The following is a 60,948-nucleotide window of genomic DNA, read 5'->3' on the forward strand; positions in this document are numbered from 1 at the left end:
AACCAAAACACACGTTTTCCTGTTGTTTGAAAGCTCTGACAATGGAAAGGAATTAATGGGATCAAGTTTGTCATTTTGCTAAGGCAGGACCAGGCTATCTCTTTTAGACCACATCAAGAGTACTGTGCACAATACTAGCCATAAAGATTTACCTCCCTCCCTTAGTTTTTGCTGCCACTCCTTCAACCTAATTGTTTATAGCAAAGAGACTCTGCCATAGATCAATATACAGCAGCAAAAAAAAAAAAAAAATAAATAAATGCCAATATTTCAAAGCATCAGTCCTTCAATCTACTCACACTTTTGAAGGCTATACCTTCATATAGCCTTCTATGTTAAGTCTCAAGGATGTGTAAATCCCTGTATTCCAGCAAATGGGAGATTCTTCTATAAGTAAAACCATCAGTTCCAAATTATATTTCCTCTACTGGGCCTCAGTTCTTTGTTCAGAAAGTAAAGTATCCAGCCACTATCATCCACAAACATGCAAATCTCCCACGTATTTACTTTTGTTCTATGAGATACTTTACTAAACAGGAATCAACATGGTGGGAAAAAAACCCACTGCTGTTCTCAATCCAGAGACACTGAAACATTTTATGCTGCTTATATAGAACAGTGCTTCTGTGCACAATTTACCCCCAGATTATTGCATGGAAAAGGTATCAAGAAATACACAGAGGTACTGATGAAAGATTTGTAAGTACAGCCATAAATCAGTGTGTTCTTTACAACTCTCAAAAATAACAGTTTCATTCTCACCTCTAGAAACCTCTGGTTTCTAAAATCTGAAGGGGAGAAATGCATCACACAAAATCCCCTGCTGCCACCCAGAACGGTTACACTCTTTCAGCCATGACTGATCAATCAAGAAGCTCCGCAGACTTTGCCATGCCAACACTGACAGACAAGAAATAAGCAGCCAGGTTCATTCCTGAGATCAGCAGAGAGATAAGCAGGCTTCACACATCCACGAATCCCTGTCCACAGGCAAGCTGTTGGAGGAGGTACAGCACAAAGCAGCTTGATCTCCTGCACATGCTGGGTCACGTAACTGGTCTGCAACATGCCCATCTCCAGCATATACACACGGAATTGGATGACAGAAAGAACTTGGAAAGGTGTGCTTCTTTTGCTAACATAGAGCCATGCTTTCTCTCCCAGATACACAGAGAAGGGATACTCTACACACCTCCAGCAGAAAGGGTCCTCCCCCTCTTTGTTTTAACCACCCCCTCCTCCTTGTGCTGAAGCAGCTCTGTAGCATTTTAGGAACGTGGGAGAAAGGAGAGCATTTCCCCTAGATCCAGCAGTACTTCAGCAATTAACACCATTTTCTATCTACCAGATGGTTTTTACACACACTCTTGGACAAAACCCTGAAAGTGCACAGTGACCTGCCTCGTATTTACTTTTTACTTTTTTTCCTTCCTGTTTTCAAGCACTTTCTGCAGAGTATCAACCAGAATATGGCTGAGCTAGAACTACAGCAAGCACCTGGTGAAATGCTATATATTGTTTTATAATAACAATATTATTATATTGGAACAATATTATGTTGGATCATCAAATAAATATCACCGCAAACACTATAAGCTTTAATAACAATGAGTCTAAGATTTACCCATATTGGACTCATGTGGCTGGGAATTTTCTAACAAGAGCTTCCAGTGAAACAAGCAGTTTCTGTAAAAATTAATTTTTCATTCAAGAAATTCCCATTTATTTCTTTTGGGATAACCAGAACAAAACTATTCAGTTTCAAAGCAGAAATACTTATTTGAGTTCACCTGACTTATTGCAGTGCCTCAAGACATTTCTGTTTTCAACTACTACACCACTGACAGATCACACATGCAATCATAATATATTAGTCTGGAAAATATATTAATTAGTATACCAATAATAAACACAATACTAAAATAACACTTTCCTTCTACCGGGAATACTTTTGCTCAAAAATATGCTCACAGATCATGTTTAATTGCAACAGCCTTACATAATGTACAGGGGGATAAAGTACACCACAAATGAATAGCGCATTTTAAACTCCAGTAATTCCTCCTGAGAGAACCTCAGTGGGAATTTTTTGCCTAACACCTGTAGACTCCCAGCCTGTGGCAGCAAATTTGCACCAGTCACTAAAATCAGTTGATGAGGAGACACATCCCAAAAACAACACTATGAATCTTCACATTCCAAATCATCACAGATCCAAAAATAATGTTTTTCCCCACTGAGACAAAGAGCTAACAGGTAGAGCTAGTCAAGAGCTCCCTTTTACACAAACCCACCCTCTCAGATGCGTAAGAACGCTTTCCTTACCCAGCTCATACACTGCACTGCAACTGAGACACAATTCTTTCATTAATTGGAAGATGAGCAATGCTAAAGTCCTGATCTCCTCTCCTGACAGAAGCAGAAGTGTGATCCATAGAATTATGCTAGAATTAAACTTGGATATGAAAGGTAACAGGAAGGGATCCTATAGTAACATTGAAAATAAAAGACAGACTAGGGACAATGTGGTCCCTCTATGGAAGCTATCAGGAGAACTGGCTTCCCTGGATTTGGAGAAGGCTGAGGTTCTTAATGACTTCTTTGCATCAGCCTTCACTGGCAAAGGACTGACCTCACCACCCAAGTCTTGGAAGGCAGACACAGGGACTGTGAGAATGAAGACCTTGGGCCCACTGTAGGAGAGGATCTGGTTCGAGACCATCTTAAGAACCTGAACATGTACAAGCCCATAGGACCTGATGAAATCCATCCACAGGTTCTGAAGGAGCTGGCAAATGAAGTTGCAAACCCACCGTCCATCATATTTGAAAAATCATGGCAGTCGGGTGAAGTTCCCGATGACTGGAAAAAGGGAAATATAACCCCCATTTTCAAGAAGGGGAAAATGGATGACCTGGGGAATTACAGACCAGTCAGTCTCACCTCTGTGCCTGGCAAAATCTTGGAGCAGGTTCTCCTGGAAGGCATGCTAAGGCACACGAAAAACAACAAGGTGCTTGGTGACAGCCAGCATGGCTTCACTAAGGGGAAATCCTGCCTGACCAATTTGGTGGCCTTCTATGATGGGGCTACTATTGGACAGGGGTAGAACAGTTGATGTCATCTACCTGACTTGTTCGAAGCGTTCAACACTGTCCCACATGACATCCTTGTCTCTAAATTGGAGACACAATTTGATGGATGGACCACTCAGTGGATAAAGAACTGGCTGGATGGCCGAAAGCAAAGTGTTGTGGTCAATGGCTCAGTGTCCGGCTGGAGACCAGTAATGAGGGATTGGTGTTGGGACCGCTCTTGTTTAACATCTTCGTCGCTAACATGGACAGTGGGATTAAGTGCGCCCTCAGCAAGTTTGCCGATGACACCAAGCTGTGTGGTTCAGTTGATACGCTGGAGGGAAGGAATGCCATCCAGAGGGACATTGACACGCTTGTGAGGTGGGCTGATGTCAACCTCATGGAATTTAACCATGCCAAGTGCAAGGTCCTACACCTGGGTCGGAGCAATCCCAGGCACAGCTACAGGTTGGGCAGAGAAGAGATTCAGAGCAGCCCTGTGGAGAAGGACTTGGGGGTGTTTCGATGAGAAAATGAACATGAGCCGGCAGTGTGCGCTCACAGCCCAGAAAGCCAACCGTATCCTGGGCTGCATCAAAAGCAGCATGACCAGCAGGTCGAAGGAGGTGATCCTGCCCCTCTACTCTGCTCTCGTGAGACCTCACTTGGAGTATTGTGTGCAGTTCTGGTGTCCTCAACATAAAAAGGACATGGAACTGTTGGAACAAGTCCAGAGGAGGCCACGAGGATGATCAGGGGACTGGAGCACCTCCCATATGAAGACAGGCTGAGAAAGTTGGGGCTGTTCAACCTGGAGAAGAGAAGGCTGCGTGGAGACCTCATAGCAGCCTTCCAGTATCTGAAGGGGTCCTATAGGGATGCTGGGGAGGGACTCTTCATTAGGGAATGTAGTGATAGAACAAGGGGTAACGGGTTCAAACTTAAACAGGGGAAGTTTAGATTGGATATAAGGAGGAAATTCTTTCCTGTTAGGGTGGTGAGGCACTGGAATGGGTTGCCCAGGGAGGTTGTGAATGCTCCATCCCTGGCGGTGTTGAAGGTCAGCTTGGACAGAGCCTTGGGTGGCACGGTTTAGTGTGAGGTGTCCCTGCCCATGGCAGTGGGAGCTGGAACTAGACGATCTTAAGGTCTTTTCCAACCCTACCTATTCTATGATTCTATGATTCTGTGCTCACGTAAAAGTGGAGTAAAGGACACTTTGCAAAGTTGTGCTGATGCATTTTCTGCTCTTTCTGTGTGCTATTACATTTTTGGATTTACCATGGCTTCCAAGGCAATAGCTGCAACTCTTTTTTTCTTTATGAACGGACATCTGGATCAGGCACACACCTGGAATTAGTATTCTTGCAGCAGAACTCCAGCTTCTGTTCCATATGCTATTGCATCTTGTATACTGACTGATTTCCAATAACACTGGATTTTGCAGGGTTTTCTACAGTGCTATTAGTGGGCTCATCAGTACATTCCTCCACTTAGCAGAAACCTACTCAGCATTATGAAATAGAATTTTATAGCTTTTTTCTCCCAAGAAGCCTCTTGCTATTACAGTTCTGCGTACTGTCCCTCCTGTTTTCTTTGAATCCCTGTAGTTACACAGAAAGCAGACTTCAGTTCTTTTTCTGCAATGATCTTAAAGAAGTCTTTGCTCCAAAGCTTCTTAATGGAGCCCTAAGATATGGAGGCATTTTACCATCAATATCTTTTACTGCTTAAGGGCATATTTTCTCTGCATAGCATTCTTAAGCGTTCTCTTCTTGATGCCTCTGGATGACCTGGATTAGATGGCCGGTTCTGAGTAGTCTCTGATAAATTATCAGTGTCTAGGGAGAGAATAAAATTCTGGGGAGAGGTTTGTCAACAAAGACTCAAAACACATCAGTTTTATCATTTCCTTCTAACTTTTGTCTCACCTTATAGGAAAGTTTTGCTACATCTCCCAAACTCCAGATTCTTTTCCAAATATGTTTTAATTTGGCAAAAAGACTAGAGTATCGCTTGTTTTTTATCTTCCTCTTTCTCCAGCCTTTTTGGTTTGCAGCATACCTTCTTTCCCGCAAGGAGTTTCAAGGAGAACAATGTTTTATATCAAGACTGCTTTTCAAGATGCAGTAGTTTTACAATGTACAGTGTTCTGCAGGCAGGTAAATATACTTGTGCTCTTCTTCGTATCATCTCCTTCAGATATTCCTTACTGAGTAAAGTTACTGCTTAGGGTTTTTTCTGCCATGTGTGTAAAAGGCTTTTTGGGACTTAAGGATTGCAACTATAAGACTTTATGTTGTTTTCCACACAACATGCATTATTCCACCATATATCTACAGATATTTACATATCTGACACCCACCAGTCTGTTCTACACAGGAGCTGAAACAGTTTTCGCTATGAAGGGTTCGTCAACTAATTTTTTTGTCTTGATCTCACACTCTGTTGCAAAAAATTACAAGTAATTACTCGTGGGCGTACTGAGGAGTTCAAACAGATCACTATTGCACCTACATCTTGTCTCTCCTGCTTGAAGACAAATGTTTCATTTAACCACCTTTTCCTTTCATCTCCCCCCCTCCCACCCAAGAAAGAAAGGCACAATACTAAAGACATTTTGCAAGGTATCTTCCATCTCCACCAGGGATTTTGCTGAGCAGTGAACCATATGCAACATTTACCTTCTCAGCCATCTAGTGCAACCAAAGTGTAGCTTGTCATTTGGTCACCAGTTTCAAACTACTGCCAAAAGATTTCTGAACCAGCCTGTCCACTGCTACACCACTGTCAAGCTGAGCTCCCTCCCGCCCCTCCAAGCGCATAGTGTTGTGACCATACACAAGGAGAATGCTGTACTCCATTTGGTTTTTCAATCAGTTTCTCCTACATGCAACTTTTACGTATTTTTCTTACCAAATTTATTTCTATTTGCCTTCCCCAACTGTTTTATGCCACCTGCCTACTGCATGCTTTATGACCTCCTCCCCTTTTTTCTGCAGACTACTTTGCCCTCTCAACAGACTGCGTGAGTGGAGCTTGTATCAAAACATAACCACTGCTTTTTGCTAGTTTCTCTTGGTAAAAGACAAATGATATACATCCCATACATTGACTCCTTTTACAACAAAACCTCTTAGTAAGATGTGAGAATATCATTAGAATTCCACCTATCCAAATCCACTGTCTGTTGAAAACGTGCATGCATACACACACTCTGTCTTAACATCTGTGGAGACCAATCAAAATTACCAAAGTAGCAATCAACTTCAGATAACTCTAATAAGACTCCCAACAACATGCTGTCCTCCAGGAACCAAAGGAAGTATGCCACCCATCCTCAAGCCTTCATAATTATGTCACCTCCCCAAGTGAAGTACAAGGGTCCTGCCAACAGCAGCTACCTGTTTTTCACTCTTAACATCACCAGGGGAAGCTGAGGGTGTTTGATGTGTCTCACCAAGACCCCACTCAATCACATTTTGTGCTCCATTTTGTGGCTGCGCTTTTTCCACTGCCTTGATCTTTGACTTGCTATTCCATTTCCAGGTTATTATAACTACTACAGGAAGAGTAACCTGGGTCACTGAAACCTAGAGGTCTTTCAGTTGCCCATTTCACTGTCCTCCAACGCACATTCAAAAAGCTAATGTTTACATTTTGCTTGTCAAGGCATGGGATGGTTTTGTGAAGATTTTTAAAATTATTATTGTTGCTTTAACTCTGCATCTGCTGAGGAAAAGAAAGTCCAGCAACGGAAGGTTTTCACCTCAATAGGATGGGTGGAAGGATTATGTAAACAACTTGTCTGTCTGGAAAGAGGGGCCTTGACAGGTCCCATGTTGTCAAAACGACAGTTGTGACTTCTTGCATTTCAAAAGTCACGCTCAGATGGTTTCATCTGAAACCCTCTGGGTAATAGTAGCCTTTTGAGGTTATGATATCTCTGGATGGAATTCAATAAAAGAAATTCGCTTTCAATTGAAGCACTGGAGCACCGCCAGACAGCCCCAACAATGCGATATGTTTGCAAAGAAAATTGGACTTGTCCCCCCCTCCTTCTTTCTCCTCCCCTTTCTATTTCTTTCTCCATCTTTATTTGTGCTTTTAACCTTGTTTGTAGGTTGCTTTTTTGATATATTTCCTCTCCCAATAAGCTTGGGAAACTGAAGCTTAAAAAAAAAAATCCCAAACAAACCAACACACAAACACACACACTGGGACTGAAACAGTAATAGCCACAATAGAGAGACACAGATGCTCACAGTAGCAACAACAAGTCATTCTCAATAGCTGACCTTTGCCATATATGTGAAAGGAAATAGAATAGAACCTCTGCTCTAGGTGAAGGAGGGGTATTATTACAAGCACCAGCTTCCTAGTCCCTGTTAATAAGGCTTGTTGATGTACTTATTTATTTATTTAGTTTAAGGCCAAGAGAAGGGAAAAAAGCTCACAAAACCTGCCTGACTGCCAGAGGCAAAAGTGTTGGATTTTTGCTTGCGTTGTCATTCATTCTGCCTTGGTATTTTTTTCTCACCCCTCTTCCCAACCCTCATTCCCTTTTCCCTGAGTTTGGCAACAGCTGCAATTGTCTTTCATTTCTTGTTTTTGATCCTCTAAGGAGATTAATTCATGTGCATAGTTAGAAGGCATAAAATGGAGAAGATGCACCAGTCTTGTGAAAGAATTAATTTTATCCAGTATTTTCTTATGTCAGTGATCTCCCTCTTATGTTATTGCTATTACAGGTGACTTCCTTTTGATTTCCCATCAGATCAAATGGACAAAGGAACCACACAATATAAAAACACCTTGGAAAGAACTGTAGATCTGTTTGGCAGACTTTGCACTGAAGTTCCTTTGCATTTGCCTCACCTTCAGCTGTAAAGCCTTTGCAGAACTCAGACAAAGAAGGGATTTACTCTTCTTCCATTAGGCTAAGAATTCAAAACCAGTAAAGTAACAGCAATGTTAGAGTTAAAAATAAAAAAATCTGACCTGGTTCCTCTCCTCTCCCCACAGCATTATTTGTCCTTTTATCCCTCCAAAGCTCGCAAGCCACATAGGTTCAGGTTTGGTCAAGTGCCAGCTAAGAAAACAAGCATGGAAGGGTGGGGGGAAAGGGTCATTTGTTCTGTACATGGCGCTCTCTTTTTCTGATCAGCCACATCAAAAGAATGGTAGGGGATGCACAGCCACCATCTCTGACAAGAGATGTCAAACCAAATTCCTCCCGCACAGGGATCCTTGGGATCTACTTGCACTTTCAAGAGAGTTGCCTGATTGCTGGCAACAAAGCCAAATCTAGAACGCAAGCTTCTGACCTACAAGTTTAAATCTCACCATCATTTCAGATTCCTACATTTTTAACTGGTTTCCCTGAACTGTTCTGTACATACTATTAAACAGCTGTGACAGGACTCACTTATTCCATGAGAGCAGTTGCAGGCAGAGTTCCTTGCAAAGACTCTTGTTTACAGAAATGTGGTGTCAGCAATAGCATTAAACATACCTGACCCCAGTTACCCAGAAAAACTTACTCAGGTACTGCAGAAGAAAGCAAATGGCAGCTCTGGATAAATTTGCATGCACAAATGTTAAAGAGGAATTGTGTCTAACACACAAGATTTTCCCCTACAATTTTCAGAAGCATGAGGAAATTTAACAACTGCTCCAAGCTCACCAAACAGCTCTGCATGAGTGAGAAACAGAAAGCAGGTCTTCTCACTTCCCCTCTCACACCCAGTTCTGAAAAACTATCACTTCCATAGAGTGCAGGGCTGGTATAACTGACCTTCCCAGGAGCTAAGGTATTAAATAGGTACTAAAATACTTAGGTGCATTTACTGCACCTCATGATGTTGGATTAAAAAAGAAAATTCCTTCTAGCTAGCAGTCTTTATGCTCCCATTGTCTCAAGTTAATACATAAATAAAATACGTGTATGTGCATCTGAGTGCACTGGAAGTTCATGAAAGTATATTCTGCTACTCGTACATTTGCCCTGACTTAATTCTCCTGTGTGCTAGGCTTGGATATAAAGTCTGCTTGGGCTGGATTGTCTTCTTGTCATTCTATTTTTGAAGACACAGATTCTCTCCTCAAAAGATTTAGAAAAAACTCTCATTTGTTTGTCCTTTGTGGGCAAATTGTCGCTCTCCAGAACATTTTTTCCCCTTTTTCCTCTTTGCAGGGAAGATCATTTGCTCACATATAAAAAATATATTTTAACTACCTGTATAATGCATAGGAGTGTTCAAAGAACAATACTAGAAAATAATAAAAAGGAAGAAAATAGCAAGTTTAAATCACTGCAGAGCTACTTTCCTGGCCTGTTTAATATCTGAAAAATTTCAGCTTTGTTACGGAGTAATAAGTCAAAGCTCTCTAAGCACAGCAGATCATGAATCTCATCAACACTGTCCCTGTTATTCACCCCCCATATTTGAAATGCTTTTAAAGAAAAAAAAAATATTTAAACATATAAGGCAACAGATCTGTGCTGCTGAAGCAATTCAGACATCTGCAGTCTAATAATCTATGTTTTCATGTAGCAATAATAGAAAAACATTCATTGCAGAGTACAACAGAAGGTCTAATCTGCAAAAAAAATTACAGACATTCTTCACTTTATTCTTGAAAAAGAACCTTTGTCTGCAGAAACAACAAGAATTTTCTATTGCTTCCTGCAGTGCCACACACAAGTTCTCATCAAGCTGGTAGATGGCCTTCCTGACTTTAACAGGATTACCTATGTTCACACATGTAGGGGGCATGCTGCAATTGCAGGTGTGGTGATTAGCCACATCTGTGCTAGCACAAACCTGGCCAGGTCAGATACTGCTGAGGGCAAGAACAGCAATATGTTTTTTAAACTATTGAGCAAAACCCAGAATCCAAGCCTGGCTTTCACAGATAACCAGACCAGTTTTATTGCTAGCAAAATCTACTGCTGGTGCATTTATACACACTGGTATTTTTTGGGTGGAGGCACAGGAAAAATACTGACATTTGTCATCGAGCAATAAACTGGTGCAATCCTACTTACCAAGATAAGCATATTCTCTTTTCTTTCCAGCATCACAGTATGCTACTAAGAGCTCTAACATGGATACTGCTATGTGAGGATCAAGGTACTTTCCTCTAGTACAATTTAGTTTTTAATCCAAGCACAGCTTATTCCAGTTGTCAACCCAGAGTGGACTATAAATCAAAATAAACACGCCTTTACATGAAATAGCATCCACAGTGCTAACAATTAAATTCACAACACCCTGTTATAAAGTTATAAACAAAGACCCTGAAGTCCAGACCAAGAATCTCATTCTCACCTTCTTTCCTCCACACTTCAGGCTGTTAACAAACAAGTTATTCTCACAGCTGGGAAGAATACAAAGCTTTGCTTCAAATATATGACCTGTACGTTACTCCCATGGCCAAATTCTTTAGGAAAACAGAGCTATGAGTTCTAAGCTTTCAGAAGCACAGGGGACCACGAGAAAAACATTTTCTTCTAGCAAAGAAAGTCCATACTGACCCAGAATCCTGGATAGCAGTGTAATTTACTTACAGCATACGATACTAGTCCTAAAATCTAAGCATCTGGGAATTCTGCAGTAAACAACTGAATAGGATATTAAGCCGAGAGTTTTAGCTGTGATCATATGTCATACCATGAGAAGAATTCGGAAACATCCCCCAGACTTTGTTATTTTCTTTTAAGCAATTTTGTTCTAATAGACTGGATTATCACTTCGTACTCCACTAGATTTTCTCATTCTTTTAAGATGGTCATGCAGCATAGCACTAAGAAAGTAATTTATTATTTATGCTAGTTCAGAGAGTGCCCCAGGTGACCAGTACTGGCACCAGAATAACAGGTCTGACTCCCATCAGCTTGAGGCGTAGGTGTTCCTGGGACCATTTCCAATCCAGACTTCTTCTCACAGTATGAACGTTAGGGCTGACACTGTTCCAGTGTCTAACCTGAAAAGGAGCTTTTAAAAGCCTGTAATTATCCTTGTTCAGCCTTGCAAAGTCATTGTGAAAATTAACCAGGATCGACAAAAAGTCTGCTCAAACCACATTCATGGTATAGAACACTGATAATAACAGACAAGGAGACCCAAACAAAACCACTGATGTACCAGAAGCATACAAGACTTCTGTGAGAATGTTCATTTTCCCCTCAGATTTTGACAAGAGTATGATACGCCTTTAATTTTCACTTCTTCAGCCATGTTAAAGTCAGCACTTGAAAACACTGCTACCCCAGTGATACTAAACTCAAGGAGTGAAATGCATTTCAGTTGTCACTCCACCACTATAGAGCTTATCATCTACAAGGAACATACCACAAGACAGCAAATCCTCACAAATAAACATCCAAGAAGCAAAACACAGAAGAGTCAATAAATAATATTTTCCAGAATAAGAATACCCAGAAAACAGACAAAACTTTTGTTTTGTTCTAAAAAGGACAATCTGAAAAAAATACTGCAAAACAAGATCTATCCTATGTATTGTGCTGACAGTACTCTGAAGGACTTTCCTTCCTGCACTGGTGGTTTTCCCCACTCCCTTTTAAATGAATTGCTCCTTCCCTCTCATTATATCTCAAGTCTCCAGCATCGTAGGCCAGAAGAGATTGCAACTACACCTGACACCACTGCCTTGCTGTGCTCTTCAGCCATAAACATGTTCCTTACCCAGCTGTGCCAAGGAAGGAGTCTCTGTCTCCAGACACTCATTTTTTCCCCCTGTGCTTCCACTACCATCCCCTGTTCAGTAAACAGAGTGACTAAGCCACTAAACAGCAACCCTCTGAGGGTACATTGTCATGCCTGAGGCTAAAGGAGCCAGCTAACAGCTCACACAAAACTCACAGAGCCTGGTGAAAGCACTCATCTCTTTTACCACCATCTTCTGCTTCTGGAGAAAGATCTCTCCACAGCCTAGAGTCTTCTGGGGCCAGAAGAACCAAACTGCAAGTTAGAAATTCTCATAATAACAAAGAAGTACAGCAACGTTAACTGGAAATCGTGCTCCAAAATCCCTTGGCACTTTCTCATTTCTCTCACATACAGTGATTCATCTTACCACCCATACAAAACTGTCTTCATTTTAAAATTTACTAATCAATCCTCCCACTAAAAGCTAAAATACAGTTTCTCATAAAAGTCATTTTTGGTAATAATATTCTGCACAGAGAAGTTTTCATTGTTGTTGAAAAAGGCAAGCATATGCGTAACAGTAAACAAGCACAATCCACCAGGATGGAATCCCAGTGAACCAGAAAACAAAACCCAACTAGCTAACAGTACCAATGACACCACATTCTACAGCCTACCCACTATTGACCTCTCAGCCCTGATCCTCAGTCTACAAGTGACCTTCAACATATCAGTCCAAAAACTAAAACTTCGCAACACAGTGGTTACTAAAGACGTAGACGTTCTTATGTCTCTAAATTTCTCATTATGCCTCATACAGCCAAACCTACTAGTGACAGTCCTTCCCCTTCCCCAACAAGTCTAATGACCTCAGTCATTTCTGCTTCACATCTGTCAGTACATCAACCATCTTCCTATGGTTCACTAAGTGATTTAAAAAAAAAAAAAAAAGGTAAACAGAAATTCACTCAGAACTGTGTAAGCACTTGCAAGGACTAGTTATTAATCCCATTCTGGGGATGGTCACCTACTCTGCTCCTTAGCAGCTATCCATAAGGTAAAGAGTTCAAAACTAGAGGAGATGAGGGGGTTGTTTCTACTTCCACTAGCAAGCATCTACCTTAAGCAGCAGCTCTTCATACTTTCAGCTCTAGGTGTCTCTGGCTTAAATACTTCTGCTAGAAATAGGTCTGGCAGACCTAAAAACTAAAATAGGTCACCTTGTTAACAGTGCAACTTCCACATTCTCTCTTCCATGCACCAGCTAAGTAAGTCAAGCTGAATTCATTTCTGTCTCCAAAAACACTTGTTATTTCACTATCTACCTTCCGTGCTCTTCCCAGGCTGAAAGTCAAAAACACAGCACTGCAGCAGCTACTAAGAATGAGAAAAATGACTGCTTCTGCTGAACCCAGGACAAGCACTTAGCATGGAGCTCCCAACATAACTTGTACACACACAACAGCCTTCCCTTGCCTTGTTTACTGAGGGAATGTTAGGCAATCATAAAGGAAATAAGCAGAGAAAGCTGCTTTCCAACACTGCTGAGTTTTGTTCTGTTTTCCTTTACTTCCTCCACCTTCCTCCCACCCCAAAAATCTGAACCACAGGTATGTTGCATCTGGAAGAGCAACTGTGGTCTGTAGTTCATACGGATGACTTCAGACCAGGGCTCATGAGGGAGTACGAGGGGGAAGGAGGAAAGTTACAGGAAAAAAAAACCTAAAACTAAAAATCAGAGACTAGAAATGTAAGCTGCAGATGAAAGGTTATCCTTCACTATTTGTTGTCATGTTCCTTCAAGAGACCCTGGCTTTCAGCTTTAGTTTTTGGCCGGAAAACTCCCCAGGCTTAATTTAGTGAACTCATAAAACAGGACCCTAGGGATGATACATACTCTGTGCAACCTCTAAAGAGCATGAATGACTAACACCAAATGACAAATGAAAGGAAATTCCACCTAAACTGTGTACTTGTGACCAAATATTCCAGCTTTGAGGTTAACTAACAGCCCAAGTGGACCTGAGCTCTGGGCAAACGCTGTGACAAAGACATCCTTTTCTTTCTGATTTTACTTCACTTGTTTCTAATCAGATTCCTTTATAACAGAAGTTGGGTCAAGAAAGGGATCTGTATTTAATTTCACTGAGGTAGCTCACTGGTTTCAATTCACAAACAAACCGAAAACTATTCCTCAGATCCAAACTCATTTATTGTTTACTTTGCAATCAGCTCACTCTGAACGAGAGTCCTGAAACTCTCCAAGATACTATTGTAATATCTCTGCTTAAAAAAAAAGTCCCCTAAATAACCTTTAAAGGCATAAGTTTTTTTACAAGCAAACTCAGCCATAAATGTTGTATTTGAACCAAGAACCAAAAGCAGGATCTCTCAAACTTCTGCCATAAATCATTACAGAGCAGAATGCAGGCACAGCACACACAACATCTCTGGGTTATGCTGGGGGAGCTGCGAGAGGAATGAGGTTCAGCAGGTCCAAGAATTAGTGCTCTGATTTTCCAGTTCAAAACACAAGAAGCCAGCAAAAGCTCACCTTCCTATGCTCTCTTCCACACTACATTAAAATAGATTTCACCCATACAAATCACTCCTGCCCACAAACCTGAGATTGTCTGCACCTTGCCTGGTTTCCTGCCCCCAGCTGCAACAGGCCAGTGAAAAAGAGGAAAAATCTTAAGTGGGAGCCAACACAGTTGAGGGTTCATCAAGAGTTATGTAGTGCTGGGGATGGACAACTACAGAAGTTCTCCTAAAATGCTGTGGCAAGGAATGGCAAGGAAGGCTGCAAAGTTTTGGCAACAGCACAAAGCCACACAGGGTTGGCCTGGGCCCATTGCTACAGCAGTACCAACACTGTCCAAGAGATCTGGGCAACCTGGAATGCCTTTACTGTACACACACAAACAGGTCCCTAAAATACAACTTGACCAGTGGGACAGATGCAAGTATTGATCAGCATATATTTACCCACCAACCACTGAGGTGCACATCCCTTACTTTTCCCGTGGACCTGGGACTCAATGACTTTCAGTGTTTTAACAGCCTCAACCATTTAAACTTTGCTCAGCTGATACTATCACCACCAAATCTACAGTTCTTCGGATTTCCTACCCACAAACGGGTCAAAAAGCATAATCCCATTTTAAAATAAGCTTTATTTGGTCTTACTAACATTTCACTGAAAACTTTTCTTTTTGAATGGATGTGTATACACACATTTTTAAGAAGTGTATCTCTTTGTAAATATACATATATAGAGAGCATATAAATATTGAAGTGGAATATAACCAGGCCTATCTATTGCTTTAGAGCAAAGTATGACTCTACTTGGATTCTCAAAGTTAGCTTAACAGTAATCAGGAGAAAAAAAAAAATCTTTCCACCAGACAGGAACTGGCGAGGAAGAAGTTCCACATGCATTCAATGTGCTTCTGATATAAACCAAGAGAAAGACAAAAGTGGCAGATCCTTGTCACAATCATTTTGCAACATTTCAAAATACTTACCATAGTCCAATGACTTGTCTGGCAAGGGTTCTGTTTGCTGAAGAACCTCCAGTACCTAAGCTTGTAAGTGGAAAATTACCTACAAACACATTGTCCACTGAGACAATGAGGAACCTAAAATTGCTATACAAGTTACACCAGCATCACTATAAGCACAATATTACAGTAGGAAATGGAGAAAAGCACTCATGTTGACAAGGAAAAGCATACTTCTAGGAAGCCTCTCTGATACACTGTGTGAAAGGTCGAAGGCAACCATTCAGCCTGAGGTATTGGTGCTCTCCCCATGTCTTCTCATTGTACAGTGCTATTCCAGAAGGGCAGGAAGATCACACTCCTGTCAGTAAATTAATAAGGGTGAAGATTCAAAGGAAAACCACTTCCTCTGAGAGTACAGAATGAGTCTAAATGCACCAACACTCCCCGTGAGAGGGGAACACAGGGCTTCCTTGTGCTCTGGGAAAAGCCAAACAGAAGCAGCAGCTGTGCCCTACATGGATTTGCTAGATCCCCTGGCACATGACAGTCTGTGGAAACGCATGGGTCCTGCTCCCTCACTGCCAGATCCACAAGGAATGTGGGACTCTCCACCTAAGGGCCTGCAGTGCATGCTGCAGTTTCCTGCTTTTCCTGCTGGATTCTTCCAGGATTACAGAGATCCTCTGCTACAGCACCATGCTGTACCTGTGTTAGACATTAGTGCTGTGATTCTGAGGAAGCTGAAGCAGTCAGAATCACTTTACAATTGTTTCAAACCACTGGGAAAAATATTACCATTTTTTGAGCTGCCACCTGTACAGATCAGGTAACTGGCTGCACCTCCCAAAGGAAACTGCACCTTCAACAGGAAAGGAAGCAGAGCAATATTTTCTGGACAATGGCTCCTGTTTCGGTACCTCAGCAAAAGAGCAAAACCTCCACAATCTTCAGCATCCAACTATTCTAGCTGATAATGGCTTTTTGAGCGAAGAAGTCCTTGGCCTTTGCCTGCCTGAAAAATAAGACTGCAAAATGACACACAGGAAACATACAGAGCCAACAATTCCATGGGAACTGCTGGCTATCGAACTCTGATAAAAATCCAGCTGCCTGTATCCTATATGGCACCACCAGGTCCTTTTTCAATCCTGACCTTATTTCGGTAGAGAATGTGAAAGGTCTGAAGGATGCCCTTCCTTCCAGGCCCTTCCCTACATGCTTGGCCAAATCATAAGCAGACTTATTTAAAAGGAGCTAATGGAAGCTATGCATCAACCACAGCTCACACAGGCCAACAGCCAAATGACTCTGTTTACTGTAACCTCTATGCCTAGAGAAGTTTCTTTTGTTCTTAAAATAGCATCAGTCACTGCAGAATGGAGACACAAAGAAATTGAAGACTACATATATATACACATATATATTGTCACAGATCCTGGGTCTTGTACATAATATTCATTTTAATTATAGTTTTAATTTATTTGTATACTACAGTACTGCAGCTTCTGCAGATCAATGAATATATCAATAGTAGGTGTTAAATAAGAATATTAAAAGGCTCCTCTAATCCATAATTTACTTCATAGTAAACAATCTCTTCCTCTTAGATCATTACTATTGCAAATTTGGAACCTTATCTGAAAGGGTTTCCCTAATGCATTTCCTAGAGATTAAATTATTCATACAAATATGATTTACAGTATGATTTTTTTTAATTCAAGTTCAGTAGCACTGTGGGAATATGCTATTTTCTTAACTGAGTGAGAATGAAAACTTGAGGGGAACATAGCAAACTCTGAGTTGGAACGTATTTATTTTGATTTTATTTGTATCCCTCATCGAAGTCCAGCCCAGGTCAAGATCTTATGGCCCAGGAACTCGGCAACACCATTCTAAGGAAAATGTCCCTGGCATAAAATAGCTTGCAAAATAAACACACGATGGAAAAAGGGGAGGCAAGACCCTGAGTATCACTATCCCACCTTCAAAAGCAGGGATGGAGATGCAGACTGCTGGAAGTCATAATGAGTTAAGCCACTGGACTCTATTAAACTCTATCATAAGATGATCATTGCTTACAAAGGGAGTATTTCTGGTACTAAAGGTCTCATTAATCTAGTGGAAAAAGCATGAGAAAATCTAATGGCCACGAGCCAAAGCTAGGCAAATTCAGAGACATGAAGGGTGACAATTTCTAAAAAGGGAAAGTAGGCCATTAGAGTTGCGACATTGGTACGCAGGGACACAGTGCCTTCTCCAGCTCCTGAAGGCACTGAAATAGAGCTGTCTGCCTAAAAAGGCAGAGATGCTGTATCCCAGAAGTCACAGGCCTCATGCAAGAATCACTGCTCATATTGCACAGTCTGTGGTCATACTCAATGTCAAATTCTTCTGGCTTTAAACCGAGTCAAGAGCAAGCTCTCAAATTCCAACCTTTCATCTCAGCTACTTCCTCTCAGAGATCACGTAACCACTGAAAAGACACTACAAACTAGACAAGAGAAAGGTGCCATCAACAGCTGCTGGTGTTAAACCATGCAGAGGAAGAAGCAGCAGGGAGTGGAAAAGAACATAGGGGTCTGTCAAAAATATCATGCCAACAGAACTTGATGTTTCTAACATTGACAGCAGCTGAAAAAAGAAACACATACACCACATTCCCTTCCTATCAGCTGAGGAAGGAAGAATTCCCTACACCATTCCCTGAAATTACACTGTGAAGGAGAGGGTCAACAATACTATAATCTTTGACAACCACCACAGTCTTGGGAACGCACTGCTGAGGTACAAACCAGGAATTAGCAGGTACTATCTATACATGTGGAAAATGATTTACACCTGCCTTTCATAGGGAATGGAAAGAGCTGAGCAGGTGTCCTGACAAAGCTGTCTTGCTCAGGCACTTTAATAAGCAGAACAATCTCTAGGTCTAGAGGAAAAATCCTGGTTTCAAGAAATTCAGTAGGGGAGTTGCCATAGCTGTAGTTTCCCCTCCAAATTTTACTCCCAGCTGAAGCACTAGCCTGCTGTACGACCTTGTATGGCCCTTCACTTCCCCATGACTCTCCCTCAGACTTTGCACGCTTTGGGGAGCATCATGTGACTCTTTCTCTACGTATGTGCAATGCTTAGCATTTCAAGGCCAGAGGTCCTTGGCATTTCCACAGTACGAATGCTATTAGTAACACCATTCACAGACCAATCCTACTCCAGCAATCACCATGTAGCTGGCTCACCTCAGTGGGCTACCCAACCCCTGCTTTTGGGAACAAAAGTCACAGCAGTGCTGTACCAGGAAGGATTGCCCACATGCTGGTGACAGGTGTTGATCTCTTCTTTGTACCAAACATGGAATAACATTACACCCCATACGCTGTTCCATGAAGCCACTGAAATCACAGGCATTGCGTTCACAGAGTTTGGCCTCAAAACTGACTGATTTCCTGTCCCTATATATGGCCCTTTTTTTGAAGTAGATGAACGGACACTAAGAGGAGGAGGGAAAAAATATTACTGTAATAAGCAAGAAAACTATGCTGAAGATCAATTTAAAATCCAACTGCATAAGAGTTTAATTACTTCCATTGCAATAATCAGACCAGCTTGAAGAACATTAAAAAGCACAAGTTTGGGGGCTTGGGAGGGGAGTGGGGAGGGAGTTGCTGTTTTGGGGGTTTATGTGGTTGGTTTCTTTAGCTAATCGTCTTACAACTGACCTTATGGGCAGAAAGAAATTACCTGCAAATAGCTTCAAGATCTGTCATTCACATAGCCCACAAGAAAAGAAAGACTGTGGTTTCTTTTATTACAAGGGTTTGGACAGAGCTAGTCTTAAAATATTGAGAGGTAACTTTCCGCTCCAGTGCCTTGCAGCTCAGTTCTAAATAATGGCCACCAAACAGGAACAGGGGGAGAAGAAACAACTTTTAATTAGCTGTACAGTGAGGGTCTTTGTCCCACTGAAAGATTTGATTATATTGCTGATAACCTTCCCAGGGCTTGATATTGCATTACACTACACCATTCTTCTAAGCTGAAGAAATTTTCCACACACCCCAAACAGACTTAGCAGGAGTGAAAGAGTAACATCAGAACTCTCTTCCAGGTATTTTGGTGGGATTCTTCTGTTTGAGGTTACTCCACTGGGATGGAGCCAAGAGAGTTCGTTGGTGGAGCTGCAGTGGTGACATCAGCACACATCTTTGCCAACTCCTTGTTTACAGGGCTTGTTTGTAAACCTGTTTATGGGGTACATGATGTGCCTTATGTTAGTTCCTGAGAATAGGATCTGGCAGGTACAGACCAAAGTATTCTGCATAAACTCAGACAAGAATACCAGCTCTGATATTACCTGACATGCTGTGACCTTCAAGTGTCACCCACTGGGATTATGTACCCCAAACTTTCATGGAATTGGACAAATCATGGAAAAAAAAATGCCTCAGAAATTGAGGAAGCTGTTTTCTCCACAGCCCCTTCACTGCATTGTTGTGCACTTGCGAGGAACACATCTAGCACTGTGCTTCGCTCCCCCTTGCTAGTGGCCCACATATGGCACTAGGCAAGAAGAAAATCAGAACCTCTGTTCTAGAGTAATGTTGGGAGAAAAGGTTTTGGATCCAGCAGAATTGTATGACGACAAATGATCCCACAAATAGGCATATGTGACTTAGATCATACATTTCCAGTTATTGCACCAGCCAAGACCTATGCTGTACTTAGATAAGTGCTGTACTCAGATAAGTAGCTCTAATTTAGTAGGGCTCAGACAGCAGTCATTAACAGCAGGATTCCTTCTCCCTTTCCAAAACAGGGAAACCAGAAACCCCTTCACAAACTCTCCCCATAGGATACGGGAGATCTGATCTTCATAGCCCATGGACAGCTTATACTACAAGTGTAACTTCACTAAGGGATTAGCTCTAGCTCACAGCAACACAGCTGAGAGTAGGATCAAGCACTGTCATCTCCTCCTTTTGCTACTTATGGGGTTAGATGGAGTCCTCAATGTGCTGGCAAGGAGGCCAGCTCCAGCCATTATGTCTTACCTGCCATAAAACTGACAGATGGCAGACTGCAAAATTTAGTATCTTTGGTGATGAGCAGAGAATAAGTTCACATACAGCAAGTACAAAAAAATAAATAGGTAATAATACAAACATATCCTGAAGCAGATGCACATTTATACCAGTGGCTTGGACTTACAACATACTGAGCAAGGAAGAAATCGACAGCCAGTAACATCCCTGGACAAAGCACAAACTGCCTGCATGGATAGATGCATATTCCCGAGGGGAGCTCAGGGAAAAAGGTTTTCTGTTCTGTTCTCTGTATGTCCAGATATGGGCATACAAAGCAAGGAACTAAAAAAAAAAAATTACCTCTTTGACTTCTTATTTCAGATTCTGTCATGAGTTCTGGCTGTGTTTACCCTCATGGAAACAGATCTCTTATCATTGTCCTTCCTCATACAACTTTCACAAGGTTAGATCACTGCTGGTTCACATGTCCTGGCAGGATGGCTGGGCAGGAGTTCCTTCTTCCTGTCTGGGCCCACCCATGCCTGCAGGTTTTCCACCCAAAGAATCTCCAAACACCTTTCTGCTGGAATTCAGTGGGGCACAAGCTCTCCAAAGGAAGGGTTCAGGGATGCTGAACCAGTTGGGGTAGCACATGTCCCTCTCTTGTAAAAGGCAGGCAGGATGGTTCTTCTGAGGACAAAATTGTGCTCCTCTCAGGCAGACTTGCTCTCTTTCTCAGGGAATGCAATGCCACAGTATCTCTAATGGCTGCCTGCTAGGCATACACATACTGCTGATTAAACTCTGCTATTGTAGATAGTACAGGGTGGTCTAACCTTGACAGCTGTATGGAATGGATTTGGGTTTACATTTCCCCCTCCTGATTTCCACACCATGGGTTGCATCCTGCCTCTCCCTCCTCCAACACAGCAGTAACTGCCAAGCGTAGACTCAAGACCATCCACATAATGCCAGCAACAAGGCACTGCCACAGACTGCCATCTGATGGAGCCCACGATGTTGGGTAAAACCCCTAGACATTTGCCCCTCAGCACCACCTCCTCCCAAAATACACACACCTCCTGTCAACAGCAGCAGCACTTTGGCTTTGTTGTAGGACATGCTTAGCTGCTGGAGTGAACAGCTGTAGTTCAAAACAGCTGTTCCCATCTCCTCCAGGGAAGGGACCAGCAGGCTGGATGGATCAGCACAGAAGCCTGTAGCTGACCTGCAGGCCACCACTTGGACAACACATAACACTTCCAGTAGGCGGTGGCATCTCCAGTGGCACTGAGGCAATGAAATGCTGCCCCTTCGACAGGGGGCTTGTAATGATGTACTAACATCTATAACACATGTATAACACCTAGTCATCCTTTATAAATAAAGCTTTTATTACACAGTCCTGCTTGAGAAGTTATTCTGAAGCATGATCCTTTTCTCTGAGAGGTTTTAAAGTCTTGCATTTTCACACAGTGAAGAAAGGAAGTATTTTCCCTCTCCCCTTCTTCTTGCCACTGCCTTTCCATTAAGTCTTCTACATAGTTCTGTTTGTATTAATTATTCCCTCAACCTCCTCTCTTCCTGAAGAATTAAAAAGGTGTTTTGGAGAAAACCATGGGGTTTAGCAGAAGTCAACAGATAAGCACTAGTCTGGGATCATCCAACTCCCTAACCATCAGTTTGAAGTTATTTGCCTAAGACTTATTTTAACTCCTTAGAGCGGACCGACTGATGGTAAGCCCAAACATTCATTTTCATCCTAGTGCTGTGCATATTTATCTCTTTTTTTTTTTACTAATAATTACTGGGATGAAGAACAAAGCATACAGCTACCAGCACTGTTACAGTAAATAATTAACCACTCAGAATTTAATATACATCTCTGCAAATGTTTCTCTCATATGAAGGCCTTCCACAAATTTGGAAGTATGGTAAATCATCCAGCAAAATGAGCTTGGTCAGTGCAAGGCAGGGGAAAGAGAATTCAGTTGAGATGTAAATTCCAATTTCAAACTGAGGAACACTTTCTCTCAGCCTTGTAACATCACATAGCACTTTTTAAATCAATTGAAACACCCTAAAAGACAATTTTGCAACATCATCTATTGAGTGGATCTTCAGGTACTAACAAAAACTTTATAACATATCTTCAGGGAGTCTGACTTTGCCAGTGAAAGTCATTGCATCCTTTAGTCATTTTCATATATGGCATTTACTCAAATCTCAAGAAAGCTCTTCGCTCCAATACCAGAATGGTTGCTATGACAAGAAATGTTTTGCTGAAAAAACAAGCAGAAGCACAACCTGCTATATTACACTTCAGTTCAAGGCGTGAGCCCTCGCTTACAGGAAAAATTATCATGAATTTTCAGCAAGGTGATACTCCAAAAATCTTTCCAGCTTTAACCCACTTTCATTCTTGCAGAAGAATTCGTCTCCTGGTATATTTTTAAAGTAAGAGAGAGAACTATTTCTTAGCTATATAAAGAAGTTTTTAAGATCTCTTCCTCTCCTTTTGCCCCAGTTCCAGTGGTTTTGCCATTGCTGGTGTTACTGATTGAGCCTTTCTAAGCAGCACTTGGACAACGTATTCACCTCCTGCTTATTTGATCTTTCCCATAACAGAATATACTGCTTAGGCCTTCAAAAGCAGTCTGCTAGAAACTAAAACAACTTAAAAATAGAAACGGCTGTAAAAAGTTAGATTAATACTGGAGTAAGGAAATCAGAATGTTGTATTCTAATTAGTTGGCAGGTGGTTCATGATCATGATAGATTCCATACTCTAGTTGACACATTTTCAGATGTTAATGTCCTCTAGAGGAATAAACTGTGTTGTAATGACTGGAATAATGGCTTTTAAGGTGAACATTTGGCTTATTATGGTTTCAAGCCTTGGCACTCAATGTACATAGGTGTTAGGCTACGCGCTCTACAAAAGGAAATAATTATTATCGTATAATGAAAAAAGAAGAGGTTTACAGAAAAGGGGTTGTGAAGAGGATCTGAATCATAGCGAGAACAACCTCCTTCATCAGTGAGAAACAATAGTTAATCAAGTACTGTACATAACATCGCAGACAAGCAATCGCAGGCATCCCAAGAGCCACAATGTTCTGGATAATTGCAGCAAGTTTCTTGGTGACTGTATGGTTTCAACAGAAGTAAAACTCCAGTGCCCTGCTTCCTTCTCTCCCACTCTTTCCTCCCAACACTCATGGAGAGCTGGTTTTCTCAGGGGAAGGAATGGAGGCAGGCTGTACAAAAGAAACAACAAGCAAGGGGGAAGTTGTGCTTTAAGTTCAGTCCCATGGCACCCAGTAACCAGTGCAAGAAAGGCATCTGCTGAGATGCAATAAGGCCAATCTCAAGGACTGCCATTTCTGGACTGTAACAAAGGATCTGACTCTTTTGTCTGTGAACCATATGCTCCTTACAGGCAAGTATGGAAAATCCACACTTTCCTTCTCCTCTAATGTTCCCACATTCTCCACCTACAAACATACACACAAACACATTCTAAAGCCTAAGCCAGCCTAAATATTTACACAACATGGACAAGAACACAGCTCATGCAGAATCAGCATTATTCCCTAAACAACTTTTCTTTGGCTGCAAGTTCCCTTCCAAGTACTTTCTCAATACCCAAAAGTTCCCATGCACAACCATGCAGTTGCATTCTCCTCTAACAATCTACTTGTCATCACAAGTGGAATTAACACAGTTTGCGCCCACTGATGATTCCATGGCCAGAGATGTATCCCACTATCGTCATATCAGTGACTTGTGTTTCAGTGTCAAGGGCACTATAACGATTCATGCCTTCCCAAGACAAGCAGACTCATCTGTTGAGCAGCAGTCATGGCCTTATTTGCTGGAGAATTGCACAATCCTACCTTTGCCCCTGTAACATTGCTTTAAATGTGTCCTCTGTCAAGAGCCATTCTGCAATCAGCATTGCTAACCATATGTTATTAATTAAGTAATTTTACAAAATTAGAAATACAAATCACATTGTTTTCAACCAAAATAATGATCTCCCAATTATTCTGCCAACAGAAATGACTTGTAGCTTTTGGCAGGTCTTTTCCCTTTGGCCATTGTTTTCTTAGTTATTAACAAGGTTACAGTTGGTCCTTTTGATTAAAAAGCTTTTTGGCCAGAATCACTGCTATGGGAAAACAAAACCTGAAATTCAATATCCTTCTAGAATTCTTTTGAAATTTGATCTCAGCTCCAATGAGGGAGGAAGGTGAGGGGCCACAGGGGACAGATTTTGTAACTTTTCCATTTTCTGTCCAACCGAAGATTCTTAAAGATGAGGCAAATAGGACTGGAAAGCAAAAAAAGAGTATTTTGTTCACTTGTCCCCCTGTAAGGTACACACCATATTACTTAAGAGCCGACAGTGACTATAAACTTTTAAAAAATATGAATTAGGCTCATGGAGTGTAGGTTAGAATAAGGCTACATAGCAAGGTGTATCTCCATGACTCTTTCAAAGTAGAGCATCCACATAGCCCTAGAAGATTCTTTCAGCCACTCTGGAGGAAAACAAAATTCAGGACCACAGAATCTGTGGCCTTCTTGAACTAGAAAAGAATCTTTAAAAGGTATATTTATTAGTGAATATACACAAAGAAATATCATTAAAAAATATTTTTAACGTTACCAAAATAACAACAGAATCATAGAATGGTCTGGGTTGGAAGGAACCTTAAAGATCACCTAGTTCCAACTCTCCTGCCATGGGCAGGGACACCTTCCACTAGACCATGCTGCTCAAACCCTGTCCAACCTGCCAGGGATAGGGCACCCGCAATATAACTGATCAACAATTGATTGTAAGAACTAGATTTCAACACAAGACCTGATCCTGCTAAACATACCCCCAAAATCAATCCATGTCCTTTAGCCCTTAATACCAAGAACAGTTTCATCTTAGATTACTTAGAAAGTAAAGTGTATGCAATCGGGTACTGCTGTACTCCCACTGGCACAAAGCTTAGTGCTTAAACCTTCAGCAAAATTAAACTTCTATGCATTTGCAGTCATATGAGAACCTTCAGAAGCACAGACTGGCTTCATCCCTGTGCAATACTTCAATAAGTAACACCCCAAAAATAAATAAAAATAAAAATAAAAAACAGGGAGGAAAGACCTGTACTATGCTTGTTCCTTCAAAAAAGGTTATTAAACAAGATGGTGAGCTGTTCCTGTCATATTTGTGAGATTCAACATCATACAGAGGGTCATAAATGTGCAGTAGCAGAAACAAGGAAAAGCATAAGGAGCATTTCCAGGTTTCTCTATGAACTGGCTTGTGGCAGGTACCTCAGATTGGATGTTTAAAGAAGTATTTTAAGTACTTCAAGCTTGGAAGATTTTAAGGCTTGGGCATAATTGTCTAAACAATTCAGAAAACTGTGCACAACTCTGTGCATCAGTGACACAATGAATCGAGCCTACCCTTCTCCCTTGTTTTGCTTTCTTGCTCCATCAGAGAGAACAAGTACAGACAAGAAATCCAACAGTAACCATGTGGAAACATCATTTTCAAGAAATAACACACCAGATTTTTCACAAGACAAACTGAAGGGAGCTGGATATTTTTCTTTTTTCTTTTGCACCAACTAAACATCTGGCCCCTAAAAAGAGCATACCACTATTTGCTGTAATTATTGCTCTGGCAAACAGGACATTGCTGTATGCAGGTTATTTCAGCAACTTTCAGATCTCAACCTTCGCAGCATCACAGCAGAAGTCCTAGTACAGCTACTACTGGCCATATGGAAATTTTTCCCTTCCCAGTCATGCAGCTAGAATAAATGCCACCTCTTCTGCTCTGACATGGTGCTTTGCCTGGGAGCAAACCAAGAAATTTCTTACTCAAGAAACCCTTGTCCAGAGCCAGTTCACTCTACTCTTGGGAGGAGGGAAGCAAGGAGGGAGGCAGGGGGAGGAAAAAAAAAAAAAAAAAAGAAGTCAAGCTCTTCAAAATTAACCCTTCAAAAGAGAACAGTGAAAAGCAAATGTTGAATGTTATCATTCTGACTGCAGAGACAGCAAAGCTAAAATTAAGTTGTGAAGTAGTCTTGCTTGACCTTAGAAGAAAAGATCATGCATTTCAAGACTTCTCACTATTAGTAAGATTTATGCAATGCTGCACCAGTGACACTCACAGAATGTGCATTAGGCTTGGCAAGTGGCCTGCAATCCAGCCACTTACTTCCATCATGTATTATAATGCAGAAACAGAGTCACACCTGCAAAGCCTATGACAAATGACATTTCATTAACTTTGAAGACTGCTGGATCATTTTCCCAGGTTACACGTGAGCCAGGCCATAACAGTCCTTTCAACAGCCCATCATGAAAAGAAAGTCACTATAATGTCTCAAGTATTTCAGGGAGTAAATACTTCTCAATTTGTTAATGATAAAGTTCTGTGTCAATTAGATGTAATGGGATAAAAGCCTATCATTAGAGATCCCAGGCCACACAAATTTAGAATGGTATTTCCCATTGCTCCCTGTGTCACTTCCCCACCTCCCTTTCTCGCTCTTCTATTTATTTAATTTTTTACTATTTCAAGTGACTAGCAGAATGGTCCAGTACATTTCACACAGTGTGCTTTCATGTCAAACAATCTTTCCAGGTATTTTATGTCATTCCCGTGATGATTTCACAGGATAAACAAATCAAACTGGAAGGTTTTACAAACATGAAAATGTCAACAGAAGAACACAGGATATTGTAACACCTTAGCCGCTTTCTTCCCAAATAGAAGGATTCTTTTCTCCTCAATCTGCCTTAACTTAGTTCCAACAACCAAAGCCTGTCTAAATCATACATATTACAGATATAGTAGGGCATTAGTCTGTGCTGCTGATAGAGGGCTTACAAAACAGCTCCTTCTACAACACATGTCAATGTTTTGCTCACTGTGACTTCTGTTGCCCTTAGTAATAGCACTTCTCTGCTCTCGTGGAAGGAGAGATGGGGATTACCCACATGTATAAAGCTAAGTACATTTTTAACATCTTTGCTGCACCAGGGCTCAAGACTGAACAACAAGGCTTCCTTGTGAAACTTAATACAGCTTAAACTGAGGCCTGCAATTGAATCCCACAGGCATGCAAGGTTCTGCAGACAACAGATCCATGGCAAAATTCAGCTTGAGAGCACTAACTGCACCCCAGTGGCCTCACAGAAATCTAGGGAGCAGGACAGCATTCACCCCACCTTTGCGGTTAGGTTAGTTCTCCAGGCTGTTTCAGAGAACATGAGGATCATAGGGTTAAAGTCCTGTAATATTCCTGCAGAAAGCAAGTGGGGAAGCACACACTGTGATAAACCAGCATGTCTCCCTTCTGCCTGGCCAAAGGCAGAGCCTGCCTAAAGCAAGAGGCAAGAGTCTGGCTCCTTAATGTAGAACATTAGTCCACCAATCTCCACTCAAACTTACCCTGAAGAAGGTATCAGGAACATTACAATCCTTCACAACTAAACTGTCCCCTCTGAACAATATCAGGGTGCACATCAGATCACAGCTTACACACATCACTGTCAGAAAACACATACAAATCCTCCCTCTGAATGAGGGCTGCCCTCTATGCCATCTCATTACACATTCAGATATCAGAGCCTTCCTCTTGCTCTGAGCCTTGCTCATCCATGAAGAAATTCAATCAGGATTAAACTGCATGAACTGCAAAGTTCTAGAGCTGCCAGAGCTCTGTTGGTGTTTGTTGGCCTCTCAAGAAATCATGCTGGTAACATTTATATTGTACTGAAAAACTATTTGCAGCTTGAAAGCAAGAAGCACACAAACGAAATTTTAACATTCATTAACTACAACCTGTGGAGCCAACTGGAGATGTATCTCTATTAGGAGCACTTTAACTGCAAAGATGCAAATGAACTTGACAAAATGTAAAGCACCCATGATCAGAAATTAAGAAATTCAGGTGATAACGTGGCAACATCATGTTGCTATTCCCTAAAGAAAGCAAACTCCATGAGTAAAACAACATCTTTGCTATTGTAAACATGCTTACAACCAACCTTATACTACCCACACTGCTCTGTGAGCTGGAAGCTACATTTTATGGCATTTGGTACAGGAAAAAGTATCTGAAAGAAGCCTGGCATGTACAGATGGCCCATAATAATTAGCCCTATCTAGTGTGTTGATCCACCTAAACCAGGCTATACTATTTTAGACTGACTAGGAAGGCTCTGAATCAAACACCACTACAACAATCTAAACTAGGTACTGATTGATTTATGTCGACATTATTTTATCTTAAAACACACTATGGCAGGCTTCATCCATTAATTTTTCCTGTTTAGGAGTTGAAGTTTGTGTGTGTCTGTATTACTATTATATTTCAACTACATACCCTATAGTAAATAATCTTAATGATCAAATGACAGGCTTCATATCTCTCTGAGCAGAGTTCATCTGATTTATTAAAATGACACCAGACATTTACTCAAGAAATAAACAGAACTGACATTATAGGATGATCTGAGGGGAACGCTCCAGGGTAAATACTGAGAGAAAGGAGTGGTTATGCATTCCATTCTTTTGTATTTCTTGCCTTATTCTTTACTTTATTCTTTCTAATGTTCATATGAGTATTGCAATACCTTTTGTGATCTTTAGACAGTAATTTCTGAAAAGAAGTCCTTGTTAAATGGTCAGCCTTTACAGAAGAAGGCCATTTGCTTTAATCTGGAAAAAGCAAGAGACTCTTTGTCTGCAATACAGTCTTAGTGAAACTGACTGCTTGCTCTGCAGTAGGGTCCCCCCTTGACAGGGAGTCATTGAGAAGCTCTGGATAAACTTCTTTGCCTCATCTCTAGTGATTACATAAGATTGTTGTCCTTCATCCCCATTCCCAGAAAACATCAATCATATTTACCTTGTTAAGATCATGGGTTTGTGTTTGTTAATAACAATAAAGGGAAACAAAAGGAAAGGGAGGAAAAATACACACTAAAAAAGATAAACCTCACAGACTAAGCACAAGTCCAGAGCTTCCTCTCATGACATACAGAGAAAATGACATGGATCCCTTCAGTAACAGTAAGAAGTTGTGTGGGTCACTTTTGGTAGCCAATTAAATTAAAACTTAAGGTAGCTGTTCTGTTATTTGCATAGTCTAATGCAACACAATACCTGTTTCAAGACACTGCTCTGGCAATCATCTATCCCTGCCTGCATCACTGCAGAAAGCAAACCCCCTCAAAGTGAAAGAAGGGAGGAGTTATTCAAATAATTCTAGTTATTCTTAAGTAAGTTGCAAGGATTCACACTCAAAAATACATGGAAAAAACCTCAAAAGCCTTACAATGACATTTATGGGAGCAAATTGTTTTCCATGCTCACATACCAACTAAAGACAAAAGAAAAAGAAGTGGGTTAGTGTCATTTTTAAAATCACAGTCAAGAGCCCAACAGAGTAAGATGCATCTGAAGAATAGAAACAAAATGTCAGAGCCAGGAGGACCACAAAGAACTTCTTTACAGCTTTCAGTTTTACAGAAAAGTACTCCGATGGTCTGGCGACTTCTGGTGAGAAGATACACCCTCAGACAATGAAATAATATCCGCACACAGTACAAGAGGCCAGTTAAGGCTTGCAGCACAGCACAAGAAGAAGCAACAGCACCTAGAAGGCAACTCTAGGTGGTCTAGCAGCATGTAAGCATTACCTTCTCACCTTTTTCTGACATGTGATTTGACAGTCCTTAATCAAAGCTGAAGCAAGGCCCAACAGCTCTCATTCCTTCAAAAAGAGAGTGCTTCAAGCTTGTACATAAGGAAGGGGAAGAGCCTGTAACATACACTGACTACATAAACATTAAGAAACACAATGTGAATGAGACATATCACAAGTCCTTTGCCTTGGCTACACTAACAGGGACAATGCTAAAACCTGGATTACCTTGCCTGACATCATTAAAACCATAGTTTAAGAGCGTTCCCCTAAAATCACAGTATCAGCAAGGCCACCTCACCAAAAACACCACCTCTGACACAAATCTTTTCCCCTCCCCTCACATACAGGATCATCTAATACCATGCCCTCCCATTCTCCCCTCAGAGGACAGATCTATGCAGGGAGATGTCCTGTCCTCTAGGCCAGAAGGTTCAGGTTTCTTAAAGCACTGGTTTTAAGTTTAAAGTGCTTTAGTTTTACAGCTGAAACGGTGATATAAAATATAATTTTGCCATTCAAGATTGCTCCATCTGCAACATGGGCCCTACACATGAAGGTCCCTATCTGCAACTGGCATAATTCAAAATAATGTTTCTTTAGCCAGCAATAATACGATCAGAACTCACAGCTTCAAACTCACTGGTATTATCACCACAACCACTGAAGACAGCTGGAAAATTATATTTAGCTACAACCAGCAAGTTAACCTGGTGCTGTCGTGAAAAATGTCTGTTTCCTTGACTCATCCATCATCAAGGCATAATAAACTTGTAATCAAAATTATATCACTTCAACTGTTGCTGCCAATCTTTCCTTAATGGACTTAATTTAATAATTTTTTTAAAATAAAAAGTTTCCATGTGTGTCTACAGTAGACAACAACAGTAACAATGGCCTCATAGGGACTGTGGAAAAAAACCAACCTACTTCACACTGGCAAAGTGCTCTGCCTACCAGATGTTACTGTGGCTCCACAGGGCTGGAGAGACTTACAGCGCAGAATTGAGCTTAACTGACCTTTTGAGTGAAAAGAGTTAATCTTTTCTTTTCCCAATTCTGTTTTCTTTGCCACTGGCTGGAATCCAACCAGGAGGGTTGTTTGCTGTTGTTTCAGGGGGGTCTGGGGGTTTGGGAGAGTTAGGTCCCCACAGGTAACATCGCAAAGTCTCACTGTAACTTTCATGAGATGGCAAATTGCTATTCCCCTTCAGATACTTTCCTCATTCAAAAGTTTTGCTCTTTGTTTCCCCTTTCTTCCACTCACTCATGAAGATGAGACCAATTCAATGATTACTGGAGTTCTGGGCTTTTCTGCTGAGCTTCAAAAATACAATTACTTCTTTCGCTAGATGAAAATAGCACCACTACAAAGTAGAAAGGTAAATTAAGTTCCACAGTCAAGGCAGAGACTCACATCCAGATTCAGCAGACTGAGAGATTTTGAAACTTAGGATGGCAAAACCTCTGCCAAAGTCACTGGGAATTTTGCTTGGGTCTCAACATCAAAGGAGTATTATTATGGTATTTTCAGCACCTACAGACCAGTTTCTACCAGCTTTAGTCCCAGTCTTTTAATCACAAAGCAAACCCAAGATTAACAGAGAGTGAAGTGAATCAAAACCAGAGAAGATTCACTTCAGTTGGAGCAAAAGTACTGTTTCTATTTAAACTAAAGCAGTACTTAGACAAACAAATGGCTTTTAAGTTGCTATGGGCACATTTTGGCTTGAAATAAGAAAAATTATTAAAACAACAATTTAAATACAATTCTGGATCAACATTCTTGAGGCCAACAAACCTAGAGTAGTTAAGGCTGTTGACAGGATTTTTTAACAGGACTATGCAACATCATTGTCTAGTGGAGGGCTGATGTCCATGTCCAAGAATCCAACTTAACTTGTTACACTGATGCCCTCTCTGTGATACTCAGGAAGCACCAGAGGCATGGACACACAGTTTATGAAGAAAAGGGGAGAGGGAAAACAGTAAAAATCCCTTTTTTCCTCAATGGATGTGCATAATAACTTGGTTTCCATCTAAAAAAAAAATAATAAAAAGCTAAGGGCTTTGGCAGCTAGTATTGATTCTCTACCAGGCTTCTTCTGGGAACTGAGTATTTTGCATTCACACTCTGGGATACAAACAGGGAATTCATCTTGGGACTCAGCCAGTGTAATGTTATACCAATGTGTTGATTCAGAAGCAAAAATCTTCAAAGAGACTCAAGCTGCTGAAATTCTGGAGAGAAAAAAGGAAGGACCAATATGCAAGTAACTACATGTGTCAATGGGCTGTGACTGAAACTAAAGGACTTGACTTTGCATTCCTCCTAAATTCAGTGGGGAAACTGGGGCAGGAGAGGTGAATCACCAGAAGTTTTGCTCAAGGAATGTAAAACAGAACACAAGGTCCATGGCCCCATTGGTATTTTACAACTATATAATGCTGGTGATTTCATTAGAGCCAGCCCAGATTTATTAAAAACCAGAATCAAACCTTAGGTCTAAGGAAGCCCTTAAAATAAGTCTTTGCTAATGCCTTATTATTTTAATGGTGTAAATCCACAGGAAACAGTCAGGCTATCCAAGATTTACAGTAGTGCTAGTGAAAGCGAGATTCAAAACTTAACATACAAGTTTCTTGGATCTGTGATATGCTCATTTGCTAGTTTAAGCACAGGCATGAAAATCATCAGTGACCAGATGCTAAGAAGAGAAAAGAAACCTGTGAAAATTAGACCTTGCCTCAAAAAAACTTCACAGATAAAGTTACTTAAAAAAAAAAATAGGTATTTGTGACTATCATCCTGTGCTGGTGAACACAAGCATCATTTCATTAACAGAGGAACAATCATTCCTGCTGGCCACCAGCCACTGCTTGACCATTTTTCTGAATGGGGCACAGCACAGATGTGCTCACCTCAAACAACATGCCTAGCATGACTTATTGTGCCAGCTAGGCTTGACGGGTAGTAAGCAAGGAAGACAAGTCAACACCTGCTCAGCCCTTCTGGTAAATCCACATCACTTCATTCCTAAAGAAGTGCAAAGCCTTTCGAGTCCTCGGGACATGGCTCGCTGCACCACCTGGGGTCCTGTCCTCCAGTCTGCAGTTGAGAAAGTGCTGCCCTTTTCCACTCTGTATTTGTAATCAGGATCCTAAAATGAAGAATAAAGGACCTGATCTGCTTCTTGCTTACACCATTGTAAATTAGAAACAAACCCATCAGCATTAGCAGCCTTACATGAGTATAAAACAGGTGTGAGAGTAGAAACAGGCCTATAAACTCAGATGAATTTAGAAGGCAATGTATTACTTTCCAATCGTGCAGAGATTACATTACATTATATATATACACACATACACACACAGCATTTTTAAAACCTCTCCAAGAAATCCAACAGAAACTAAGCAGAGCATATGGAAATTTAACTGGTTGCTCATAAAAAGCTGTTAATATGTGCCAAAGTCAAAAGACACAGTGCAGTCTACTACACAGGCTTGTTAAAAAAGAAGCAAAGCAGCATTTTTAACTACAACTACCTGATAGGTGGAACAGCAGCTTCACTTATCTTAGAAATACAAATTTTTTGTATTTTTAAAGATTCTGAGCGCTGAGGAACTTTTTCCTTTCGGTTTCGTTGTTGCTGTTTGGGGTTTTTGTCCCTGAACCTCTGGAGCAGATTTCCAGGGCTTAAAAAACCCCAGCATTTCTTGCCGCTGCCTCCGGCCTATTTGATGTTCCTTTGCTGCCACCAAGTGGAAAAGAAGCAATAAAGCTAAAATTTGCGAAAAGGGCCTGTAGCTGGCACCATATAGCAAAGGTCTCGTCTAAATTCGCTTTCCTTTCCTAGTTTTAACTTCGGCCGCTACCTCCTCCGGGGCTGGCTGCAGAGAGAGAAAAGGCACAGCCACCGCCATTATCAATTAACCGCAGGGTCCTCTGCAGCAGAACCACCCTGAGCAGCCTGCCACAGCACTCCCATCCGTAGCATATACTGGGGAAACATGAGAAGATTAGTGGAGAAATAACAAAAACGCGATTATTATCACACACCACCTCAAACAGACGTTGTAAGGAAAGTTCTCCTCAAGCACCAAGTGCATTTCCCTCAGTAACATACCCACACTTTACCTCCTTGCTCTGACTACTGTGTGACACAGGTTCACTTCATAGAGTTAAGTGCAAGATAGAGTAAATCCTACCTTTTACTTGTAGAGGGACCGAAGGACAGGTCAAAACAACGCTGGGAGGCAAACGCGTTCTGACAGCCCTGCTCACCTGAGGTGAAGCGCCATTTTAGCCCTGGGGCTGGGCAGTGATTAACCGCTAAATGGCGCTTAGGGGCAAGGCTGGAGGGTGAGCTATGGCTTTTGGCTCAATGGGTCAGTGCAGATGAGGAGAAAAAAGAACCACACACCTTTGCAAATTCAGGGTAAGCTGTGTATGCCTTTAGTATGTACAAGGGATGTGTGTGTCTCTCTCTGAAGGGTTTTACTGGGTGAGGAAGGGGCAGAGCTCAGGTGTTGGCCATAGCATTTGGGTGGGGTTTGTGAGGTACAAGGAAATGGCTTCCCTTCAGCTCCTGATCCTGGAGGCGCAGTAGTGATTGAAGCAAGTAACAGCCTCACTCCGGGGAGCAATTTTGTTACACTCATATAAAAATAAAACAAAGAAAAAGGTGGGGGGCAGGCAGGCAGGCAAATAAGTCTTTTGGTGAACCATTTAACCTGGCTGCTGTGTTTGGTTAAACTATGTATGATGCACCTACGTATTTAAACAAGGTAACCCATGCCAAACCACACACCATCAGCGATTAGATTCCATGAAGGATAAAATCTAGCTGTAGTATTACAACTTTGATGAGTCAACTGCTTCTTGCTGATACATATCAAGTGGTTAAAGGAACAAATATCTGTTTTATAGATGGAGGAATGGATGGCTTGGGGGCAGGAGTGTAGAGGACTCTCCAGTGTTGAGAGACACTTCTGTGCAGATGCTGCAAAGAAATCCAACAGTGCATATTGGTTTCAAGGGATATATATATGCTGTTCACCTTCCCTTTTAATTTAAACTTATTTAACCTGCTATAAGATGTTCTCCCTGCTTTAATAGATCTTGTTTTTCTAGCAATTACTGTCATTTAGGTAATATCACACAGATGTGCTCAAGGAACACAAACTTGTAAGAAACACCGCAGAATTTCTGGCACTATTTCTTTCATTCAGTCTAATTTCAGAGGCAGAAGGAGCCAGCTGGCTGAATTGTCTTGAAGGCAGACACAGGAAAAGCAGCCGATAGACTGAAATACAGATGAAATCACCTTTAAGCACAAAGGTAATTAAACACAAGAATTCACATGCCTTCTCTGTTGTGCTGTAATCAAACTGAAAAATGCTTTTCCCTCAAATTTGTGCAAGTAAGCTAACCTACTAAAATAAGGAACTGTCAGATTCACTAAAGAGGGAAAAATGGCAAACTTCTAAGCTCATGGTTGGCTGGCTCACTTTCCAGATGCTTTTCAAAACCTAAGCTTTAAGATGTGTCTTCAGTTACCTCAAAAAATATTCCGATATCTTAACAACATGGGGGCCACTGATGGGTTAATACACACACACACTGCCAGCAAAGTCCCTCCAGTTAACACCAGCTGGAAATGAGCTTTTAGGGTTTTTTGGTAGTTTTGTTTGTTGGGGTTTCCCCCCCCCTCCCTTCCCCTGCTGTTGGTGAGGCTTTGGCTCAGATGCTTGAATAGAGAAAATCTTTGCCAGATGAGGTAATGGCCACTGAGGTTCCTGAGGCTAGCAGGCTGCCCAATACAGGCTTTGCCTTAAATGACTTAGAACCTCAAATTCTTTTTGGACACAGATTTACCACTGTGCGTTTACTGAAGGCTTGGCTCAATTATATCTTGGCTTTTTGCTATGGGAATGTAAGTTCCATGTCATCAGTAAACTCTGCAAGGCAGAAGTCACTGTATCAGAATATCAGCATCTGTCCTCTTTGTCTTATGAAAACCTGTGCAAGCAAATCCAAGGGCAAAATCTGGCTGTTAATTTTTTTGATAATACAACCTCACCTAGGTGGCAGAAGACAAAAAGTTTTTCCATGCTTATTTTGTTCTCTAAGCTACAGGTATATCCAGAAATGCTAACCTACGCCCAGAGATGTCTCATCTACCAAAATTCTTCTGTGTAATTCCATAAATAAGGGATGAGATCAAATTCGTAAGACTTTAATGATCTGAGTACCTTCCAGAAAATAGGATACTTCATTCTACATACCCCAAGAATGCCTGCTAAAAAGAATACATTAAATGGACCAGACTTGATTTTACCAGCTTAAACCTGGAGCAGCTCCACAGCTTAACAAATGAACACATGGGGGCTAGGGAGGAGGAAAAAACAAACAAATCCAGTATAACAACTGTAACCCTTCTTTTCATTATGGTTTTAGTTGAGAAAAAAATTAAGTTTCAGATTTCTAATATATTCAGCATACTTAAAGGAAGTATACTCTTACTGGAGTTACCTCTTAAGAAGGTGACACACAAACTAATTCCATTTTAGTTAAACTGGTATGAAGTTGAATTCCAGTATGATCATAATGTAAATTAATCAGATACATATGAGAGCATTCTTTGTCCACATTAAGTTTTTAAAATCTGAAATCTATATAAAACTACATTAAACCAGCACTGTTAAAAGTTGTAGTAGATTTGCAGTTCTGCAAATACAGTATGTTACAGAGCCCTGTCATCATCCAAGATAAATTGGACTTTAACTGCAGAGTCCATATTCCTCCCTAAGCTATTTGTGGCTTCAAAACTGTGCAGGGAGCTCAGTAATGTTGATGACCATGCATGGGAAAACTGGAACACAAGCAAATTAATGGCCAGTATCTACGATGCAGTTCTCTGAGGTTTCTCTAGAGGCCTAATCTGGATAGATTTTCACTGGGATAACTTTTTTTTTAATCTCCTGACAAAGCATTTCAAATTTTTACCTCAATGAAGGAGAGTTACAACCTTTAGAAAGATATGGTCAGAAGTTTTGCTAACGTTGCCAATGTGGCCTATACTTTACAAACCATGTTCCTGAACAACTGTTAACAGTTCAACCTTTGGGCAGGAGGGGAAGGAGGTGGTTGGGCATTCAGCCATGGCAGAGACCAAACGTGAAGAAGTCCAAAACAAGTAGTTAAAAGCTGGCAAAATGATGAACCTCTAGGAAAAAGAACATTACCATAAAAAGCTGAGGCACTATGTGGAATTATCGGTAAGCCCTATGTATAATAAAAGGTAAACAAAGCTTAACAAGCACAAACCACAAAAATAAAATGTAAACAAAGAATCCAGGAAGCAGACTTTTACTAACACACAAGCAATTTAACTGGAAGTCAGTAACTTGGAATCAGCTATATTTTTTTGTGTTGTTTTTGCTGCGTGAAGACATTCATACTTACATAAAGCCAAATTCTCAGTTCTTTTGCATTGGATTTTTGCTACTGCAGCCCTAATGAAATCAAGAGTTAAAACTGATTTAAAGCAATAGAGAAATATGCTCGTGATGCTATATATAGTCTCCAGCTATATTAGTCTCTCACTAATACACACTTTGTATTCTGTTACACACCAAGAGAAGAACTTACTGCCAATCAGGAGATAGATAACATACAGGTGGATGTGTGTGTACATACAGACAGCACCTCATGAGATTAACTGCCCTGAGGAAATGCTCTCTCCATGGAAACTTTGCCCAAGAAAACATGTTTTGTCTTGTGTGTGAGTTGGGGAGCAGGCTTGTCCGTCCAGGGCAACAAAGTAAAAAGATTGTTTATGCTATCCAACTTGACAGTGCTTGTTACAAGGTATTTCTTCTTCTCACCTTTGTGGGTTTAAACAATAACTGATTTGTTCCCATGAGGCCAAAAACCATTCAAGTGACAAAGAAAAAATAAACATTCTAGGAAACTAAGGCTACAACATTCATATAAATGAACATTTATATCTAATGAGGTAATATCAACACTACTTTGTTTTCAGACAACTTTTTCACTCGCATAACTCAGCAGCTGCTCATTTACTTTAACTGACTGCTAGTAAATAGCAGCTAAGCCTTTGCCCCTAGCATTACTACTATAAAAGTTTATGTGCAAGCACAGCTGAGTTTGTTTGTTTTTTTTTTTGCCTGTTCTGGATTATTGCTATATAAGGTACATCACCATGCATCTGAGGTGATCCTTAGCTTGAAAATTATCTAGTTGTTCATGTACTCTTTGGATATAACATCTAGGTACCTTAAATAGCAAGACTGTCATGATGTTAAGCTGGAATAACATAGTGCTGAATTAGACCCATTTTCTGTCACTTAATATAGCCTTTAAATTTGTCCATGGAATGTGTCCACACTAGTCTGAGAAGAAGCCTCTTGGCAATACTGAATTATCATTCTGACTTGCTTCCATCCATTTACTGGGGCTGCCAAATTGAAATGATGCATGTCAAGGCAACCCTACGCTGAAAAGTAAAAGATAGCCTCTTAAATGTTCCATTTATAAAGCTTTTTATTCACAGTCGAATTTAGTATCCCCTCTGAAATATATCACTTTACAAAATTGATACCTTGCCATTACAAGATTTCCATGCCATATTCACTCAGCTTAGTAGTAAAAACAAGCTTTTGCTCTTTTCCCTTTGGTACAGCTGATGAAAACCGAGCAGTTCAAGGTCTGCTTCTTAGATCACCAGCACTAAGTATTCCATAGATCTTTAGTCTTCTCCTACAGGGAAGGTTAAAAGTCAGCAAAAAGGCAAACTGTTAGTTCTATCAGTAAAATATTACAAGTAGTACATCATCTTGAAAAGCAGAAATTGAAAGAAGAAAAACCCCAAACTACCACTAATGCCCTAATGTTAGGGATGTTAAGAGTGGTCTGCAAAACAAGAGCATTCAAGTGAATTTTCTGCAAGGAATATCACTTAAAGAAAATTAGCAAAAAGAAAAATTACACTGTCACACTGCAGAACTTTACTGCATTTTTTTTCTAATATGTCACATATGATTCTAAAATGACAAATTGCATTATTTACTTTCTGTATTATGTCCCCTACATTGCTGTAACCTAACACTTCTTTTTTTAATTACTGGCAAGTAAACTTCTAACTAAGAAACATAAATGTAGTCTTTTTAACTAACGCCCTGTTTTGACATCTTTACATTAGTTTATGACAAATGCATAACCTGCCCACATTTGGGATGCAACCCAGTTAGTTTGGCCCTCTAAGCTGGAAAGTTTCTTTGGCTTGAAGTGCATCACACTTACTCTTGAAGAACATTTCTTCAAAGTCTCATTATTTTCCTATTACGTCCTGATTTGCATGTCACTGTTCAGCTGAAGTTACTTCTTGGTCCAATTTACGATTTGCATCAATAGTTTGTTGTTGTTTCCTTACACTTCAACTCTCTAAAGCAGCTATACATTACTAGCCAGCCATGTCTGAAAGAAGAAAGGAATGACATTCCAATCGTTTCAGGTTTTTTTAGGGTTAATATTTCACATATCCCAGCTTGTAGCAGTGTCAAACAGGAAAGTTGTGTCCTTCTAGCTATAAGGGGTTTGTGCAGTTATTTGCAGTAGAAACTGCATGAATAGAGTTAAAAGTTCAGTGGGATCTTGCCAGAAGGAACCCTATGCCATAGAATGTCACACCAATAAGTGTTTCCAGTTATAGACTGGAGTTTGCTGTTCACAACTCTCAAAAGCTTTCCTGTGGCGAACAGCGGATGGATGTCTTAATCCAAGTAACCAAGGTCTCTTCTGGGGCCGAAGAACCAGGTCTTCATCAATTCCTGGGCAAAGTATTCATTTACTATGGAAGCTAGAATTTCCCTTCATGTTTGTAATGGTCCCAACCCCACAGTTAAAAAGTTACTTTTGGTCTACTTACTTAAATCCAATAAAATTCTTAATTATGTGAGAATTAAGTTTAACTTTTATCATTCCAGATTACTATGTTTTGAGAAGATTTCCAATAAATCTGCAACACTAATACTTTTTGACAAGGTTTCATGCTATTATTGATTTTCAAGGCCAGGAAAAAATAAGATGACTCAATCAAACATCCACTTTTGAGGATGAGGTTGTCCATTAATAAAAGTACTTAAGGAGTAGAAATGAGCACCAGTGATGTGCTGACTTCCCAACTCATGGCTACCATTTGTAAGAGTGGAAATTTAAGTTCTAGTAAGATTCCTCTTTTGTTTGCAGCCACAGTAAAATCTGTCAGGTCTTCTACACTACTGGGGCTTAAAATCTTGAGTTGTGTTTTCACTTACTTTCTGAAGTATTCTTTTGGTAAGCTTGGGAAATTCCTCATGCAGCCTTATAACAGATTCCAGTTAATAGCTGCTAGCTTTACGTGCTCCTCCCAACCTCATCGCTTTCTTGGTGCAAAGACCAGAAAGCAAGAAAAGTTCCAGGAACAGGTAACACATTACAATCTTTAACAAAATGGAAACTATTTTCACTTCTGACTTGAAAACCTGAACACAAAACCTTCAAATTTTGGCATCACTGATTAGCAAGGTGCAAGACAGGCCACATAGACTTCCACCTACATGTACATTTCTACCATAACTTAAGAGTTTTACATCATTTTCTTATTGATTAGTTAAAAACATTCTTAAAAACAGCAGTTTTAGTGCTCCTCTTAGCTGGTATGTCTAATATTAGTTAGCCCACAAAATAAATAGAGTAAAGCAAGACAAAGCAGGGAGGTGTCACACACACTTTATTATTTTCTTTAAGTATCTGAATTCATTAATTCAGTGATACTAACAACTTACTATTAATAGCAACTCTTTGCATTACATTGGTATTAACTAACGCAGAATTGATACTTCTGCACCATATTCAGCACTTACACCAATGGGACTAGAAGTCTCCCAGATGTTTTCCTTTCCTTTCAGGCTCTGTAGAACCATTCTATAAACTGGCTCATATAGATTTAATGCACACAGATACTGCAATAAATATTCTTGTCAGCATCCTATTTTGAGGCAGGAACTTCCATAAACAATGTTCAGTCATTTCACATTGGAGACCTCAGTCTAGATGTTCCAAGAATACTTGATGTAAAAAACACTTAGCATTCATGATCTTGTATTTCAAGCCTCTTTCTAATAGGGCTGTTAGTGAATAACAGGCAGTGACACTTCTTAGTTTGTGGGGCATTTGGCTGGGTTGTTTTCTAGAAAAGCAAAGCCACAGACCCAGGCTGTGAACAGCCATACTGAATGATACGAACCTTAAAAAAAAAAAATTAAAAAATTACAAAGTTGCATTTGTTACATCTATTTAAACTGCTCTGTGACAAATGCCAAATACCTGTATATAATTAATTATACCAGATGGATTTCTACCTCAGTAAGTCTTAGCTAATAGACTTGCATTATTCTTGTTTAAACATTTACTTACGAAACCTGTGTACTTTACTGGACACTAAATTATGATCCTTTTTAGAAATTATCCTTTTAAAACAAAAGTTGTAATTGAAGCTTAAGAGAAAAACCATGTAATGGAAATGTCCTTCAATCCCCTTTTAATTAACAGCAGTGTAAATACAAGCTGAGCTACTCATTTCCTCAAGACAATGCTTCTCAAAGCATAAGACACTATCTCCCAGAAAAATTCTATATTAAAGTGCTCTGGCTTGTGCCACTTCAGATCGCTTCTATCCTTTTGTCTTCCCAATTAGTTCATAGGACACCTGGCCTTTTTTTACACTGATGTTTTTGAGATTAACATTTTGAACCTCATGCTTTGCACATGCAGACCTCTACATCTACACAAAGTCCAGAAGTCTGTTTGTAATAGCCTATAGCTGTCATTTTCAGTATCAAAGAGGTGCAAGACAGGACACACAGATGGTGCAAGACAGGACACACAGACTTCCAAATAAATCTCTGTCCAGACCTGTGGAGCACACCAAGAACTGCTTTACACGTGTATTGCTATCTTTGGCCTAGAACACACTTGAAGTCTTTTGCATTTTTAATCATAATTGCACAAAAAAAAAAAAAAGCCTCCTGAGTCCAACAGCTTTTTCATTTGGCATAACCATGACATTAATGTGTAGAAATAAAGCATTCTAATTTTAGCTTTCAGCTGGCAAATGTATATGCGTCTTTGACATGCATACTTACATGAGCAGTCCTGCAGATCTAGGGCAGAAAAGTGCCATACATACATGAACATAAATACAATCAGATTCTTGTTAGTTGGACTGAAAGAAGTGGTATTTATTCAAAGAGTTTATCATAAATGAAAATGAGTAAATTCATACCAGTCACTGAAAAAAGTTTCTAGAGATATGCAATTATTTCAATTTAATAAACTTGTCAATGTATTGAACTTTTACTTTCAAAAAGAAGCTTCATTTTAGCACCTGATTCAATTTAGTCCACATTCGGTACTGCATGATGTAGTACAACTCTGTAACCATCCACTGTACATCATTCAGCTATAGATATACTGGATTCATTTGTTCTTGTCATTTAGTCTTTCACACTAACAATATTTCTCAACCACTTTTGTAGACTGCTACCGAAACTACATTTTGGTGAATTAATTGCCTTTTTTTTCCTTCCTTTTCCTGTATTTCCTAAGTAAAGAGTTGCTGCTAATTGTTAAATAGTTTTTGGCAGATCATTGAGTTTTGCTTTGCAGTATACTGAAAAAAAAACAATAACCGAGGGTCTTCTGAAGAAACTTAACACGCCTCCTCTCCTAAATGACTGAACTTTACCTATTGAGGAAAATAACAGAATACTTGTAAGACACTGTAGTAGTATTTATCGCACCACAGGGTGCTTTCCCTGATGAAGATCTCAGAAATAGCAATGGATGACCACGCTCCTACCACCTCAGAGCATACTTCTCTCTTTCACGGTGTCAGCAGTGAAGGATGAGCACTGCAGCCAAAATTTCAATCAAGTTCCTGCATGTGCTGGTTTTTAATAGCTGTCCCCAGCCTGCTCCTTTTTTTGGACCCCACAAATTGCCCTTTGGGGATATCTTTTCCACTGACTAGACACTGTGGCTTAAAGTGGAATACAGACTGTGTGGCCCCTGAAACTCAGTTTTCTCAGAGGGAACAGGAAGTAAAGGAATATGGCAAACCTTCAAGTTCAGAAGCTGAAACAGTTTAACACAGTGAATAAACCTTACAAAACTACAAATACAGCCTTTTACATAATGATGTGATGATGTAATGAGAAAGAAAACGGCTCCGTCATAAACACCACAGACTAGATAGCATTGGTTAATACTTTTTAATATTCAATTTAATATTTTAATATTCACATTAAGGACATGTAAAAAAAAGTGTTACTCATCCAACAGTAAAAATATCACTAGTATGTATTACCAGCAAGCCTATGCCAGGTCATTGTCATTTCAATAACGAAATGTTACCTCTCTTGCATCAAATGGCACTTTTAGATACACATACAATGTGATCACGTGTGACAAGTGTTCTGAACAAAATACAATCCTATAAAAATTCTTACCTATAACTTAAGCAAGATGTTGCTGTACAGCACCTCCACAAGGTGCATGCAGTATGCAGAACACATTTCAAGGTAAGTTCCTAGACGTCTCTAATTTATATACGGAGAGGCATAAATTTAGTCCATCTTTCTCTTTTTTCCTTTACCAGGGCCTTTGTTTTTCTTTTCATTTTCAGGGCTTGGTTCCCAGAGTGCATTTCTTACAAATCTAGAAGCAGCTCCTTTATCAAGTTTGGATGCCTTTTTCTTTTCTGCTATTTCTTTGACCCTGTTCATGTATGTTCTTACTCTCTCCTGGGGGAGAAGAAAAAAAGAAGAAGAATATTTCACACCATTGTCCCAAAATTCCTGTGAAAATCAATGAGTAGAAGCTCTCCACACTTTACAATTCTATAATATCTAGAAAAATACAATCATTTAAATACATGTACAAGGATTTTCTTTGCAAATGCCTTCTTGCAAACTTGAGGCTTCTCCTTTAGCAGATTTTCCATCACAGGTACCTACTATACTAATATCTGCATGACATTCACTGTCATAGGAACATGAACTCCTACAGAGATGAAGACTACATCTAATTGACAGTGAGAGAATTGTTCTTGCAAGCAAAGTTAGAAAACAAAGTACTGAACTCAATTTGGAATTTGGCCTACATAAAGACGGCAAAATAGTATTTAGATTTGACATACTTAGAGAAATGTCATTATATAAATTATACTGCCTGACTACTGTCTAATAAAAAAAAAAAACAAAACAGCATGTCCAAGCAAAGCCACAAAGCATCTAACTCAAAATAAAAGATGTCACAAGCATTACATATGCACCTACACCGAACTCTTGTGGTTAAGATCCTGAAATGGTCAAGGGAGCTTATGAGCAAACCTATATAAGGAGCCTTATGAATTTCCAGCTGTATCAGAAGTTTCTTTTTATGACCATAAATAATAATAATGCCTATTTCCACTGCCATTCCATAAAGTGGATACTCCCTTGCTATCTTAGCCTCCCCAGAGTCATTTGGTGTCTAAGGATTTTTTGGACGAAGCATGACTTGGATTGACCCCACCTACGCATACCTTCCCAGCTTACAGTCTCATTTACGTACCTACTCTTCCTCATCTACTTCCGCAGCCAGTAAAGGAAATTGCATAACTGAACCTCTAACATGGGAATTATCCTCTGTTAAGTGCCTGCTTCTATTCATTGACTAGAGGGGACGCTTACGGTAGTTGTATAAAATACGTAAGTTTGGTTAATGTATTTCATGACTACATAGTACGGCCTTCAACTCTAGGTGTTTCTGTAATGCAAACAACAGTAGCATATGTATACATACACATATATATATATAGCGCTCTACCTGATACCTGAATTATAAATGTGCATTAGCAGAACATTTATGGATACTGCTAACTAAAAAAATGTTAATACTATGCAACTCACACATTTCTCACACAACCATTGACAGCTCCTTGAATCTGGAACAAGTTACATGACCTACATGACAGAACTGATTTTCAGTTCCTCAAATGACCATTATAAGCAACTGTTGTCAAAAAATTGGCCACTCTTTCTATATCAAAACCATAGCTTTAATGAGGAGAACTTATAGGGTCTGAAATCATGATAAGCTGTAATATTTTTTTGGTGACTGAGTAATGAGAACAGATGGCAAACCTACATGTATCAACCTGGGAAAAAGGAGCTGACAAATGTCAACGTGACAAAAGAAATGAACTCTGATAGCTTGAATGTGAGTTTATTAATATAGTTTTAATCTCTGCGTACTCCATGTATGTATACAGGGAGAGCAATTCTAAAAACAAAACAATCACCACAGAGCAGTCTTTTTTTTTTACTCCCTTTCCACATGAATGAGAACATCACAATGCTCTTGGAAGGAAGGAACATGCATTCATTCACCTTGATACTTGTAAAAGAAAAAAACAACTGGATAAGAATCTAGGCTGTGGTAATTCACTCATTCTTCAGACTTAAAACAACTGGTTAACTGGGAAAAAAATACCAGCATAAAATATCCACAGCAAAATAGATAGAATTTATTTTTTAGTATCACTAAATTAACACAATATTCAGACACTATGTAATACAGGAGGAACAAGAAACTGACTGAAAGCTCATGAAATACTAACTGATCAATTTTTTTAATATGATACAGTCTAGGCTACTGAAAACCTCACCTAATTAAAAATAGAAGTATTCTTGTTTTTCAGGATATCTTTCTGCATTTTTGAGTCCCATCTTCTGTTCCACTGCCTAGGCAAGGATTATATTTAACCGAAGCATTTTATGATTGCCCAGATTTAGTATTTTCATTTATACAGGAATTAAAATGGGGAGTTGTAAGTTTTGATTTCTATTTTTTCTTCAGGCTAAATGATCTGATTTTTTTAAGTCAGCAGAATTTTCAAGATAGCGGTCTTCTATACTGTAGTCATGCATCTAAATGGAATATAAAGACAAACCTAAGAGATTTATTGTAGGTTGTAAATATGTCACTAATGCAGAATTACTGGACAATACACATACAGCTGGTGCCAAAAAAGCTTTTAGCTTTGTTGCTGAACTGAATTCTTTACTGCTGAGAAAATGAATTAATGGAGGACTTGGAAAGAGGGGGGGAACTCTTTCCCGTCTTTGCTAGTAAATCAACCACACTACACTTTCAGAGTCATACAAAAGTAAGAAAAGACAGCCTCAGAGATTAACATGATTCCAAGTATTTATAAAAAAAATGCCGTACTGGAAGTTATAAATTATTATCAGACATGTAACATTTTTCCATTTAGCAGATACAAGTGAAAAGCTGCTCTGTTCAGAATCCAATTCTCAAGGAAAGGTGGAGAAAAGAAAAGATGACATCATTTATCTTCTTGTTCTAATTTCAGCAGACTCTACAATTTTGCTTTAAACAGTACCATTTGGAACTAAAAATATGACTTTCTTAATTTAGAGAGCGCAGCAGGGCACATGAACAGTTATATAACACTACGTAGCATATGCGTGCTATTATGGCAACATCAATTTTAACCATAGATATAATTTTTTTTTTACTTCTATAAGAATTAACTGTCCTGGGCAAGTACGATATTGCAGTGCTTGCAGTGTGAGAATCTTACCAGTTCTTGTTTCACTGGATGTTCCTTTGGATTGACTCCCTGGATAGTCAAGTATACTACAAGATAAAAAACATGAAGTTTTTAAATCTGAAGGCTGTCATGACTGAGTACCCCATAAATCAGTCACATAGGAAAACTAATTTCCACATAAACCCATTAGTAACAATTAGAGTTAATGGTGTAAATTATCTGACAAACTATTATCATCAATATTGCAGCTAAATTTAAAAAAAATCTAACATAGTTAATGTTGCTAGGAAAAAACAAACATCTTCATGCAGTTACAAAGTCAGCTTTTGTAAATTCCTATTTTTGGAGTTTCAACATCATTTACTCTACAAATGGCAATAATTTGGATCCTTGGGGTAATTACAGGTTTCTAATTATTTTGCTATGAAATATGATTATTTAATGTTTGCAGCTGTCTAGAAGGTGTTCAAATGGCATCATAAATACTTTTTTCCTCCTACCGCATACTTACCCCAGAACAATGAATTTAACGTGTACACTGAAACCAAATCCAGCTTTGCTTGCTCCAGAGGCTCTAACTAGAATGAAAAAAAAAACCAAACAACAAAACCAAACCCAACACATTTGCACATTTTATAATTATGAATGTATTCATAAAAGAAGTACACACTGAATGAGGTATTTTTGCACCACAGGTTCACTAAGACCACATTGTGCCTATTTCTGTGCCATCACAGAACCATTCTCTCCAAGTACTCCAGTAATTTTCCCTGTCTGATGCCACAGTCCCAGGTGGCCAAAAGCACAAATATCTGTTGGCACATAGCTCTTAGACTACTGTTCCCATAGTCAGAAATAAGTTCCTGTTTTTCCACAGAAACTTAACTCAAAATAGTTGTTACTATCAGTGGAAGGGAAAAAGAAGTCTTAAGATTGCTGAAGCCCAAATGTGAATATACTATGCTACAGTCAATGAACATTAAAACTACACATGGTAGACTGTGCTCAACGCATGCTGGAATACTTAGGGCTGTAAAGCAAAGGAAGAATAAAGGTAATGAGGGGGTTTTTTTCCTTGACTGTCAAAGTCAATTTATTATTTTAGTCCTATAGGATTTCCAGAACCTCTGATAACATCATTGTAAGGCTCACTACTTCTAACATGGATACTGTCAAAAGATCAGTGTTGTAACGACTGTTTTCTTCATGATTTATTTGTGTTAGAAATCCTCAGAGGATAAAGAAGTTCCCTCATGTGCTAGCTTTTTCTTGCCCTAGAGAAAGAAATTACATATTAGGCTTTAAATGTTAAAAGATAGAGAAGCTTGTATGAAGTCTTCGGTCTGTACCTTGCTCTGTCTTTATGCCCTGAGCAAAAAACACATTTTACAGACTTAGGCTTATAACACAGCTAAAGGAGACAGCTGTTTTTTAAGCACCAGCTTCTGCAAGTCTAGACTTCTAGAATCAGATCAATTCTCACTGCTGTCAATTCACCTTTATATCCTACTGCATATACAAAGTTCCATTAAGTTTGTTGTGAAAACGTCTCAGAAAAAGGTGTGAATAACCTCTCCATTATGAAAGAGCACTCAGCATGCACTTTAAGGAAGGTCAGGAATAAGCTAGGATGTCCTCTACTTAAATGACTCACTGGTAGAATCATCGCTTTTCGGCTTGTAAGAGCACGTATTTCACTGTTTAGTTTGTAAGATCGTCTGGGTATCTTAAAAAGGTAAGATTTTCAAATACTGGGTATCAAGCATAGAAAGTGTCATATTTATATGTGTCTGTGCAGTGGCCAGGCCTAACAGGCTCTTTTATTTCAGTTGGGATTCCCAGATATTCTTGTATTAGTAACAAAAAGGTTGTCAAAAGCAACATTACCTACCTTTTGGAGGTCACTCCTAGAAACCAACATCATTGCTTTCAGCATCTCTTCTACAGAGCCAAGACATTGTTCAAATGTTGCAAGATAATCATGAATTTCAGTAGGGTATTCTTCTGGGTTGGTATAATCTGACGCCTCCATCTGGAAAGAGGAAACAAAACTAATAATCCTTTTCTTTAAGTCTCTACAGAGTCAAAAGACTATATTTTACAATACAAAACGTTATTATACATGCATTAAACATTGTAAGAAATGCCTACTTCTGAAGAGTTCCGGCAGATAATGTCAATAGTGACACAGTTAAAGGTCCTATAATTTCATGGGTATCGCCTAACTGCTGTGCAAAATGGCATGAAGGAGCATTACAAATGACATGACTGTATTATCTACTGTTGTAACAGTCCCAAACCAGTATTAAGCTTTTATGGTCTGTGATGGAAAGAAATTATTTGCTTGTTTAAAAGAAGCACGTTATAAATCACAGTATATAAAGAGCTATAGCAAGCAACAGGCAGGACACTAAACAAAGACAAAACCAACAGAGATATGGCTTCAGCCTGTCTTAGGAACAGACATTACTTCAGCTTTAAAACGGTTATGCAGCACCAGTTATGTCAAGGTCAGTTAAAATCTTCCAGTGCTAAATTTAGGAGTTGGTCCAAGAAACTCTTCCTGTGAACCTGCATCCAGTTTTCTTAATTCTCAATAGGGTATTATAATCTGCAATGTAACTCTACTGGTGACAAAGATGAGTTGATTTGGGGATTTCAGAATACTCTGGAAATCTTGTAGAGACAGCAACTGTGAGATAAGCAAAGAGGTGAAAAATCCCAAAGCACTCCTTTTTGATCCCAGCATTCATGGTAACATGTTATGGCTACTGCCAAGCCATCTGGCAGCTGGCTTACAACTGATACTTTTAATTCCTCTCAAATCATAAATCCCATATCATGAGGAGTCAATGTTGCTTATATATTATTTCCTACAACTCCTACTGATTGAGCAACAACTTTGTAAATGTTGTCAGAAAAGAGCATAATTTTCATGCCCATTGGTGAGCTACATTAGGACAGTGGCAGCACCTGGAACACTGCAGTCCTTCCTACTTAGCATCAGTGTAATCCCACTACCCAGACATTGACTACAGAGGGAATTGAATTAAGTTGGAGACCTTGCACTTCAGTTATGAACACCAAGCCACACGCTCAGTGCAAACACCAAGGAAAGACCAAACAACTGTTGCATCACTGGAGTTTCTTCTAGATAACAACTTGATCATTCCCTTTTCCTGGCAAGAGCATGGTATGTGTGAAAGAGGTTTCTTTTTATTTATATTGTCTCCTAGAGGTCAAACAGGGGGAATACTGGGAGGAAAACCAATGCGAAGCTACTTAAGCTTTTCTGCAACTCCAGTTTTAATCACACCGGCATGATTCCAGAAATAGAATCATAGAATAGAATCATAGAATCATTAGGGTTGGAAAGGACCTTAAGATCATCTAGTTCCAACGCCCCTGCCATGGGCAGGGACACCTCACACTAAACCATGCCACCCAAGGCTCTGTCCAACCTGGCCTTGAACACTGCCAGGGATGGAGCATTCACAACTTCCCTAGGCAACCCACTCCAGTACCTCACCACCCTCACAGTAAAGAACTTCTTCCTTATATCCAATCTAAACTTCCCCTGTTTAAGTTTTAACCCCTTACCCCTTGTCCTGTCACTACAGTCCCTAATGAAGAGTTCCTCCCCAGCATCCCTATAGGCCCCTTTCAGATACTGGAAGGCTGCTATGACGTCTCCACGCAGCCTTCTCTTCTCCAGGCTGATCAGCCCAAACTTCCTCAGCCTGTCTTCATACGGGAGGTGCTCCAGTCCCCTGATCATCCTTGTGGCCTCCTCTGGACTTGTTCCAACAGTTCCATGTCCTTTTTATGTTGAGGACACCAGAACTGCACACAATACTCCAAGTGAGGTCTCATGAGAGCAGAGTAGAGGGGCAGGATCACCTCCTTCGACCTGCTGGTCATGCTCCTTTTGATGCAAATAGGATCAGCCAGTTAACAAGTCCAATTTCACTGTTGCTGTTTGCATAGTTAAAAATTATAATCCCACTCAGCTGCTTGACTTTTCATCCTGGTCAGAGGTGTTTTTCAGATCAAGTACAGAATGACAATATTAACCATGACATTTTGAAGGTCCCTTCACTACCCCAGCATGGAACTCACACATGTAAATACTGCTTAAGTCAGCCGGAGAGGACCCAAGCAGGAAAGCTGAGCTGGACCTACAAAATGCTACCCACAAAAAGGCAAAAAGCCAATACAATTATTTCTGTCATTTACAATAGTATTGTTTGTGTTTCATTCTGTCCTAACCAGGACATAATCAACCCTTCTTAGGTTGATTAAAGTGTGGAAACAATGTTGTTAAATTTTAGTCATATAACACAGCATAAAAAAATAATTCAAGGCTACAGAAGAAACTAGATTTTCCCTGGTGTTAATAAAGTTAAGCTTGGTTAGAAGGTGTCTGTCAATACACATTTACTATACTCGCACATACAGGGAGAGAAGTGCAATCCAATCCAGTCTTCTACAGAGTTTCCTATCACTGCAATACTTAACCTACTATGGTCTTAATTTGATGGACAGGCATGAACATAGTGATAAATTCCAGCTTTTCTCTCTCCCTTTATCAGAGAATCAACACCAGCAACTGCAGCAGGAATAGAAAAAACAACAACAAAAACCTGTAGCAGCAATGTGTTATCAATCAAAACTAACTCAAGCTATTTTACAGCAGTTGCAAGGATAAACAGTCACTAGTGCATGTATGATATTCTTTCCAGTATCCCAAGCTAGACCTAAAGAATGAGGCAGAGAAAGAATAGGAAGACAGAACAATAACAGATACAGTCCAAAATATATTTTGCTATGATTGTTGTCTCATGAACAAGAAAGAATTAAGTTTGCCCTTGTATCATGAAGTATTTACTTGACACTGTCAATTGGCAAGGAAAGGGGAAAAAAAAAAAACCTTCAATGGAACATCAGCCTTCAATGGAACAAAGCTGCACAGCAGCCTGTGTACAGGGTCCTTCAATGATAAGTCAGCTCCTTCTGCCCAGGGAGGGGGAAGAATTTGTTGAACTTGTGTTTTCATTTCAACAGGAACTAGCAAGTTCCTACTCCTGCTGCGTAGGGACCTCTCTCTTTTCATTAGACTGTTGTTTCAGCATTACTAATCTCCAAGCAGGATATGTTACAGTGTTGGCACATGCCAACAATAAGGCAGCAGTCAACAGCCTAAAATAGTTTTGATAACATTAAATCAGCAAGAGCAAACTTACACTACATTAGGAAACGTGTACACCGGAAACTCCACAAAACTGTGTCTGCCAAAATCAACACATAAGACTGCACAGTCCACCTGCAGAATGACAAAGCCAAGGATGGGAGGAACTAAGACCACATCAGTGATTCTCTAAACATACCTAAAGGCTATACTGCCCTCAATAGTTCTGTCTCAGTTATTAAATCACAAACAAGTTTTTCCTCAAAGTTTTGCAAGTGTTCATATATTTTGAACAAGCAGAAATATAATTCCGTTCCTGAAGAGATTTCTCTGATGAATTTGCTTTCAACCAATTTTGTTTGGCACAGAGACCCCACTTAAAAAAGTAAAGACAGTACAAACATTCAGAAGAATATTCAGAGAAGTTACAAAAATACTTGCTGGGTAAGCATGTGAATAATGGGGAAAGCTAAAGGAAATGAGGATAAGACAGCATTTTCATTATCAAGTAATAACACAATGCAGAACACATTTGTGGTGGTGTGCACAATGATAATACTTTACAAGATCTATAATTTTGAGACTGCAAAGTTCACAACCCATAAACATAAAACAGAAGAGAAAAGGCCCACTTTGATTAAGGACACCAAGGCAAACAAATAGCAATGAAAAATGTGGTGTGACTTCATAACATCAATCTACCAGAAACAATTATCCCTTTTAATCCCAACTGCAAAAACTGCCATGTAGTTTTTGGGAAAACAGCATAAAAGAGAAGTATCTCTGATGAAGAAAAGGACTTCAAATCACAAATGTAAACAATTTTCATGGGAAAATTTATTCATCTTATTTAAGTCTGATCAAAAACTGTCTTATGAATTTCTACATCTGAACATCCCGAAATTTCTGAATAAATACTTGTTCTTTCAGAAACATAACTACATTTATGTAAACTTCTGCACAGAAAGCAAGGAACACCTTGTTTTCCCTCCAGTCAACATAGTATAAACTACAGCAAGTAACACACTCAACCTGCAGAGAGGGGAGGTAAATATCAGACATTACAAAACACAGAAAATACACAAATAGAAAAAGAGAAAGCAAGAGAAAATACATTATCTTCTGCAGACTGTAGAAAGTCTAAACAAGTGACAAATCAGAAGCAATTTGCCATAGTGCTAATCTGGCTTTTGATCTAAGATCCAAGTGAGTTAAATGCTATATAGAGGACGTTTAAATAAAAACAAACAAAATGCAGATGATTATGCACAATACAACTTGCAAAATCCTCCATCTTCACATTTATCTTTCAGGAGAATGAAGAGAAGAACTCCGCAGACTCCTCTCACACCCATGACTGGCATACGAAGGTAAGAAAAGGAAAAAGGGAAACTGCAGACAATTTGCAGGTGGCTTTTATGAATAATTTTTTAATACATCTGGTGTTCTAACACAAGCCTTAGAAAGTAATTGCCAGACGGCTTAAAAAGCAAAACCAAACCTCCTTTCCTGCCCACCCCCACAGCAAAACTGTGTCTGTCATACTGAAAGATATAAACTCTAATTAGACCCTGGGTACCTCTGTGAGAGATTTTGCTGAAGATGCATGGTGAAAGTAATGGAAGCCACATGCATATATCAACAAGGCAACAGGAAAGCCCAAAAGACATCATTTAAAAGTGCTCAGTGTTAATATTATACACATGGCTTTCAACTGGAATTAAAACTGCAAGTTCAGGATAAATACAGCGTATTCTAAATATTTTGTACATGCAAACAGGAGACAAAGTAATTTCATTCTGCTTAATATTGCAACTTTCTTCACACCTCATGTTAATTCTTACCTACTTCTTAAGCAGTAGAAGTCTTTGTCTTTATACTGAGCTCAGATTCTTTTCATATAATTCATCTAACAAAACTCAGATTAGACTTTCCTTCTTTTCATGCATATTTTACAGATTATACACAGAAAACCAAAACAAACCCAAACCCTTTTGGTTGGAGCATATAAAAACGCTCTCAAATTCAAACCAAATGCACTAACAACATCAGTTTGACAAACCATCTCTGTCAGCTCCTGAAAATTGACGCTGTCCTTCTCCTGAGCTCTGACTCACAACCTGTACTTAATGTAGCTGATGTGTACAGCAGAGATCTCCCCTCTGCTCTAACACTGTAGTTCACTGCTGTGGCTAGAGGACAACAGAGCAACAGGCATCTTAAAGCTAGCAGCATTCGTGACTAAATTATTTGATGACAGACCTCTTTTGGGCAGAGAAATCCACTTTATTCCACATTTACAAAGGTTTAAATATAACAGGCTCTAGTCTGTGACAGACACTCATCAGCATTATTGCTGCTTAATAAATAATTAGCTGCCCACTAGTCATCACTGCATCCACAGATCTGTTTTGCTACTAATGCTTCTCAAGTCAGCTTGGGGCAACTGGAGAGCAAAGCTACTACAATTAGTTAGAGCATGCTTGCAACTCACAATTTTGTCTGCAAGAAAGATTTCCATAGCAAAAGTAATTAAGCCTACCATGAAATACCAAGTATGCACCAACAGGCTTATCTTGATCCCCTTAAAAATACTGCAACTTAAGCCATGGTAGTTACCCAAATTTGCACTGTATTATAAATGGGCAACAGCTGAGCAATCATTTTTAACCCAGTTTTCAAAGCTCTGCTTGTCAGCATCTCAGCATGCACAGCTCATAGACATCAGGCTCCTGCTGATGCCACTGAGATGTCTTTTGAGCCTCAAAGGATTTGCAAAGTTATTCTGATAAAAGGAGAGGGCCTTAGTGACATGGTTTAGTGGTGGACTTGGCAAGTCCTGGGGTAAGGTCAGACTTGGTGATCCTTAAAGGTCTTTTCCAACCTAGCTGATTCTACGATTCTAAGATTAAAATTTAAAGGGAGGGAATAATATTTTTCAGGCTTATTTACACTTCAGCCCATGGTGGATATCATGTGAGAAAACAGGTATCTCAGCTTGGCTTAAACCACCCGGATTCACTACAGCCCCATCTATATCCACACAAACCAGCTTTGATGGAAACCTTCAACTCAGCCTGCATGATTCGCAAAACGTTTTTATTCTCTGTATTCAGCTGTCCTAGATTCCACATCTTTGATGACAGTCACTTCCTCTTCTGGACAAATCCAGTATCCCCTGGCTCTTGTTCAGCTCCAACCTGTGAGTACACCTATTAGTGATTACAATGATAAAACCAGCTTTCTTCAGGTATGTCCAGAACACTTCTTAGTGAGACATCTTAATGAAAGCTCTCACATTCAGACTATGCCACCACACCTTAGTTCAAGACTTGGGCTTTAAAGTGATTTTATATTTGTATGTCTAAACTGGTCTTTAAAACATATACTTTTGGTTGCACTGAATCTCACCAGAACTTGTACAGCAAAATACTCTCTCCTTGAACAAAACAGTTCACACACAGTGGTTTTTTGTTCATGACAGCAACTAATACTGAATACTTCTGTCCTACCAAATTTGCAGGGAACACGAAATAATCCACCTCCAGTCTATAGCTCCTGTGTGCTCTAAATCATGGAGTTCAGTACCTCTTCTAAAATCTGCTGCTGCTCTCCACTCGTATCAGCACTATGAATATCCAGAATTAAAACCAAGGAGTTTTTTCATCCTTTTAAACTGCTAACCTCCTTTGTACCTCATGCAACAGTACCTTTCTCTACTTTTAGCAACCCCAGTCTATATTTGACTGTGCTAACAAGACTCTGTTCAGCTATGAGAAGTGTATTTATCCTTTTGTTGTTGTTGTTGTTGTTGTTGAACAGTAACTGTGGGATGTTGTAAGCACCAATCTTACTGATGCAGGAGAAAAACGGGGAAAGTCTCTCCTACCTATCCCCTAAAGAGAATTTAACAGCTGATAACCTGACAAAAAGGAGACCAACTACTACCCACGAACAAAAAGGATGTGCAAAATCACAGAAGTGAGGGAGTACTAGGGAAAACTATTTGGGGACACGTCATTTTCACAGGGATTGAAAGAGATGAAATAAAACATTGTGGGATGGAGAACAACAGCGCACCCTGGCCTGGCACAGGAAGAGAGGTATGGCAGTAACCACAGCCTGGCACAGAAGGGAGAACAAAGCACCAGGATAATAGAGGCAGCTGGGAAAAGGAGCCTGAGCAATTTCCCAGCACAGAAAAATGGAGTTTATGCAGAACAGCAGGCGTAGGGAGCACTGCCTGTGGGAAGAGGTAACTAAACATGAGGTGTATCCTGAGGCCCAGCAGAATGCTTTATAGCAAGCCCGCACGAGCAACAGAGTAAAGCAAATAAAGTGAAGAAAGACAGCTCAAACAAAGGTAATAAAGTCTGCAGTCTCAAAGCCTTCACAGTCTGTTATCATATCATCTATAAAGTTAACAAAATCAAGCTTCACTGTATTACCACTCGGTCACCTCTGTTTCTTCTTTCTATGCTGCCTTTTCCAGCTTAGTTCTGTAACACCTAGATGGAGGAGCTCCCAGTGCACTGTTTATTTAAAGACACTGATGTTCTTCTCGGCTCACCACTGCATGTACATCCTACCATTGTCTACTGCTGTCATTACAAACAAATAATCTTTACTAAATGCACGCAAACCAATTACACCAATGAAGAATTCATTTTAAAAATCTTAAACCACTTCAAAAAGAAACATGCTCAGCAAAAGGGTTTGTGTGACTCCTGCACCCCATTTCCGATAGGAAGCCTAAGAATTCTCATAATCTCTTCCAAGTTTCTCACATTCTGGTGTATGGCCTTGTGTTAAGTGCTTTCTGATTTCTTTAGCAAGGGCCATACTGCGCCAGGATTAGCAATATCCAAGTATTTTAGATTGGCAGTGTTCTTTTATATTTTTAAAGCCAAGAAATGTGCCACACACCCCTCAATTTTATTTAACAATCAAGTCTTTCAATTATTGCTTAAAAAAATGAAGTCTATAGATTAGCATAATCTAAAGTTTAATTTGCAAGTGAAAGTCCCTTTTAAATTGCTAGCAGCAACTGAGCTTGCAGTCAGCTGTGACCAAAGCATAAGCAAGGGGACATCTTTGCCTTTGCAGCAATATAAGAGAACCGTAATCACAAAACACTTGAGCTTAATAACCTAAACCATCACCTGCCTTTCAGTTAAGGGGAAATAACACTAACCATTTTAACTACAGCCTATATATACAACCTGTATCTTGTCTTTGAAAAGCACTCTTCTTACAATTACTAAGCTCTTGGTGTGCTCAAGATGCAACACTGTTTTAATGAGCTTTAATAGGAACCTAACCACTTACTGCCTATGGTACAGCCTTCCTACGTACAACCATCCTCAAACCATGACCCCAACTGCAAAGCCTTTATCTCATTTTTACAGGCAACTAAATAAGTGATGCATTAAATTGATTTTATGCTCGCTAGCAAAATTAGTACAGCACACAACTTGACCCTCAGTTCTGGGAAGGCATGGAGGGTCATCCACGTGTTTGGGGCAGTGACAACAGAACAACTTGGGCTGTGTCACATTGACTTAGGTCTCCCCTGGAAGCCTGACTCGGCTCTCAGGTCACACATGGGTTCCTTGATCCCATGCTTTGAAGGTGAAATAGGTATGTGTGCAAACCGAAGCCTTCTCAACACTTTATAACCAAAACACTCCTGTGAAAGATGAGGCATCTCACCGACCCTTTAGGGCCACGATATAGTGGATTTGAGCACTTGTCCCAACTCCCCGAACGCATTCGGTTGCCGCGGTCCGACACGAACCGTGTTCCCCACCCTCACTTCCGCGGCTCTCAACAGACTGAAACCTCAAGAGCGGGGATAAGCCCCCCGGGAACAGCCACCAGAGGCCCTGCCTCCCGACAGCGCACTCCCCGCTCTCCAAACGCCTCTGAACCCCCCCTCGAGCCACACTACGGACCGCGAACAGCCCCTACCCCAACGCAGGCCTTCACCCCCTGCGCCGCCATTACCCCGAGCCGTACCACCCGGCGGTGGGGGCAGGTAAATGAGCCGCTCTTACCTCCGGGCGCGCGGAGAGCGACGAGTAGGCGGGGCTTCCTGCGGCGCACAGCGGTGATGTCACTGCCGGCGCCGTGGGGCGGCCCCGGGAAGCGGAGGGACGGGTGGGTGTTACGCGGGAGTGCGGGGAGCGCCGGTGTGGTGCTGGGCGCGATGATGAGAGTGGTTGTTGTGCGTAAGAGCGAGAACCGGGCCCGCTGTTTTAAGGCAGAAAACGTGCTTTTCGGCTCGCAGCACGTTTAGGTGGTAGGAGGTAAACAGCCGGCATGCCCCAGCTGTTCCCAAATGTTTCCAGGTACTTCCTGGGAAAAGGAAGGCACAACATGGTTTTAGAGGTGGTCCCTTAAGGCTGGAGACCCCTTGTTTACAGGGAGGCATCTCAGCGGTTTCTGACAGGTTGCCTGTCTTCACCTAGTCCTCAAATGAGGGTTGGCTTCTAACAGCATTATTGGTTGTGATTTCTACCCTGTTTCTTCTCAAGATTTCAGCAAATAAATCTGGGTTCAAAATGCAGTGGGTTAGTAGTTCTGCACTGCAGGAGCTTGCCGAGTGGAAGCCTGCACAAACACAGCTGTGGCTCCCAAAGATAAGATCCACGTTTTACAGATTTACATTCTGATAAAGAGTAAAACAGAAGCCAGCATCCACATCAAAAGTATTGGTATTACTAGCCAAAGACCTCTTTCGCCTCCTTTCTGTTCAGAGCTCCAGCTGAACATCATTGTAAATCAAGCCTGCAGCCTCTCTCCTTCAAGGCAGATCGAGATAGGATCACTGGAACTTTTCAGTGTGGTTAAAGAGGGCCTGTTCTCAGCTACAGGTTATGCAGGAGTGCATGCGGCTGATTAGACTGTGGCTGGTTGTTGCCTGGGGGGAATGTGCAGAGCTGGCTTACTCAGCATCAGGGTTTCTAGAGGAAAACAGGTCCAGTCTGAAGAAGGACAAGGTCAAGAGTGGTGAAGGGGGAAGAATATACTCATAGGGAGAGCAGGACTACAAGTGTGGGGTCTTATGTAGCTTGAGTGTACCTCCCTGTGCAATTCAAAATAGTTGCAAAAGTGAGCTTCCTTTTAATAACTTGGTTTACATCTGAGTGCTATACTATGTCTCTTCTAATTAAATCAGTATGAGCTGCAAATGAGAGTCGCCCTACTCCCGGTTGGAAGTATATCTAAAGATCTTCAGATGGAGTCGTTACTTGTTTACATCTTGTCGTCTCCTTTTCCTCCAGGAGATGCAGAGATTTAGGGTTTCAGTTTCAACCAAAAATGGCTGCAAAAATAATACAGATACTTGTTTCTAACAGAGTGTTTATGAAAGCAGCAAACACGGGGATTCTGTAAGAGTCTTTCAGCTGTCTGTGGGATGCACGTATGCATAGTAGAACCACTTGGGTAGGGAGTGGTATGCTTACTGTTAACATTTCATTGTAATAATAAAATGTTTCTCTGAATTTTCATAACCATTTCTTACTTTCAAAAACCATAGTCTTAATGATTTTTTCTTGTTCATTTTTACTAGAACAACTACTGTAGGTTAAAGGGAATTTAGGAGAGATTGTATTTTCAAAAAATAAAGAAATGCAACAAATGAAGGGAAACAGAGAAATAGCAAGACCTGCCCTCCTAAAGAAAGCACCACTTTGCACTTTCAGTGTGCCAAGTGTTTATTAAGGACCTCAGAACACTTGACATATGTTTAGTTCATTCTTACCTCGGTATTCACATGTCACAGGTTGGGAAATACAGAGAGGGAAGTTGATTAACAGACTAATTGATTTACCAAATGTTCGGTAGAAGTTTCTGCCAGTCTTATTTCCTAAACCAAATATTTTGTTTCAGTTACAAGATCAAAGGAAAATGTGACACATGTTGATCAACGTTCAGAATCAGCCAACTGTTTGTAGAAGATTGTAACCACGTAGAACATTAATGCAGTACAGGTTGTACTTAGAGAATTTCATGATAGTACAATGTGGCTCTCTGTCTCCTTCTAGTGGTTTACGTTTGTTATAGATAGGCTTCTGGGTGCAAAGTAGAACAGATTTATACTGTTCAGTTAACTGGAGTTCCTATACTGAGAGCTGTAAGCCTTGGAATTTCTTGAAGCTTTCCTTTTCTGCTTAAAATGGCTGTGTTGGTTGTTTGGTTTTCAAGAGCAAAGAGTGAGGAGTTAAGGATTTACATTTATCCCAGCCAAAACCTGATTGAGATACGGTTCATGTAATTCAATTGTTTTGTGTTGGTGCCACTCTGAAAATGTATTATGATTTTATGTACAGATATCTATAAAAAAATCTATCCAAGAAAAGCTCTATTGCCATCTGGCATTTAATGGAAGCTGTTTCATTTGAGAGGCCTATGAATGATTATTGATTTTTCTCTGTCATTCCCAAAACAACAGAAAACGATCCTGAGTATTTTCTCCAAAGTAGTCGAAGTGACAGGCATCTTTAATGTAATTACTCCTTTGTTATTATGTATCTTATTCATTGTACATACTATATATTGACTCCTGCAGAGTCAGTATTCTTTGTAGAGTAGATGTGGAGGCCAAATCCTGTAGTCTGGACCTCAATGGAATCACTATGCCCTACAGCCTGGGTCATGCAAAGCACCACAGCCTGACTTACAGATGAGCTGTGGCAACTCCAACTCCCAGAAACAATGCCCCTGAAAAAGCTTTTGAAGATACTCACATAGAAGATAAAACAAATAGCCTAAGTTCTTCTGCTGTGAATCTGCTATGAATCAAACAAGGGTGCTAGAACCTACTTGTAACAGAAGGGTTAATAAATCATCGGCAGAATAAAAATACAGACGCTAAAATCAGACCAAAAGCAAAAGGTGGTTGTAATAGGCATCTATAGTCATCCTAAGGGAGAAAATGAGGCAGTAGAATTGCTTTGTCTGCAAGTCCGGCTTCTTCTGACACTAATTACTCTTTTTGGCCTTTTAATGTGAGCTTTAATGGGAGCAGCAGAGCTACTTCATTAAATAATTCAGCCTTT

The 60,948-nt window shown here is 40.1% G+C and overlaps 1 protein-coding gene and 2 long non-coding RNA genes across 6 annotated transcripts; 1 reads left to right on the forward strand and 2 right to left on the reverse strand.

Moving 5' to 3' along the window:
* Nucleotides 1-34,723: 34,723 nt before the first annotated feature.
* LOC130606826 (uncharacterized) lies at nucleotides 34,724-53,256 on the forward strand. Of its 3 annotated transcripts, XR_008974078.1 has the most exons (4): nucleotides 34,724-35,161; nucleotides 35,254-35,351; nucleotides 37,655-37,793; nucleotides 44,085-44,169. It is a non-coding gene; the product is annotated as an uncharacterized LOC130606826 (long non-coding RNA). The 3 variants fall into 3 exon arrangements; XR_008974077.1 differs by lacking the exon at nucleotides 44,085-44,169 and adding an exon at nucleotides 53,197-53,256 and having other exon boundaries at nucleotides 34,724-35,351; XR_008974076.1 differs by having other exon boundaries at nucleotides 34,724-35,351.
* On the reverse strand, nucleotides 38,562-40,695 carry LOC130606828 (uncharacterized). The gene is made up of 2 exons (XR_008974080.1): nucleotides 40,352-40,695; nucleotides 38,562-38,795 (listed from the first exon to the last, which is right to left on the reverse strand). It is a non-coding gene; the product is annotated as an uncharacterized LOC130606828 (long non-coding RNA).
* Nucleotides 43,400-57,962, reverse strand: C1D (C1D nuclear receptor corepressor). 2 transcript variants are annotated; one of them, XM_057423391.1, is made up of 5 exons: nucleotides 57,940-57,962; nucleotides 48,587-48,727; nucleotides 47,207-47,273; nucleotides 46,726-46,781; nucleotides 43,400-43,879 (listed from the first exon to the last, which is right to left on the reverse strand). In XM_057423391.1, exons 2-5 carry the CDS (start codon nucleotides 48,725-48,727, stop codon nucleotides 43,703-43,705), a joined length of 441 nt encoding a protein of 146 aa, XP_057279374.1. In that variant the 5' UTR covers nucleotides 57,940-57,962; the 3' UTR covers nucleotides 43,400-43,702. The 2 variants fall into 2 exon arrangements, with proteins under 2 accessions (XP_057279374.1, XP_057279373.1); XM_057423390.1 differs by lacking the exon at nucleotides 57,940-57,962 and adding an exon at nucleotides 57,854-57,887.
* Nucleotides 57,963-60,948: the final 2,986 nt, after the last annotated feature.

This window comes from Pezoporus wallicus, unplaced genomic scaffold (genome assembly GCF_028554395.1).
Source record: "Pezoporus wallicus isolate ANWC-B61680 ecotype Strahan unplaced genomic scaffold, APGP_CSIRO_Pwel_v1 contig_4191, whole genome shotgun sequence".
In the NCBI taxonomy this organism is placed as follows: Eukaryota; Metazoa; Chordata; class Aves; order Psittaciformes; family Psittacidae; genus Pezoporus; species Pezoporus wallicus.

What these genes read in the sequence shown, in the direction of transcription:
- C1D (XM_057423390.1), bottom strand. Translation starts at nt 57,886, where the DNA reads ATGGCGGCGCAGGGGGTGAAGGCCTGCGTTGGG. An exon ending in CTAGGAGTGACCTCCAAAAG is followed by an intron (nt 47,274 to 48,586) that starts GTAGGTAATGTT and finishes TTTTCATTCTAG; the next exon opens with TTAGAGCCTCTGGAGCAAGC. An exon ending in GTTAAATTCATTGTTCTGGG is followed by an intron (nt 46,782 to 47,206) that starts GTAAGTATGCGG and finishes TTTATCTTGTAG; the next exon opens with TATACTTGACTATCCAGGGA.